Source organism: Diaphorina citri, unplaced genomic scaffold (assembly GCF_000475195.1).
Source record: "Diaphorina citri unplaced genomic scaffold, Diaci psyllid genome assembly version 1.1 scaffold596, whole genome shotgun sequence".
NCBI lineage: Eukaryota > Metazoa > Arthropoda > Insecta > Hemiptera > Psyllidae > Diaphorina > Diaphorina citri.
The window spans coordinates 90,832-148,775 of record NW_007378030.1 but is presented as its reverse complement, the minus strand read 5'-3'; the positions used below and the strand labels follow the sequence as shown (position 1 = coordinate 148,775).

Below are 57,944 nucleotides of genomic sequence, written 5' to 3'. Positions count from 1 at the left end.
GCGAACAAACCGCGGATACCGCGAACAAACCGCGGATACCGCGAACAAAACGCGAATATCGCGAACAAAACGCGAATACCGCGAACAAAACGCGAATACCGCGAACAACCACAGATACCGCGAGCCAACCGCTAATACCACGAGCAAACCGCGAATATCACAGAAGACAAAAGAATCGATGATGACTTTCCACTTATGAAAATGAAGGGGAAATGAGTAAATTAAGTCCAAACTTCAAAACTATGGTCAAAATATAGGAGAATCCTCCAAGGTAAAATGGGATTTAGGAAAGTATATATAGAAGGGGGGGGGGAGAGAGAAAGGGAGAGGGATAATTCGACTGGGGGAGCTAATTCATATCCTGTCTCTGTTTCAGGGGTTCCAGGGCCAAGTTTATGTTTGGTAGGGTCCGAACCCTTAGTGACACTACGTAATACATAAAGATATCCTTTCTCAGCAAAAATTAGACCTGTAAGCACGTGGCATAAAGATCTCATGCTTCAAAGATGACTATGTTGTCCTTCTGATTCCTTTTTTCCCGAATTTCGTTACAATGTAATTCCTTTGATTTTCTTCTCTTTGATGTATCCTTTTTTTGTGATTCCTTCTTCTCTTATTCTTTCCCTTTGAAAGATTGTGTTTAAATTGTCGAGTCTTTTTCTAAAAATAGGCTATCCGTGCTTCACTTTTGTCTTTGACAAGCCCAGATGTTTCCTCTTTCAATATCCTTTGCTTCTTTCTTCTTTAGATTGATATCTTTTAGTGTCCTATCTATGCTTGTCATGTCTCTATGTACATTCTTCTATTCGCCTGATTTGTTCATTTTATCCTTTCCCTTTTGTTTTGTTCTTCTACTGTTTTTTTACTTATTTCCATTTCATGTTCCTATAGGCAGTGGCATTCCATCCCTTTGCCTTGAAGTACCTTCTATCTTTCTCACATTACTTGTTACTTGTATATTTACTTCGTACTTTACTAACATTTTTCCAGCTTTCCAGGGATTTTTTTCCTCGTGTCTGATACCCACCTACGTTGCATAAACATCCAGAGTTGCATCTATTTCCTCGTCTTCTTCGTCTTCAGTTAGTTTTTTCTCATCCCTTGTCTTTTTATTGTTTTTTCTTTATTAAAACAACTTGATGTCTTTTTTTTTCTCTCTTCTCTTGGCTCTACTTACGAGTAGAACTGAAGTCCACTAGACGGTGTTTGAGTTTCTCCATCTCTTCTCCTTCCAGATTTCATCTTCCAAAATCCCTAAAGTAAGCTCTGGAGTTTACTTTTTTTCCCTTTTCTAAACCTGTATTTTTTTACGTCAACTTTCCCCCCGTCTCTGTGATGTACTTCAGTGTTGTGATGAGTTCTGTATAACTATTTTGAGTTTTCTCATATATTGCTGTTGTTAACACCATTAACAGAGATTGTTTTAAATATTTGATATGTATTATCCTCGGCTAGAATAGAATATACGAGTATTATCCTGAGATAGAATATAGCTTGTTTATCCTGCCCGAATAGGACTCAAAAGTTCCTTTACCCAAGCAGCGTGTGTGTGACGGGAAAATCTAGAGACCCAGGTCTGTCAGACGGTCTGGATATGAGTAGCGGGCATATAATCTAATCAGAAACGAACGCACAAACATACACGGCTGTACTAACTTTACGTTTTGATATACTCGTATGTATCAGTGCTCTTCAAAAGCTTCATGACCAAATCATTTTTAAAACCTACGACGAAACAATAGGGCAGATAGAGGTACCCAGAAATAATTCTATACAAAAAGGAGATATCAAATAATCGAGGCAGGAAGGCCTTTGAATCTTATATTATAAGAACAAGATCCATTCACTCATTCACATTTCACACACTGATCGCTCTACCTCGAGAACCACAACACCTAGAAAGCTGAAATTTGGTAGGAATATTCCTTTTATGGTCTAGGTGTGCAATAAGAAAGGATTTTGCCAAAATATAAACCGATCCTGAGATATGATCTTTTGTAGAGTGCAGAGGGAAAGCAAGGTCTGTTTTGCAGAGTGCACTTGACATTTCTTACTCGGAACAAGAAGTATCTGCAGCTCTCAATTTGAAAAGCGGTTTATTACATAGCGGATAGCGGTTTCTTATGTACATTTTATTTTTTCAAGCAAACAACCAAACATGGTTCATACACAGATATGTCTTTTGAACGAACATTGGACGACAGCCTGGATGGGAAGAAAAAGAACAAATAAATCTTGTTTATTGTACCTACTGCCTTTTCTAGCTTTCAAACCAAAGCCTTTATTTATTGAGAGCATGTTTAGAAATAGATAACAATCAAAATAGATTATCGAATAGAACCTATTTCACAAAGAAGACGCCTACATCCCATCCTCACTTGAGTCCTAACTCCTCTTTATTCTGGTTTCAAGCTAAGCTCATGAAACTCAAGTACGTAGGTAACATACCGAAGTCTTTTGAACTCTGTGAAAGCCCCTATATCTAATACATCTCAGGAGTAGTTACTTATTTATTTTATTTTTATTTATTTAATATACCTTATTTATACTGTCGGCTAAGACTAAAAGTCCCATTATGCCAACAGTTTAAACAGGCCTCATTTATTTACATCAAACATAAGTACATACATAGGTTTAACAATGAAAAGGATGGAGAAAAACATAAATATAAAAAGGATATTAATGGTGATAGCCACCAAAGAGGTTGCCACTAAAGATGTTTGAGGTGAAGTAAGCCTGGAAACTAGTTAGATGTCTAGCTGGAAAAGATGCAGTTGTGAATACAATAAAAATGGAAGGGAAAGATAGAAGACAGAGATACGACAGAAGAAATGGAAGACGTAAGAAAAGCAACATCTTTCCTTTTCTCTGAAGAGTAACTTAGGCCAAGCGGCTTTTGCTGTTCAGCGTATTAACTAAATTACTAGATATTCCAAAGGGAAGCTCATGCATTTCATTTACATATTGGTAACACTGTCTATCCTGTAACAGCTGTAACTAGATTTCACTAAGCTTCTTACATTCAATCAGTGATTAGTCCAAATTCACAATGCATTGCTAGGAACATTATGCATCTCCCAAAAGGTAAAATGGGATTTAGGAAAATAGATATAGAAGGGGTAGAGACCTATGAAAACTCGAGAGATTTATTTGAGCGTAAATAAGATGTTTGAGTAAATACTTATTTTAACTTAACAGACAGGGTGTTGCTGAAATTTCCCTTTCAAGTACAGCAGCAATATACTGCAACTCATCACCTTGGCATGACCCCAGGAGAAGAGAAGACATTTGAAATTCAGAACATCTTTTCCTAGTCAAGATTTACGAATATAGAGCTTTTTATCTTCTTTGGATTTTTATTATTTCTTCGTATAATTCACAAAATTTACAAGTTCGGCCATGCCTTTTCCACAAGTTTGGCCATGCCTCGGGATGAACTAGCGGGATTCCGGAGCGAAGCGACGGAATTCAGCTTTAGATATACGAGTACATATAAAAATAAATAAATAAAAAAAGATCCCTTCAGCTAGATATTCCCGGGAAAAACAAATTATGGAAAATGAAATAATAATCAACAGTTTCAGATAAAAATGGATAAATAGAACAAAGCCTTCTGGCTCTGGCTGACGACGACTTGATACGTAGCATATGAGGCGTTTTACTGGAACTTATTTGTATATTGTATAGCAAACTCAGACTTCCTAAAAACTACACAAATGATGTCACACATGGGAGGGTACCTTCTCGGTAATTAAGTGTGAAATAATAATCAACAGTTTCAGATAAAAATGGATAAATAGAACAAAGCCTTCTGGCTCTGGCTGACGACGACTTGATACGTAGCATTTACTGGAACTTATTTGTATAGCACACTCAGACTTCCTAAAAACTACACAAATGATGTCACACATGGGAGGGTACCTTCTCAGTAATTAAGTGACAACAACAAAGTTCGACTTTGAAAATTCTCTAAGTGGTTTTAGCTAAGCAATTGTCTACATGAATGATTATTCCAGGAACTTGAAAAAGCGTAGGTCAAATACATATTCAGTATGTGACTAAATTGGTAAGGAAAAGGTACCAATCATAAAATTCAATACAAAATCATGTTATTATGAAAATTGATGTCATGGACATGAATTGTACGCTTCTCGCCGAGAGCGTTCTCGGAACGGAAAGTAATATTTCATCAAATTCGAGAAAATGCAAATTTTGCAAACTGCAGTATTTCCGCATGAGTTCCATCTTCCATGAAGGAAGATGATTACAAAGAGAAAATGCTCCTTGCTTCTATTTTTATTGAAATTCTCATCTATTTTGTCTCAACCTTAGGTTCTACACGGAGAAAAACCTAGGTTGCTGGAACCCCAATCGAGGGTCTGGGTTTCATAACTCTATATCTTCGTGAAGTGGAATTCCCCATAAGTATCGAGTTTCATGATATAGAGTTCCGTATTTTGAGTTTCGGAACCCAGGTAATCGGTTGGGCTTCCGGCAATCTAGCTTGTTACTTTGACTTTAAGGTGTGTTCATATCTCCGGGCTGTCATATCTCCCAGATTTGCGCACACAAGAGTTTGAGGCAAGAGCTTTTTTTCATCGAAATTAACTGATTTAGAGTTTCGGAACCCAGGTAATCGGTTGGGCTTCCGGCAATCTAGCTTGTTACTTTGACTTTAAGGTGTGTTCATATCTCCGGGCTGTCCCAGATTGGCGCACACAAGAGTTTGAGGCAAGAGCTTTTTTTCATCGAAATTAACTGCAGGGTGTCTACCAAAATGGAAAAATAAATTTCCCTGACTTTTCCCGGTTTTCCAGTCCATTTTTTACAAATTTCCAGTCTACTTTTTCAAGATTTTCCACCCTATTCCCACTGCGTATAGAAACTAAAATTTTTAGGACCGGCCGCAGGCGAAAATTTTGGTTTCATCAATTATTTGCGGTAAAAAAAGAGCTGAAAAAAAAAAATCTGCGTCTGCTTGAGATCGAACCCATAACTGCGAATATCGCGAACAAACCGCGGATACCGCGAACAAAACGCGAATACCGCGAACAAACCGCGGATAACGCGAACAAACCGCGGATAACGCGAACAAACCGCGGATACCGTGAACAATCCGCGGATACCGCGAACAAACCGCGGATACCGCGAGCAAACCGCGAATAGGTGACTTATCACAGAAGAATCGATGAGGACCTTCCATTTATGAAAATTAAGGGGAAATGAGTAAATTAAGTCCAAACTTCAAACCTATGGTCAAGAATCCTCCTCTCAACCCCCTACATTTCCCCTGACCCCCTACATGGTTTTTGGTAGTAGGGGGTCAAGGGGAGGTTTCTTCAGACCTAGATTTTTGTCAGAGCTCATTCTCTCTTCTGCTTTCAGACTGGAAGGTTCTCTCTGCTCCCTCTCTCCTCTCTGTGATATCTCCAAATATTTCAACATGATTTTTTTTTTCAACAAGAGTTTCCATTAGAGTATTTAAGATGACCAAGGAGTCTTTCCTATGTAACTTTTCACGAGAAATCAATCGGTGTACATGTAAGGGTTCTAGGAATGATGGTTTACGAAATATGCGCTTGTAACATAACAAGCCAATATCAACAAATTTCGAAAGTTATATCCACTTTTTTTTTACACCAATAATTTACGACATACAGCCTGATTTCCTCGAATTTGCCGTCAAAAATTTTGTCAAAAGAGAACGAATGTGCCATCAAATTCATAAAACTGAAATGGGAATAGAAAGGGCCCTGGAACGAGGAAAGGATAATATAAAAGAATTATAGTATCCGGAGCTGAAGATAAGATAGATAGCTTTTGAATAATTTACGACATACAGCCTGATTTCCTCGAATTTGCCATCAAAAATTTTGTCAAAAGAGAACGAATGTGCCATCAAATTCATAACTGAAATGGGAATAGAAAGGGTCCTGGAACGAGGAAAGGATAATATAAAAGAATTATAGTATCCGGAGCTGAAGGTAAGATAGATAGCTTTAAATTGGAACACAAAAGGAGGAAAATGAATGGCGAACCAGACTAATTAAAATCCTCCCGTGAAAAATTAAATCCTGAAGGAGAAGAAAAGATAGTATCTGCGTTATTTTATTGCGGCAGTTAAGATGTACCTCACCTTTCGATTTCAAAATGTCGCTTTAAAAAACACAAAGAGTCAACAAAACTACCATTAATACTATCACAAAGAAAGAAAGGAGCCTCAGAAAAAACTCTAACAATAATCAAAGTCAGATCAAAATCAGAGTCCAACTAGAAGCTAAAGGACTCATTGAATACCAATGTGAAAGTGTTAAATAAGTATTAGCAACAATAGTCCGTCCCTTATACCTTTTTATTACTATTGTAATAATAAAGGAAGGACGGACTAACAAAACAGTCGTAAAGCCCAAAGTCAGATCAAAATCAGAGTCCAACTAGAAGCTAAAGGACTCATTGAATACCAATGTGAAAGTGTTAAATAAGTATTAGCAACAAAACAGTCGTAAAGCGAAAGCCAAAAATGAACCAATGAACAATTACAGTAAAAATGTAAGTATATATCTACTTATCTACTCTCTACGCATAGACAACGTGTTCATTATACCGGTCACTGACAGACCTATGTCAGACAGTCGAAAAGTGTATGTCGGAAAAAGCTTCCGACCTAGGTCTGTCAGACGGTCTGAGGTCTGAGCGTGACTACTTACTTGTTGAGCTTACGTATCGCGGCCTTCAGAGTGGTGAAATCTGGTCTCTCGGACGGATCCTCATTCCAGCATCGTTTCATAATGGCAGTCACTTCTTCCTCACAGGTCAGCTCGGACAGACTTGGACGCAAACATTTCTCTCCCTTCCGTACCGATTCGACGATTTCTGAAACAAAAATCGGTACAAGAACATTAGACAAAATCGATACGAGAATAACTTATTGTTAAGGTGTGTCCACACATAGTCGACCGGTGGTGAAATCTGGTCTCTCGGACGGATCCTCATTCCAGCATCGTTTCATAATGGCAGTCACTTCTTCCTCACAGGTCAGCTCGGACAGATTTGGACGCAAACATTTCTCTCCCTTCCGTACCGATTCGACGATTTCTGAAACAAAAATCGGTATAAGAACATTAGACAAAATCGATACAAGAATAACTTATTGTTAAGGTGTGTCCACACATAGTCGACCGGTCGTCGATCGAAGAGGTGGATCAATGGTGTCGAGGCAGTGTGGAGTCAGTCGACATAGATCAACGGCCGGTCGACTGTGTGTGTGGATACACCTTTATATCAACTATGGTACAAAATCGGTAAAAAGAAGAAGAACTTGATTGACAAAAAAATTGTTTACTGCATTTTCTGTTGGAATAGATAATTTATGTCACACACATGGTCAAGGCAGCATGTTTAGCGACACTGTGTTGTACTCGGTCGTCGATCGAAGAGGTGGATCAATGGTGTCGAGGCAGTGTGGAGTCAGTCGACATAGATCAACGGCCGGTCGACTGTGTGTGTGGATACACCTTTATATCAACTATGGTACAAAATCGGTAAAAAGAAGAAGAACATGATCGACAAAAAATCATTTGTTTACTGCATTTTCTGTTGAAATAGTGTTTAGGCGGCAGGCGAAAAGGGCAAAAAAAGGCAAATGGTAAAAAAAATTCACTTACATTTTTTTTGTTGAAAAGGGCCGATGTGTAAAACGGGGGGGGGCGTGAGGCGGAACTGCCAATTTTTCTTCTTATGCGCTTGCCATGTTGCCAGATCAGTGCTTTTTTTTGGTTGAGTTGCCGGTTGTTAGAGGGCAGCACATTATGGATATGGATCGAAATATAACGATGACCTAACATTACCCCCTACCAAAATTAGCTTGTCTAATTTTCAAGAAGAAGGTTCTAAGCAGCGGACTGTATGGTGGCAGAAGAGGTCACATAACAACGAGGACTAACTCTACTATTGATAAAACTGATATGATAATAATGGAATAACTAAAGATGAACCTTATATGGTTGATAATAATTGAGTAAATAAACTGAATAACTGAACTTTGCTTGGCAGAACTTATGATAATGTTGAGATATGATAGGTAATGACAATAAGATAACTTTGTACAATAATATGATATATGTAGTTGATTTTGCATGTAATGTCAATGCAAAATTGGAAGTGGGCAAAGCTTGCTCACAGGGCGAGTGAGAAGACCATGACGGCCTTGCACCTGTGCTACACGCACAACACCATCAGCGCCGTGGGTGACGCTGACAACTCGAGACAGAGGCCAATCCCTTGGCGGCACATTTTCACCGATGACAAATACTGGATCCCCAACTTTCAGATTGGTACCCGTTTTCTGCCACTTGAGACGTTGGATCTGTGTGTGCAAATACTCGTTGGACCACCGACGCCACAAATTCTGGTTAATTCGAGTGAGAAGTTTCCAACGGCGAAGCGGCGTGATGCTTTCATCGGCGACGTCATATTCGGGTCTGGCGAGAAGCGGCGCTCCCACAAGAAAGTGGCCAGGCGTTAGATAATCAAACCCATCATCGGGCAAAGTAGATATGAAGCCTAATGGACGGCTATTCAAGCAGGCTTCGACTTCACACAACAAGGTGCATAGTTCTTCTTGATAGAGCGGACGGCCATCTAACAGGCGAGTCAGGTGATGTTTGGCGCTTTTAACACCGGCTTCTGCGAGTCCAGAGAAATTTGGAGCACCGGGAGGATGAAAATTCCATTTGATTCCTCGGGATGCGAGGTGCTCATTGATGCAAGGACTGGCAATTTTGAGATATTGTTGAACTTCAGACAGGTGGCGGGCGGACGCCTTGAAGTTCGTTCCTTGATCGGAATAGATCCGATTTGGTTTGCCACGGCGGGCGATGAAACGATCAAGAGCGGCCAAACATGATTCGGTTGTGAGAGAATTGGCAAGCTCTAAATGTACAGCTTTGACGGACATGCACACGAAGACTACCAAGTAGGATTTTACAATCGGGGAGTTTCTTCTGGGTCCTGATTTCAGAAGATAAGGCCCGGCAAAGTCAATAGCCACGTTGATGAAACAGCGGCCTTGAGCGAATCGAGATAAAGGAATATCACCCATATATGGAGGCTGAACAGTGGCGGATAGTTTATAACATTTGAGGCACGAGAATATACATTTCTTGATCAAATTCCGAGCTCCCACAATCCAATATTGCCGTTGTAACAAACTTTGTATTAGACGGGCTCCACCATGAAGGGAGTAAAGGTGGAGGTGATTGATAATTAACTTGGCAAGATGGCATTTTGCGGACAACAGCATGGGGTGTCTACTGGCCGCAGGTATGGGCGCGTTTCTCAGTTTCTTGGAATTCTTATAGCAGACCGGTAAAAATGGCTTGAAAAGAGCTCAAGATACTGTCACAGCTTGAGACTCAATTGCTGAAATGTCTACCACAAAAGTGGTAAAGATATGATAAGTTTTGTTTACTTTCTGTATTTCCCATAGCACCTTTTCTAGACAACCAACCCAGAGGAATATCTATTTTACAACTTCACTCATTGGATCTGATAACCCCTAGCCATACGTTCCTATAAATTCATCGGCTTACTCATTAACTTCTCGTATTATGGTACTCGTATTATGGACAGCTTTAAGCAGAAAGGAACCATAAATAAGGGGAATGGCCTTATTGGATGGTTCTTTTCTGCTTAAAATGGTGTCCTTACCTATATCACTCCCATACACTCGTACATTGACGCATTGTATTTCTCAATTTCCACGTTCAGCGTATTAACTAAATTACTAGATATTCCAAAGGGAAGCTCATGCATTTCATTTACATATTGGTAGCACTGTCTATCCTGTAACTAGATTTCACTAAGCTTCTTACATTCAATCAGTGATTAATCCAAATTCACAATGCATTGCTAGGAACATTGTGCATCTCCCAAAAGGTAAAATTATTGTACCTACTGCCTTTTCTAGCTTTCAAACCAAAGCCTTTATTTATTGAGAGCATGTTTAGAAATAGATAACAATCAAAATAGATATCGAATAGAACCTATTTCACAAAGAAGACGCCTACATCCCATCCAAGCTCATGAAACTCAAGTACGTAGGTAACATACCGAAGTCTTTTGAACTCTGTGAAAGCCCCTATATCTAATACATCTCAGGAGGAGTTACTTAAGCTGAAAGCTCCTGGTTCTAGGCCTTTACAACTTCAGCAATCGCAATCCTCGTGTTATTCTCCCAATACCGTCCCTCAGAATTCTCAGATCTGACAACTCTACTCTCATATCAACCTTTTCAAACCGGTGACCTTGACACTCGTTTTCCAAGAGGCAAATAAAGCAGTAAACCTTGTTCACTCTACAAAGCTCCCTATATCTGACAACTCTACTCTCATATCAACCTTTTCAAACCGGTGACCTTGACACTCGTTTTCCAAGAGGCAAATAAAGCAGTAAACCTTGTTTACTCTACAAAGGTCCCTATATATTTTTTTTTATTGGAAAATATAAAATTCTCATAAAAATCTCCTACTGTTAGCATCATTATCAACTGGGTGATAAATACATTTTATCCGAGCATAAAAACTTCAAGGTGACACACGTCTTCCTCGAAAAGTTTCATATTTTTAGGGGTAAGGGGACTTACCAGTCCTCTTCCTATTCGGGCAACAAGGAATATTCTTTGAATTTTGGAGTATGTTTCTTGGAATTCTTATAGCAGACCGGTAAAAATGGCTTGAAAAGAGCTCAAGATACTGTCACAGCTTGAGTGGGTGATAAATACATTTTATCCGAGCATAAAAACTTCAAGGTGACACACGTCTTCCTCGAAAAGTTTCATATTTTTAGGGGTAAGGGAACTGACTCATCAGTCCTATTCGGGCAACAAGGAATATTCTTTGAATTTTGGAGTATGTTTCTTGTGGAATTCTTGTTGCAGATGTTTTGGTAAAAAATACTTCAGAAAAGCTAAATATACTGAAGTTTCATATTTTAGGGATGAGGGGACTTTTCAGTCCTATTCGGACAGGAGAAACGACGAATATTCTTTGAATTTTGGAGTACGTTTCTTGGAATTCTTATAGCAGACCGGTACAAATGGCTTGAAAAGAGCTCAAGATACTGTCACAGCTTGAAACTCAATTGCTGAAATGTCTACCACAAAAGTGGTAAAGTTATGATAAGTTTTGTTTACTTTCTGTATTTCCCATAGCACCTTTTCTTGACAACCCAAAGGAATATCTATTTTACAACTTCACTCATTGGATCTGATAACCCCTAGCCATACGTTCCTATAAATTCATCGGCTTTCTCATTAACTTCTCGTATTATGGTACTCGTATTATGGACAGCTTAAAGTAGAAAGGACCCATAAATAAGGGGAATGGCCTTATTGGATGGTTCTTTTCTGCTTAAAATGGTGTCCTTACCTATTTCACTCCCATACACATTGACGCATTGTATTTCTCAATTTCCACGTTCAGCGTATTAACTAAATTACTAGATATTCCAAAGGGAAGCTCATGCATTTCATTTACATATTGGTAACACTGTCTATCCTGTAACTAGATTTCACTAAGCTTCTTACATTCAATCAGTGATTAGTCCAAATTCACAATGCATTGCTAGGAACATTGTGCATCTCCCAAAAGGTAAAATGGGATTTAGGAAAATAGATATAGAAGGGGAGAGAGAGAGAGAGAGAGAGAGAGAAAGGGAGAGGGATAATTCGACTGGAGGAGCTAATTCATTTCCTGTCTCTGTTTCAGGGATTCCAGGGCCAAGTTTATGTTTGGTAGGGTCCGAACCCTTTGTGACGCTATGTAATACACAAAGATATCCTTTCTCAGCAAAAATTAGACCTGTAAGCACGTGCCATAAAGATCTCATGCTTCAAAGATGACCATGTTGTCCTTCTGATTCCTTTTTTCCCGAATTTCGTTACAATGTAATTCCTTTGATTTTCTTCTTTTTGATGTATCCTTTTTTTGTGATTCCTTCTTTTCTTATTCTTTCACTTTGAAAGATTGTGTTTAAATTGTCGAGTCTTTTTCTAAAAATAGGCTATTCGTGCTTCACTTTTGTCTTTGACAAGCCCAGATATTTCCTCTTTCAATATCCTTTGCTTCTTTCTTCTCTAGATTGATATCTTTTAGTGTCCTATCTATGCTTGTCATGCCTCTATGTACAATTGTACATTCTTCTATTCGCCTGATTTGTTTATTTTATCCTTTCCCTTTTGTTTTGTTCTTCTACTGTTTTACTTATTTCCATTTCATGTTCCTATAGGCAGCATTCCATCGCTTTGCCTTGAAGTACCTTCTATCTTTCTCACATTATCATTCTATTATCTCTTCCATCCAATTTGTTTCATTTGCTTCTCTCGACCAATTTCTTCTTCTTTCCTTTTCTCCTAAATGCTCTGATGTTTTGCTACCGAAGCAATTAAAACTTAGCGTGCCAAGACATATTTGAAAAGATTAATCTGAGGAAGAGAAGAAAAAAGAAAGAACGGTAGAAGGAAGGGAGGGAGACAAACTGTTGCTGAATTTGAGTTTTTTCTTCTTCTAATTCTTTCCTTGCTTCTTCCTTTCTCATCTTTCATTTTCTCTCTATGAAAACTAATTAAAATTTCAAATTCTTTTTGCAAGCTCTTGTTGAGTCGACAACATTTCCTATTAATGAACTTGAAGTATGAGAAATCTGACATGGATTCTTTGAAATCAAAAGCTTAAAATGTATAAAACTTAAATAAAAAGGTGATACAAAAACGATTTGGAACAAGAATGAACAAATCAGCAAAAGGTATTTCTTTAAAGGGATTAATAGGAAGATGGCTCCACTTTGAGAATGGCTGGCGTCAGTAAAATTTAATCAGAAGAGAAGAATAGCTAATAAAGAAGAGAAAAAGGGGCGAACTTTTCTATTGGGAAATTTCAGAACTACCATTAAGGAAAGAACATAAATAGAAGAATAGCTAATAAAGAAGAGAAAAAGGGGCGAACTTTTCTATTGGGAAATTTCAGAACTACCATTAAGGAAAGAACATAAATAGAAATAAGTATATGGTCTTAAGGTGAAAAAAAGATTAACTTTATCAGGAGAAAATATGGGAAAGAAGTGGCAAAGTCTCAAGAAAGAAAGTAAATAAGATAAAGGATAAAACGAATGCAGGAAAAAAAGGTAGAGTGATAACCTGATAACGATACAAAGGGAATAGGAATAACTTGGATACAGAAGAGAGATGAGGAGAATTTTGTGAATTATACGAAGAAATAATAAAAATCCAAAGAAGATAAAAAGCTCTATATTCGTAAATCTTGACTAGGAAAAGATGTTCTGAATTTCAAATGTCTTCTCTTCTCCTGGGGTCATGCCAAGGTTAGCTCTCGGACTTTAAAAGGAAATATCCGTATTCGTACAGTCCAGAAAGCAAGATGGAATTTTCTCGGATGGCAGACATACTATTTTAATATTTTCCATAAAGTTTTATGGTTTGATTTGCGGGCACACTGGTTCAGCTCGTTCACCATGGGTTATTACAGGGAAGAATGCTGGAGTATGTAGGTTGCTCAGCCTTTTATACAGAACTCATCGCAACACTGAAGTACATCACAGAGACGGGGGGAAATTTGACGTAAAAAAATACAGGTTTAGAAAAGGGGAAAAAAGTAAACTCCAGAGCTTACTTTAGGGATTTTGGAAGATGAAATCTGGAAGGAGAAGAGATGGAGAAACTCAGATACCGTCTAGTGGACTTCAGTTCTACTCGTAAGTAGAGCCAAGAGAAGAGAGAGAAAAAAAAAGACATCAAGTTGTTTTAATAAAGAAAAAACAATAAAAGACAAGAAATGAGAAAAAACTAACTGAAACGAAGAAGACGAGGAAACAGATGCAGCTCTGGATGTTCATGCAACGTAGGTGGGTATTGGACACGAGGAAAAAAATCCCTGGAAAGCTGGAAAAATGTTAGTAAAGTACGAAGTAAATATACAAGTAACAAGCCTGGAAACTAGTTAGATGTCTAGCTGGAAAAGATGCAGTTGTGAATACAATAAAAATGGAAGGGAAAGATAGAAGACAGAGATACGACAGAAGAAATGGAAGACGTAAGAAAAGCAACATCTTTCCTTTTCTCTGAAGAGTAACTTAGGCCAAGCGGCTTTTGCTCTATCTATTGTAAAAATCTTTTTCCTTTGTATTTTATCATTTACTTTACAAATCTGTTCCTCGACATTGTATAATCTACATAGCTTGTAGAGAAACAGAGAAAGAATAGAAAGACTAGAAGAAGAGAAAGAGGAAAGGAAAGGAAGAAATGACAAACGGAGAGGATTGAAAATGGCAGAAAGAGAAATGGAAGAAAAATGAACACAAAAGTTAAACAACTCATGTTTCTAATTTCAAGAAGGGAAAAAACTGACATTTTTCTCCTTCCCTTTTACTCCCTCCTCCTCCATTCTTGTACCTCCAAGTTTTGTGGTTAAAAGAATGAGATGAGGATTTATTGTTTGAATGTGAGTTATGTTTTACTCTACTTGTTCCCTGTTTTGTATTTGCTCCTAGGTGGAGTTGTCAGATGTTATCCATGTTATATTCAGAATCTAGAATCTTGTTAAGAGTATCGGAGTACATAGAATGTTAAGAGTACATACAGAGAGTTAAGAGTACATAGAATAGAGTACATAGAATGTTAAGAGTACATAGAATGTAATAATAGCAAATCACCGGGATCAGTACACACTTGGTAGCTACACATATCAGGTTCTCCAAAACCCTATTATGTGATCTTTGTAATCTATCATCTCCGTACCCCTAAATGACCCACTGTCCCTATTTGACCCTAAACACCCTTTCCCGCCTTCAACCTCCCCCTAAACACCCTCTTGGTCCATGAGTCAAGCTTCATGTACAAGTATGTGAAATATAATAAATTAAAATCGTGAGATGAATTATGTGTGTGTCTCTCCCTTTTGTGTGTACTATATCCCCCCCTCTACCTCCTTGTGTGTATTTGTCCCTCCCTTCTCCTCTGTATGTATTTCTCCCTCCCCCCCGTGTGCATATGTGTTAGGAACACAAGTCCGTAATGGTGAATAAGAGAGGAAGATAGTGGGGAAAAGGGAAGGAATAAGGGAGGAATTGAGTTGATTAGCAAAGGAGGGGGTTAGGATGTGAACAAACTAAGGTCATATGTCAGGGAACATTATTTTCATTTTGACCTGTTTCCCCAGACCCCCAAAACCCTACCCCTCCAGCTCTGAAAAAGTATCTCGCTTTTCCAAAACTTTTTTCGCCCTTGGAATCCATCAGAATCGGAACACAAGTTCTGTTTAGTGGAAAGGTCATAGGTCATACATATTTTCAATCATATTTAGATTGGAATAAAAGCAAAGTTTGTGGAGTAAGGAGAAGCATGAAGAAATTATTCTGGAAGCGTTTGGAAAGTCAAAAGTCGTGTGCTTCATGTTTAGGATGTATAAAATCGTCTCTGGTACCTTGGATTTACAATTCGTTGATATGAGAAAAAGTATCTCGCTTTTCCAAAACTTTTTTCGCCCTTGGAATCCATCAGAATCGGAACACAAGTTCTGTTTAGTGGAAAGGTCATAAGTCATACATATTTTCAATCATATTTAGATTGGAATAAGAGCAAAGTTTGTGGAGTAAGGAGAAGCATGAAGAAATTATTCTGGAAGCGTTTGGAAAGTCAAAAGTCGTGTGCTTCATGTTTAGGATTTATAAAATGGTCTCTGGTACCTTTTGGATTTACAATTCGTTGACATGTTATTATTAATTTTATCACTGACAAAAACTGCTGAGGTGGAAGAGCTCACTAAGTGAGAATCCTGCCATTAAAGCCTTTGAAAGAAAGAATGTGTAAATAGACAAAAACTGCTGAGGTGGAAGAGCTCACTAAGTGAGAATCCTGCCATTAAAGCCTTTGAAAGAAAGAATGTGTAAATACCCTAGGCCCCTAGGCACGAATGCTTGGCACTTGATGGCATAAATAAAGTTCCTCGATCAACACACTAGGTGTAGGTATGTATGTAACTATCTACTAAATTTCATGAGCTGGTCTGGTCTCAAACTCACTACAATGAGGTTGACAGAGTTTTACTCCTAGAATATTCCTAAGCACCATATGGAGATGATGTGTCAGCATTTCCCATCCATTTGGTGTGGACAGAACCCCTCTATTATTTTGGTACAGGAAGGGGGCATTAGAGTCGCTTTGTCGACAAAAATAATGAAGTGTTAAAATGTGACACCGGGCTTTCGTACAACAGGTTTTTGTTGTCTTTTTACACCCGGAGTTTAACTATTATTAAATACTGAAATCCCCTACCACGGGTTTTATTTTAGGGACTCACCATTTTTATTTTATTTTTAATTACAACATTTCGCAATGGCCGAGAATAAGCCGAGATGCAAAGGCTGAAGGAATACCACTGGTACCCTTCCCTTTTTTTACGTTTGCTTCCACTCTGATGTCTATGGTGCCATCTTCTAACAGCCAGGTCAGAATATTACCACCACCAGGGCAGGGGTCTGTTTCATTAGGTAAGAGGCCTTTCTACAGTTGTTCCTTTTGTTATTCGGTGAACATTTCACCCCCGATTCCAACACTCTCATTAGGGACGTACATGTGTATGTAATTCTATGCCTGCTTTAATTTCCTCAATCTTCTATTCCTGTCGGCACTTTCCTTCTCCTTTTCTCTCTATTCGTTTCTCTATCCTTGTCGGTTTCTATCTATTCCTTCTCCTTACCTCTTTATCTTCATTCCTTCTTCTTCCCTCTGATAACCCCTAGCCATACGTTCCTATAAATTCATCGGCTTTCTCATTAACTTCTCGTATTATGGTACTCGTATTATGGACAGCTTTAAGCAGAAAGGAACCATAAATGACTAAGCACCATATGGAGATGATGTGTCAGCATTTCCCATCCATTTGGTGTGGACAGAACCCCTCTATTATTTTGGTACAGGAAGGGGGCGCTTTGTCGATAAAAATAATGAAGTGTTAAAATGTGACACCGGGCTTTCATACAACAGCTTTTTGTTGTCTTTTTACACCCGGAGTATAATTATTATTAAATACTGAAACCCCCACCCTGTACCTCCCACGGGTTTTATTTTAGGGACTCACCATTTTCATTTTATTTTTAATTACAACATTTCGTAATGGCCGAGAATAAGCCGAGATGCAAAGGCTGAAGGAATACCACTGGTACCCTTCCCTTTCTTTACGTTTGCTTCCACTCTGTCTATGGTGCCATCTTCTAACAGTCAGGTCAGAATATTATCACCACCAGGGCAGGGGTCTGTTTCATTAGGTAAGGGGCCTTTCTACAGTTGTTCCTTTTGTTATTCGGTGAACATTTCACCCCTGTTTCCAACACTCTCATTAGGGACGTACATGTGTATGTAATTCTATGCCTCCTTTAATTTCCTCAATCTTCTATTCCTGTCGGCACTTTCCTTCTCCTTTTCTCTCTATTCCTTTTCTTCTCTCTGTCTCTTTCTATCTATTCCTTCTCCTTACCTCTTTATCTTCATTCCTTCTTCTTCCATCTTTCTATCTATTCCTCCTCGCCTCTTTCTCTTAGTCCGTTCCTATTTTCTCTTTTGGAAACATGAAGTAAGTAACAAAATGTACTGTGTGAAGGCAAAACAATTGAATTGGGTTAAGTGAATACTTCGCTACGTGATGAGTTTAAGTGCATTTCTCTCTCTGCCTTCCTCTCCCTCTTCTCTATCTCTCCCTCTCTCCCTCCCTCTTTCCCTCTATTTTAGGTTCATTTCGTTGAAGAAAAACGCAACAAAAGCTCGCATACCCACCAAACCTCCCCACACTCTACACGTGGTGTAAGTTTTCTCAAATGTATAACAACTATTTTGAGTTTTCCCTATTAGCTTGTTCAGAGCGAGTCTAATGATAGTGCTGGTACTGCCTACATAAGATGTGATTGTCAAAATGAGTCCAAAATTTTTCAAGGAAGGATACACTGAACAAGCAACTTTCGTTTAGCTCTTCGTCATAAGTCATTTCGTAAGACCAACAATCACAACTGTCATAATATGTAAATATGTATAATTTCAAAATTTATCCCTATTCTTGTTTAGACTGCGGGAGTAAATGGACTTTTCAGTCTCATTCGGGCAGGATAAACAAGGTATGTATATTCTATTCTCTTCTATAGTTTTAGAGGACATTTTGATTTAGGAATACATTCCCGAGTGCAAGATAGAAGAAAAATCGATCTAAAGTGGATTCTTCTTCCATCTTTCTATCTATTCCTCCTCGCCTCTTTCTCTTAGTCCGTTCCTATTTTCTCTTTTGGAAACATGAAGTAAGTAACAAAATGTACTGTGTGAAGGCAAAACAATTGAATTGGGTTAAGTGAATACTTCGCTACGTGATGAGTTTAAGTGCATTTCTCTCTCTGCCTTCCTCTCCCTCTTCTCTATCTCTCCCTCTCTCCCTCCCTCTTTCCCTCTATTTTAGGTTCATTTCGTTGAAGAAAAACGCAACAAAAGCTCGCATACCCACCAAACCTCCCCACACTCTACACGTGGTGTAAGTTTTCTCAAATGTATAACAACTATTTTGAGTTTTCCCTATTAGCTTGTTCAGAGCGAGTCTAATGATAGTGCTGGTACTGCCTACATAAGATGTGATTGTCAAAATGAGTCCAAAATTTTTCAAGGAGGGATCCACTGAACAAGCAACTTTCGTTTAGCTCTTCGTCATAAGTCATTTCATAAGACCAACAATCACAACTGTCATAATATGTATAATTTCAAAATTTATCCCTATTCTTGTTTAGACTGCGGGAGTAAAGGGACTTTTCAGTCTCATTCGGGCAGGATAAACAAGGTATGTATATTCTATTCTATTCTCTTCTATAGTTTTAGAGGACATTTTGATTTTGGAATACATTCCCGAGTGCAAGATAGAAGAAAAATCGATCTAAAGTGGAAGAAAATGGCAAAAGTGAAGCAAAGTTTCGCTATGCACCGCGCGCGCTGTGTTTCAGTTTTCTTAAACAAATGATCGCCTCCAGCTACGTCGCAATATTCCTGTATGTTCTTCTCTTCAATCTTCCCATGTTTCTCTTCTTTACCTTCTTTTCATCCGAGTCTTCTACTCTTCTCTTAAACAAATGATCGCCTCCAGCTACGTCGCAATATTCCTGTATGTTCTTCTCTTCAATCTTCCCATGTTTCTCTTCTTTACCTTCTCTTCATCCGATCCTCCTACTCTTCATCCCATCCCTTTGCTCTTCAATCTTCCCCATGTTTCTCTTCTTTACCTTCTCCTCTTCCCATCCCTTTACCCTTCATCTTCTTCTTCTCATCTCTTTCTTCTTCATCTTGTTTAGTTTATGTCTCCTCTCTACATGTTCTCTTTCTACTTCGTTAATCTCCTTAATGTTATTTTCGTACATTTTCCTTCGTTCCAGCACATTACAAGTTATAGATTGCCCCCTTCCCCCCCTTCTATCTCATGTATACTGTGAAACACATCGCTAAACATTTCCTGAAACGAAAAGCTCGTCCATAATATTCGTTGAAAATTTTCTCACTCATCATGTCTCGCACAACTTGTTGTTCAATGACTGAAAATTGAGAAATTTAGTTTAGTGGAATTCGGTGTTTTCAAAAATCTATATCTTATTTTATCTCCCCATCTGTTTCTGTCTCCTATCCTCAACACTGTCTTGTGGCTCTAGTTATTGTAGTGATGTCAATAATGCGGTTGGTGAATCAATTCAAAGAGTGGAGCTAGTTCCATTTGAAATTTATTAAAGGCTCTGGTAATCTGGTTAGAATATTCGATGAGCATCAGAAGATTAATTAAAATCATGCAGATGTTTTCTCAATCTAAACAGTAGAATAATTTTCTTCGCATTTCCTATAGGGACTGATTTTCTCATTATTCCATATTCCATTCGTCAGTTTTCTATCTTCTCTCATAACTCCATATTTCATTGACATATTTCATTACATAGATATTTCATTCAATCCTAGGCTTTTACTTCATTGACATTGAATACCTATAAGGTTGAAGTAAAAATCCATTTCCTATGTATGTATACCTACATATTTAGATTTACGAATATGACGAGTATTTCGAAGGGCACAAAGTTTTTCATTGAAAGCGTATACCTATTATTGTATAGGAAATGAGAGAAAAAATATACAAGGTGGCCCAAATGCAGACGGACACAACAACTTGGGTCGAAAAAAAGGGTCTTAGTCGAAAGTGGTGTAACTCAGGAAAAATGGTCCTGTGCATCAGAAGTAGTTATGTTGTAATGTACAATATCCAAGTACTAAATATAAAATTTATTTAATAACAGACGATATAATTATGTATAGTATGTACATAGAAACAGCTTAACTCAGATTGAACTTTTCAAGCAGGAAAAGAATAAAGTAAATAAACTGCAGACCGTAAATAAAAACAAAATGGCTGCACGGTCTGATAATATATTTCACATACTTGTACATGAAGCTTGACTCATGGACCAAGAGGGTGTTTAGGGGGAGGTTGAAGGCGGGAAAGGGTGTTTAGGGGGAGGTTGAAGGCGGAGAAGGGTGTTTCACGATTTTAATTTATTATATTTCACATACTTGTACATGAAGCTTGACTCATGGACCAAGAGGGTGTTTAGGGGGAGGTTGAAGGCGGAAAAGGGTGTTAAGGGTCAAATAGGGACAGTGGGTCATTTAGGGGTACGGACAGGATAGGATGACAAAGATCACATAATGGGGTTTTGGAGAACCTGATATGTGTAGCTACCAAGTGTGTACTGATCCCGGTGATTTGCTATTATTACATGCTATGTATATCTCCGAATTCTCCGATACTCTTAATAAGATTCTAGATTCTGAATGGAACATGGATAACATCTGACAACTCCACCTAAGAGCAAATACAAAACAGGGAACAAGTAGAGTAAAAAATAACTCACATTCAAACAATAAATCCTCATCTCATTCTTTAAACCACAAAACTTGGAGGTACAAAAAGGGAGGAGGAGGGAGTAAAAGGGAAGGAGAAAAATGTCAGTTTTTCCCTTCTTGAAATTAGAAACATGAGTTGTTTAACTTTTGTGTTCATTTTTCTTCCATTTCTCTTTCTGCCATTCTCAATCCTCTCCCTTTGTCATTTCTTTCTCTCCTTTCCTCTGTCTCTCCTTCAAGTCTTTCTATTCTTTCTCTGTTTCTCTACAAGCTATGTAGAATATACAATGTCGAGGAACAGATTTGTAAAGTAAATGATAAAATACAAAGGAAAAAGATTTTTACAATAGATAGGGCAAAAGCCGCTTGGCCTAAGTTACTCTTCAGAGAAAAGGAAAGATGTTTCTTTTCTTACGTCTTCCATTTCTTCTGTCTTATCTCTGTCTTCTATCTTTCCCTTCCATTTTTATTGTATTCACAACTGCATCTTTTCCAGCTAGACATCTAACTAGTTTCCAGGCTTGTTACTTGTATATTTACTTCGTACTTTACTAACATTTTTCCAGCTTTCCAGGGATTTTTTTCCTCGTGTCTGATACCCACCTACGATGCATAAACATCCAGAGTTGCATCTGTAACTAGTTTCCAGGCTTGTTACTTGTATATTTACTTCGTACTTTACTAACATTTTTCCAGCTTTCCAGGGATTTTTTTCCTCGTGTCCAATACCCACCTACGTTGCATGAACATCCAGAGCTGCATCTGTTTCCTCGTCTTCTTCGTTTCAGTTAGTTTTTTCTCATTTCTTGTCTTTTATTGTTTTTTCTTTATTAAAACAACTTGATGTCTTTTTTTTTCTCTCTCTTCTCTTGGCTCTACTTACGAGTAGAACTGAAGTCCACTAGACGGTATCTGAGTTTCTCCATCTCTTCTCCTTCCAGATTTCATCTTCCAAAATCCCTAAAGTAAGCTCTGGAGTTTACTTTTTTCCCTTTTCTAAATCTGTATTTTTTTACGTCAACTTTCCCCCCGTCTCTGTGATGTACTTCAGTGTTGCGATGAGTTCTGTATAAAAGGCTGAGCAACCTACATACTCCAGCATTCTTCCCTGTAATAACCCATGGTGAACGAGCTGAACCAGTGTGCCCGCAAATCAAACCATAAAACTTTATGGAAAATATTAAAATAGTATGTCTGCCATCCGAGAAAATTCCATCTTGCTTTCTGGACTGTACGACATATTGAAGAAGGGGTGAAAATAATACCTTAGCTGAGGTGAAACATTATTTAGGTAGTACGTTGAACCAGCTTTGGAGAAAACAAGAATTTTCTTAGCTTTATTCATGATTATATTATAAGCAAATGAATTTCAAATCATAAAACACTTTTACTTAGTTGAAATCTTAAAATTAGTTAAAAGTTTGAATGGTAGCGAATGAAGAGACTATGAAAATTTCCCTGATAACAAGATAATCTATGTTGTGGTTGTCTAAATGCTCCTGAAAACGGAGGCACGTCTATTTGTAGCATAAGAATTAGTCCTCATGATGTAGGTGGGTACATAATAAATATTTGAAAATGAATATTCATTTTTTTCGCATTCCTTTTCAAATATGTAGGTATTATGTGCCTTTGCAAAATCATTTGCATTTTAAAGAGATTCTCTATTTTTTCTATAGGAGCATTACCTAAGTTCTTTTCTTTCAACTTTTTACTTTCTCTTTTATGAAAGGAGATGGTTAAGAAATATTAGAGAATATAAGTTGATATCATGTTATTGTAAATATGTAAATTCCAGAGATTCGTTAATTAAGGAACAAATGAAATGCGAAACTCATTTGTTCGAAATTTCAAAATTTAATCTACGCTTTCGAGCAGTCAGATTTATGTGCATTTTAAAATACCACAGAAATGCGAATACCTACACTCGCTATATAAATAAGGAATTCTACGCTTTCGAGCAGTCAGATTTATGTGCATTTTAAAATACCACAGAAATGCGAATACCTACACTCGCTATATAAATAAGGAATTTACGTATGCGATGAGTATTATTCAGATTTTATGCAAAATTGTGTGTAGAATTCCGAGGGTGTATCTTGAGAGTAATTTGTTTAGTGAACAATCATAAAGGTGGAAGGGGTTGTTAGACTAGGGAGTGTGAGTGAGTGTAAAGTCTTTCTACAAAGTTTGATGAGATGATTTTAACAAGAACATTATTGTAGTTTTGGGAGGTGGAATGAGAAATAATGTGAATATTTCATTATACAGACTTTACAGACCCTCAGGTCCTAACAGTAGATTAACTGATAATATGGGTAGGTATACGCTATACGGTCATATTGAAGAAGGGGTGAAAATAATACCTTAGCTGAGGTGAAACATTATTTAGGTAGTACGTTGAACCAGCTTTGGAGAAAACAAGACTTTTCTTAGCTTTATTCATGATTATGTATATTATAAACAAATGAATTTCAAATCATAAAACACTTTTACTTAGTTGAAATCTTAAAATTAGTTAAAAGTTTGAATGGTAGAGAATGAAGAGATAACTTACAAAATGAACACTAATACCTGCCTCGGTGGTGTAGTGGTCAAGGCGCTCGCCTGGTAAACAGGAGGGCGTGGGTTCAACCCCAGCCGAGGTATGGAATTTTATCCTCAATAAATTGAGAATTTGACCACAATAATAGTAGTAGCCTACTGCTGGAGTAAAGGGACTTTTCAGTCCTATGCTAGCAGTATAAATAAGCACTACCATTATTATTATTATTAATACAACTCGTTTATCATCATGGATTTGCGAGAATTCATGTTTAGCCATAATCCACGTTTCCTCGGATATATTAAATGCACGGAAGCAATGGTGGTACTCTGTCATCTTTATGTGAGAGGATTTCACATACAGGGCACCTCAAGTAGATAAACACCGGGTATACCGAGGAAAAATCACTGTTAGATGTCTTTGAACACCGGGTATGCCGGGGGAAAATCACTTGTAAATGTCTACCGCCTAAACAGCTCTGCAGAAAATTTTCAATGATCGCCTCCAGCTACGTCGCAATATTCCTGTATGTTCTTCTCTTCAATCTTCCCATGTTTCTCTTCTTTACCTTCTCTTCATCCCATCCCTTTGCTCTTCAATCTTCCCCATGTTTCCCTTCTTTACCTTCTCCTCTCCTCTTCCCATCCCTTTACCCTTCATCTTCTTCTTCTTCTCATCTCTTTCTTCTTCATCTTGTTTAGTTTATGTCTCCTCTCTACATGTTCTCTTTCTACTTCGTTAATCTCCTTAATGTTATTTTCGTACATTTTCCTTCGTTCCAGCACATTACAAGTTATAGATTGCCCCCCCCCTCTATCTCATGTATACTGTGAAACACATCGCTAAACATTTCCTGAAACGAAAAGCTCGGCACTCTGCAATTTTCAAAAACAATTCTATTGCAGACTTTCAGAGTGGTGCTGAGGTTGGAGGATTGATTTTGAATAGTGCAAAGTACTCATCATGTCTCGCACAACTTGTTGTTCAATGACTGAAAATTGAGAAATTTAGTTTAGTGGAATTCGGTGTTTTCAAAAATCTATATCTTATTTTATCTTCCTATCTCCCCATCTGTTTCTGTCTCCTATCCTCAACAGTGTCTTGTGGCTCTAGTTATTGTAGTGATGTCAATAATGCGGTTGGTGAATCAATTCAAAGAGTGGAGCTAGTTCCCCCGGAGAGTTGTCAAGTCCCTCCATTGGTGATGTCAATAATGCGGTTGGTGAATCAATTCAAAGAGTGGAGCTAGTTCCCCCGGAGAGTTGTCAAGTCCCTCCATTGGAAATTTACTATAGGCTCTGGTAATCTGGTTAGAATATTCGATGAGCATCAGAAGATTAATTAAAATCATGCAGATGTTTTCTCAATCCATCTGGTTAGAATATTCGATGAGCATCAGAAGATTAATTAAAATCATGCAGATGTTTTCTCAATCTAAACAGTAGAATAATTTTCTTCACATTTCCTATAGGGACTGATTTTCTCATTATTCCATATTCCATTCGTCAGTTTTCTATTTTCTCTCATAACTCCATACTTCATTGACATATTTTATAACAGAAATATTTCATTCAATCCGAGGCTTTACTTCATTGAATACCTATTAAGGTTGAAGTAAAAATCCATTTCCTATGTATGTATACCTACATATTTAGATTTACGAATATGACGAGTATTTCGAAGGGCACAAAGTTTTTCATTGAAAGCGTATACCTATTATTGTATAGGAAATGAGAGAAAAAAAATATACAAGGTGGCCCAAATGCAGACGGACACAACAACTTGGGTCGAAAAAAGAGGTTCTTAGTCGAAAGTGGTGTAGTGTAACTCAGGAAAAATGGTCCTTAACTCGTTTATCATCATGGATTTGCAAGAATTCATGTTTAGCCATAATCCACGTTTCCTCGGATGTAAATGCACGGAAGCAATGGTGCTATGGTACTCTGTCATCTTCATGTGAGAGGATTTCACATACAGGGCACCTCAAGTAGATAAACACCGGGTATACCGAGGAAAAATCACTCTTAGATGTCTTTGAACACCGGGTATGCCGGGGGAAAATCACTAATGTAGATGTCTACCGCCTAAACAGCTCTGCAGGAAATTTTACAAGAAACTGGGCCCTGTTACTCTTCATTCTTCATAGGTATCAGAACTTCTGCACTCTGCAATTTTCAAAAACAATTCTATTGCAGACTTTCAGAGTGGTGCTGAGGTTGGAGGATTGATTTTGAATAGTGCAAAGTCATTCTTCATAGGTATCAGAACTTCTGCACTCTGCAATTTTCAAAAACAATTCTATTGCAGACTTTCAGAGTGGTGCTGAGGTTGGATAATTGATTTTGAATAGTGCAAAGTACTTACTTACTATGGTGACCTGGGGGAGGGAAACTGAAGATGTCTAGGATTTTCTTTTCTTCCCAAGTTCCCCACGAGTAGGTAATGTTAGTTCTTTTAAAAATTGCAAAAGCAAACATCAATCTCTAACAAGCGTCACATTTAATGCATACCTAACATACACTGTCAGACGATCATAGCTTCGAGTAGGTAATGCTAGTTCTTTTAAAAATTGCAAAAGCAAACATCAATCTCTAACAAGCGTCACATTTAATGCATACCTAACATACAATCTTTTAAAAATTGCAAAAGCAAACATCAATCTCTAACAAGCGTCACATTTAATGCATACCTAACATACACTGTCAGACGATCATAGCTCCACATGTATGCTACATTAGGTACACACGTCCTTTGTTTCCTTGTCAGAGCATAAATAATATGAATATTTGATATGCTGTCACACAAGGAACAAATTCCCGTCCCAAATTCAAAAAGAAGCGTTTTTTCCTTCTTTTTCTTCTGCATGCTGAAAATTTCCCTGCTACATTAGGTACACACGTCCTTTGTTTCCTTGTCAGAGCATAAATAATATGAATATTTGATATGCTGTCACACAAGGAACAAATTCTCGTCCCAAATTCAAAAAGAAGCGTTTTTTCCTTCTTTTTCTTCTGCATGCTGAAAATTTCCCTTTTTTCCGTGTCGTATATTTTATACCGTCATTTTCTCGCACATAAATGCATTATTAATCAAATTTCATGTAAGGTAAATATTACACGAGAGAGGTACGTACAATTTTTTCCCTTCACAAAACATGCTTTGTAGGTGAAAGCGCGATATCTAATATAGTCTTGTTTCGCACATTCATAGTATAATATAAAACACACCCAGATTTTATACTTTGGTTCTAAGGTAAGGTGACATTCTGATAATATGTTCCTGGTCCATAAAGTTTTTAAAAAATAGCAAGGCTGGACCAAATATGTATAAGCCGATAAAAATGAAACTGAAACTTTCAGCAAAAAAATCTCCCGTTAAATATGTAGGTTATAGGTACTACTAAGAGAATCTAAGTTTTTTTTTCTTGCCATATTAATAATATTTCCAAAGTTCATCGCCCTTTGGAATAGTGTTGCCAAAATATTGTAAAAATTTCCAATTTCTTTTCCATTCTTGTCTTTACGTCCCTCGCATTTATTTTGACACAAAGATTTTCAAAATGTTTTCCTCCTTTTCTTTCCTCTTCCTAAAATGATAATAATAAAAATAAATAATATATCTAGGTACATTTTCATTTTAACATGTTCTCTTGTAAGTCTATACTCTGTTACCAATATTTAACAGTTTTTCATATTTTCAAAATGTTTTCCTCCTTTTCTTTCCTCTTCCTAAAATGATAATAATAAAAATAAATAATATATCTAGGTACATTTTCATTTTCTTATTCTTAACATGTTCTCTTCTAAGTCTACTCTGTTACCAATATTTAACAGTTTTTCAGTAATTGGTATATACTAATAAATTACTAATAAATTTGTTCTGAAATGTCTCCTAAAATTTGTTCAAAAGCTCACGACTTGAATAAGTTCCATGACGAAACTTAGAGTAAAGATTTGCACTCGTACAGTTTTCCAAGATGACAGATTGTTGGGTTGTTAGGTACATATTTGATCTGTCTTCATTTCAGGAAGTTATCAAACTTCTGCCGTTGAGAATTTAGTTTTAATTAAAAAGAACTTTCGGGAAGTAAAGATTTGCACTCGTACAGTTTTCCAAGATGACAGATTGTTGGGTTGTTAGGTACATATTTGATCTGTCTTCATTTCAGGAAGTTTTGATAACTCTGTCGTTGAGAATTTAGTTTTAATTAAAAAGAACTTTCGGGAAGAACTTTTAGGTTCTCGAGTGGTGAGGAGAAAGTAAATAGTGCTCAAATAAAAAAGATAAACAATAGTAATAATAATAAAAGTCATGTACGTACTAATAATACTATCTCATAATTTAATTACGTACCAATAGACTCATTTAACGAACAATGATGATAAATACGATGAAAATAATTAGGTGTACAAATACCAAATCTCAGTAATTTGTAATAAATTAGGCAGGATTGGGTATATTACCCACTTATTATTATTTCCACATTTGTCCATATACGAGTACTCGTACACCTATTAATTTTTGTTAACAATTGATACGTATATATTTATTTTACGAAGTATAATAGGGGCTATAGCCTAGAATCCTAGATCAAAGGTGATATACAGATATTTCATGCTCTAATAATGTCAAGCTCTAAAAACAATTCAGTGAAGGAGTATTATCGTCAGAAAATACATACACAAAGTTACTCACTGTTTTTGACAGCGTTTAATATCGAACTCGAAAGATTTATGGAAGTTATAATAACCTTTGTTCAGAATAATTGAGTAACTTTAAATTAACTTCCGTTATATGAACTTGTTTGCCAGTCAGAACGATTTATGATGTCATTTTAAATGAAGAAGGAATTTTCTTTCGTCACATTCATACTGTAGTAAATAATGAGATTAAAACTTGAGATTTTGACGATCCTAATCTCTAGCAACTTGGGAAAGCAAAGACTTTATCTGGAGATGTAAGATAGTTAATTATGTAAACCGAGAGCTTAACCTATGCTTGAGAGCTTTCCACATAGCGAATGAGGGCGAGAAATCTAGGTCAAAGTTAGAGTAAAGTATCATTTTACTATATTGTTTCTGTGTGACATAACCTAATACTCGTATACCTATTATATGTTTGTGATATAAGTTAGAGTAAAGTATCATTTTACTATATTGTTTCTGTGTGACATAACCTAATACTCGTACACCTATTATATGTTTGTGATATATAATTAATTTATTAATACATATAAGTACAATAAACTAAAAATACGATGTACCTATTTATGAAGATTTGTACCTAGTAGGTACTACACTACTACATACTCAATATAGGTACAAATATTATTATTTATCCCTCTACCAAAAGAAACTCAAGAAAATATCAAGTCTAAAAATAAGCCTAGGTACTACTGGTTAAATGTTAGAATAATCAGGCAAAATTTGCATTGTGATGCTTGAAATTAAAATACACTATATTTTATTGTAAAAATCCGATGTATCAGAAGTAGTTATGTTGTAATGTACAATATCCAAGTACTAAATATAAAATTTATTTAATAACAGACGATATAATTATGTATAGTATGTACATAGAAACAGCTTAACTCAGATTGAACTTTTCAAGCAGGAAAAGAATAAAGTAAATAAACTGCAGACCGTAAATAAAAACAAAATGGCTGCACGGTCTGATAATAATAAATCTTCTCTAATTTAAGTTTATAGGGCACATTTATCTTGGCAACAAATACACAAGAGTGCACCTATGTATATCTACCTATTGTGCAGAATTATAACTGCACTGGTGTATATACTGTGCTGTGCACATTGCATACACAGAAAGAAGTCAGGCGGCCATAAAAAAGTATCTTCACATTCTCAGCATTACTTACTTTGGTAATATGCAAAACACAGCTATGGAAATGGTGTGACATGTGTGTGACTTGGTATTTAGGTCCTTGGTCTTTAATTTTGTCTTATTCCGGTCTTTAATTGGTACTATTGGTAGGTAGGTCTTTAAATAATATATTTACCTACTTCATTTTTTCCAAGCAAACCAGAATTTTCTTGGATTTAAAAGTATCTAAAGAAGCAATAGCGCATGGATCCATGGAAGGATTAATTGACCTAAATATCACCGGTTTTCGACGTAGAAGATTAGGAAGGCAACATTTCAAGTCGAGAAATTCAGCAAAGTGATCGCAAAACGAAGGACCATCAACAGTGGTCCCTAAGGATTGAGGGTGATTGAATTTTTATTAGAAAATCTCATACCATTGCCCTCTTGTGTACCTTGGGGATTGAGAAAATTTTCGTTCTCTTACTTCAGGCAAGAAGCAAAGTAGGGCTGGAGATGGAGACATGGAACCTTGAAATTTATTAATCCATGGAGAAGGGATATGAGAGAGATTAATATAAGTCGCCAAAATGTATGTATAGTGTTAAGCGGTAGGTCACGGGTTAGATTCCCACCCGGCTCGAATTTTATCCTAAATCCTAAACAGAAAAGGTTCGTTTTCAGGACGACTGACTTTCTCCTATCCTGTCCTCTTTTCGGTTTCTACGACTCGGCACTGTCGTTCGTCCCATGAGGTTTTTAGGATTAATTGACCTAAATATCACCGGTTTTCGACGTAGAAGATTAGGAAGGCAACATTTCAAGTCGAGAAATTCAGCAAAGTGATCGAAAAACGAAGAACCATCAACAGTGGTCCCTAAGGAGTGAGGGTGATTGAATTTTTATTAGAAAATCTCATACCATTGCCATCTTGTGTACCTTAGGGATTGAGGAAATTTTCGTTCTCTTATTTCAAGCCAAGAACAAAAGTAGGGCTGAAGACATGGAATATTTAACCCTTATTTTGGCATTTATGAAGAAAGGATATGAGAGAGATTAAGATAAGACAATTTGTATTTAGTGTTAAACGCTGGGTCACGGGTTCGATTCCCACCTGGCGCGAACTTTATCCTAAATCCTAAACAGATAAGGTTCGTTTTCAGGACAGCTGACTTTCTCCTATCCTGTCCTCTTTTCGGTTCCTACGACTCGGCACTGTCGTTAGCCCCATGAGGTTTCATATAATTCAGACCCCCCCCCCCCCCAGAGCATAAAGTCTGGATTGAAAAGTGGAGCGTTTTTCCAATCCTCTCGACGCTAGGTGAAATATAAGGGAAATTTGGAAATGTATAAACCGAACATTTTCATAAACGCACATCATACACTCACGGGCACATATTCAACATAGATTGACGATAGGTAGATTTTTTTTTTCTTCAATGTCAACAAACGAGTTATTGTCATTAAAAATAGAGCCAACCGAACAATCTGAGAACCTGGTTCGCCCTGCAAAGCAGGAACCAACAATGTCCTGATTACCCACATTCGCTGACGGGCACTAGAAGAAAACCAAAGACAGAATATTGAATACAACAATGCTTTTAGTTGGTAATACAAAACACATTTGGAAATACATATTTTTAAAGCACCCAGAAAAGGCTACCAGGAAAAATGAATGAAAATGTAAATTGTCCCGATTGTTCATGTAAATAGAAGATTAAATGCCTGTGGATAATTGGATATATGTATGTGACTTTTTATCCGTAACATGCAGTCTCTATCTGGTACAAAACACATTTGGAAATACATATTTTTAAAGCACCCAGAAAAGGCTACCAGGAAAAATGAATGAAAATGTAAATTGTCCCGAATGTTCATGTAAATAGAAGATTAAATGCCTGTGGATAATTGGATATGTATGTATGTGACTTTTTATCCGTAACATGCAGTCTCTATTTTCTTCTAAAACAAATATTTCTCTTCTTGGCGCCAAAAGTTCTGTAAGACAAGTCACAGACAAAATGGTATCATCCAGAAACTAACAATAATGAGATGGGAGATTATCATCAGCGTTATAACCATTGGAGTTTATATCCATGAAACTTTCACGAAAAACTTTAGTGCATAAATTGGGCCCTGGAGGCCACAGCTGTTCTTATTATTACTTTCTATTTTTTCTGTAAGACAAGTCACAGACAAAATGGTATCATCCAGAAACTAACAATAATGAGATGGGAGATTATCATCAGCGTTATAACCATTGGTGTTTATATCCATGAAACTTTCACGAGAAAACTTTAGTGCATAAATTGGGCCCTGGAGGCCACAGCTGTTCTTATTATTACTTTCTATTTTTATCATCATTATAATTATTACATCTTCTTTCTTTTCTCTTTTTACTTTATCAGAATTATAAACTATTTCCTTTTTTACTTTCACGTTATCAAAGTCAATTTCCTTTCTCTCATTGAAGAATTCTGAATCTGACATGTGGATAGGACACGTATGGTGAAATTTTCATGCTTTCACTAGCATCTTCTTTCTTTTCTCTTTTTACTTTATCAGAATTATAAACTATTTCCTTTTTTACTTTCACGTTATCAAAGTCAATTTCCTTTCTCCCATTGAAAAATTCTGAATCTGACATGTGGATAGGACACGTATGGTGAAATTTTCATGCTTTCACTAGTTTCCATTTTCTCAAGCCCTTTTCTTAAATTCAAAATTGGAGTAGACAAAATTTGCCTACGAAAAGTTCGAAATGAATTTCATGATACTCAGATACTCAAGTGGGTACTTAATACCTACATATATTACGTACTTTTACTTCTTCGGACATTCAAACTTTCAAGTTTCGTAGTAATAATTAGGTCAATATGTAACCCTATATGGTTTTTCTCACCCCTCTCATTATCTCGCCATATATTTTTCAGACGGGAAAGTTTGTAGTAACAGCTGACTGTTTCTCACTGTTCCAGACGATAAGTATAAACAAGGAGTAGTATAAGTATAAAGGATAAGTTAGTATTAAGTATCAAAATTGGAGTAGACAAAATTTGCCTACGAAAAGTTCGAAATGAATTTCATGATACTCAGATACTCAAGTGGGTACTTAATACCTATATTACGTACTTTTACTTCTTCGGACATTCAAACTTTCAAGTTTTGTAGTAATAATTAGGTCAATATGTAACCCTATAGGGTTTTTCTCACCCCTCTCATTATCTCGCCATATATTTTTCAGACGGGAAAGTTTGTAGTAACAGCTGACTGTTTCTTACTGTTCCAGACGATAAGTATAAGTATAAACAAGGAGTACGTATAAGTATAAAGGATAAGTTAGTATTATGTTAAAACTTTCAGGAAAAACTGCGAGGATAAAAGCGAGGACATGTGTTCTTTCTCAAGTCAAGTTCAGTATAAAAGACATTTTCAACTTTTTTATTTTAACTAGAGATTATTTAATTACGCCCTTTTTATTGCCCTGACACATGACATCCCATTACATCCCCATTGTACATTTACACCCATTAACTTGCTCTCTTTCTCTTCTATCTTTCTCTCTCTCTCTCTCTTTTTATTGCCCTGACACATGACATCCCATTACATCCCCATTGTACATTTACACCCATTAACTTGCTCTCTTTCTCTTCTATCTTTCTATCTTTCTTTCTCTCTTTCTCTCTCTTGTTTGTTTTAGGAGGAGAGGAAAGTCTATTTAAAATTGTAAAAAACAAGTATAATAATTCAATTCAATTATTGTTCTCTCTCTCTCTTACTAACGTTAACATTCAACTATTCAAAGACCCCGGAGGAGAAATTAAAATCAAAGATAACTTGGGACTTGAGGGTCATGGAAAGATGACATGAGGTCAAGTAGGGCAAAATAGGAAAGAATGGGGAAGAAAGGGAGGGAGGGAAGGAGAGAGAGGGAAAGAAAGAGAGGGAACTACAACGAAAAGAAACAAACAATATTTCTTCTTCTAATTGAATCCGTGTGGTGGTCAACTATTCAAAGACCCCGGAGGAGAAATTAAAATCAAAGATAACTTGGGACTTGAGGGTCATGGAAAGATGACATGAGGTCAAGTATTAGGGCAAAATAGGAAAGAATGGGGAAGAAAGGGAGTGAGGGAAGGAGAGAGAGAGAGAGAGAGAGAGAGAGAGAGAGAGAGAAAGAAAGAGAGGGAACTTAAAACGAAAAGAAACAAACAATATTTCTTCTTCTAATTGAATCCGTTTGGTGAAGCTTTGTATTGTCCTAGGACAGGGGTTTCCAAACCATTCCAGACCATTTTTGTGGCCCGCGAAGCTTTTTGGGATTTGTACAAACTTACCTAAAAATGTAAAAAAAAGTTTGGTACTTGGGCAAAAATGGGCATTGAGCCCGGCTCTGCCGCGTGCAAGACCAGTGTAGTTATCACTGACCCTCTTTAGTGTTCAGCTACAATGAGGAGAATACTTTTTCCTAGGACAGGGGTTTCCAAACCATTCCATTTTTGTGGCCCGCGAAGCTTTTTGGGATTTGTACAAAGTTACCTAAATGTAAAAAAAAAAAAGTTTGGTACTTGGGCAAAAATGGGCATTGAGCCCGGCTCTGCCGCGTGCAAAACCAGTGTATAGTTATCGCTGATCCTCTTTAGTGTTCAGCTACAATGAGAATACTTTTTGAAAATTTTGAAAAGTTGGAAGGGGGGGGGGGTGCTCCCCTATGTGCATATGTGGCCCGCGAAATACCTCCGAATGTAGCATGTGACCCGCATACACATGGAAGTTGGAAACCCCTGTCCTAGGAGAAGGAGGAGAGGAAAAAGTAGAAGGGAGGAGCAGAGAGGGGAAGAGAGATAAGAGGGAGGTAAAAAGAGGGATAGGGGGGAAAAAAACAGGCAAGTACAGGTCGAGTGCGTTTCGTAAGTGTTTTACGTGGCCCGCGAAATACCTCCGAATGTAGCATGTGGCCCGCATACACATGGAAGTTGGAAACCCCTGTCCTAGGAGAAGGAGGAGAGGAGAAAGTAGAAGGGAGGAGCAGAGAGGGGAAGAGAGATAGGAGGGAGGTAAAAAGAGGGATAGGAAAAAAAAACAGGCAAGTACAGGTCTAGTGCGTTTCGTAAGTGTTTTATACTGTTTTTTGCTCTCCAGATGTGAAATGTTTATGACAGGTTGAACAATGAAACAGGGAAAAGAAGAATAGAGCGTTTCTCTTTGTGGAAAAACAGGAGAAAAAACTCGAGCCTTTCTCAGAATTTAATTCACATTTTAAGCAGCTTCGTTTTGTCCTAAAACTCGGGTGTAAAATTTCATAAAAAATATTCCCTTTACATATGTAGGTATTGTGTGTACATACTGTACATAAAAACTCGAGCCTTTCTCAGAATTTAATTCACATTTTAAGCAGCTTCGTTTTGTCCTAAAACTCGGGTGTAAAATTTCATAAAAAATGCTTTCGGGAAGAACTTTTAGGTTCTCGAGTGGTGAGGAGAAAGTAAATAGTGCTCAAATAAAAAAGATAAACAATAGTAATAATAATAAAAGTCATGTACGTACTAATAATACTATCTCATAATTTAATTACGTACCAATAGACTCATTTAACGAACAATGATGATAAATACGATGAAAATAATTAGGTGTACAAATACCAAATCTCAGTAATTTGTAATAAATTAGGCAGGATTGGGTATATTACCCACTTCTTATTATTTCCACATTTGTCCATATACGAGTACTCGTACACCTATTAATTTTTGTTAACAATTGATACGTATATTATTTTACGAAGTATAATGGGGGCTATAGCCTAGAATCCTAGATCAAAGGTGATATACAGATAATTCATGCTCTAATAATGCCAAGCTCTAAAAACAATTCAGTGAAGGAGTATTATCGTCAGAAAATACATACACAAAGTTACTCACTGTTTTTGACAGCGTTTAATATCGAACTCGAAAGATTTATGGAAGTTATAATAACCTTTGTTCAGAATAATTGAGTAACTTTAAATTAACTTCCGTTGTATGAACTTGTTTGCCAGTCAGAACGATTTATGATGTCATTTTAAATGAAGAAGGAATTTTCTTTCGTCTCATTCATACTGTAGTAAATAATGAGATTAAAACTTGAGATTTTGACGATCCTAATCTCTAGCAACTTGGGAAAGCAAACACTTTATCTGGAGTCTGGAGATGTAAGATAGTTAATTATGTAAACCGAGAGCTTAACCTATGCTTGAGAGCTTTCCACATAGCGAATGAGGGCGAGAAATCTAGGTCAAAGACGTCAAAGTTAGAGTAAAGTATCATTTTACTATATTGTTTCTGTGTGACATAACCTAATACTCGTACACCTATTATATGTTTGTGATAAATAATTAATTTATTAATACATATAAGTACAATAAACTAAAAATACGATGTACCTATTTATGAAGATTTGTACCTAGTAGGTACTACACTACTACATACTCAATATAGGTACAAATATTATTATTTATCCCTCTACCAAAAGAAACTCAAGAAAATATCAAGTCTAAAAATAAGCCTAGGTACTACTGGTTAAATGTTAGAATAATCAGAAAAAATTTGCATTGTGATGCTTGAAATTAAAATACACAATAATTATTTTATTGTAAAAATCCGATGCTATTTATCCCTCTACCAAAAGAAACTCAAGAAAATATCAAGTCTAAAAATAAGCCTAGGTACTACTGGTTAAATGTTAGAATAATCAGGCAAAATTTGCATTGTGATGCTTGAAATTAAAATACACTATATTTTATTGTAAAAATCCGATGTATCAGAAGTAGTTATGTTGTAATGTACAATATCCAAGTACTAAATATAAAATTTATTTAATAACAGACGATATAATTATGTATAGATTGTATAGTATGTACATAGAAACAAACATTCGCTACAATAGAACCTATGTATGTATACTGGAAGGTATTATGAGCTGTAAGAAGAAAATTTATTAAATTTGAAGAAAAGAAGTCGGAAAATAGGAATTATCATAATACCTACGTATGGGACTATAATACCTACCTAGGTACCCACATGATACCTACGTATGGGACTATAATACCTACCTAGGTACCCACATGATGATACCTACGTATGGGGCTATAATACCTACCAAGGTACCCATATGATGATACCTACGTATGGGGCTATAATACCTACCAAGGTACCCACATAATAAGGTACCTACTATACCTACTCAAATAGGGACTGAATGAATGGGATTCACTGGCTCATGAAGAGATGGATGAATGAAGGGTGCAGCATTAGATGATGATGAAAAGGTACTAGGTTATTTTCACTAAATGATATAAATATTCATCAAGTCACTGTAAGTAATATACGATTCTACGAAGTAATATGTAAGGTCAAGTGTCTGTGATAAGTGTCAAGATATTTGTTCTTTTTTTAAATAATTTTTATTAAATCTAATTTTCTAGTGATTAAACTGTGATTTATATGCTCTTAAAGTATAAGTTTATGATGAAAAGGTACTAGGTTATTTTCACTAAATGATATAAATATTCATCAAGTCACTGTAAGTAATATACGATTCTACGAAGTAATATGTAAGGTCAAGTGTCTGTGATAAGTGTCAAGATATTTGTCAGAATTTAATTCACATTTTAAGCAGCTTCGTTTTGTCCTAAAACTCGGGTGTAAAATTTCATAAAAAATATTCCCTTTACATATGTATTGTGTGTACATACTGTACATTGTACAATGTACATATTAGGACATTAGGTACCTTATCATTTTCATATTATCTCTTTTCTAAGCAGCGTTTACAAGGTCGATCGTCACCTTGAGACAAACTTAGAGTTCGCTTTGGTCGTTCAATAAATAAAATACTCCATTGTAGTCTGTTAATTGATCTCGGGATCTAGAAGTCGTAGAAGAAAAAGAAAAATTCCGTTGGTCCTCATTTTTCCTGTTCTATGACTTTGAAACATCACCCAAGTAAGCGCAACTGATCTATTACCTAGGAAAGAAGAAGAAAAATTCCGTTGGTCCTCATTTTTCCTGTTCTATGACTTTGAAACATCACCCAAGTAAGCGCAACTGATCTATTACCTAGGAAAGAAGAGAGAAAAAAGTACGAAAGAGATATCTAGTAAAAGGGTGAGAGATGAAAAGAGAGGGAGGGAGAGAGGTTCCAAATGAGAAGGAAGGAAGATATCTTTTCATGACATACACAATAATGATATTTCAATAAATAAAACTGAACGCTCTCTCTCTCTTTCTTTTCATTTTCAACGGGAACTTCCCGTGGAAAACGTAGCTTCATGTTCATTTGGAAGAGAGAGAGAGAGAGGAGGGAAAGAGAGAGAGAGAGAGAAACTGGAACAATTATTTGTATGCAATAAAATTATTGTAAAATTTGGATTTGACCCAAAAATTGAATTTAAAATATCGGCCCTGCTGGCCTCTGGGGTAAATTATTTGTATGCAATAAAATTATTGTAAAATTTGGATTTGACCCAAAAATTGAATTTAAAATATCGGCCCTGCTGGCCTCTGGGGTAGAACTGGATGTTTCTAAAATTAATTTTTGGATCTGAATGTCAATAAGAGTGTCAAATTGGGTCTGAAAGAATGTAGTTTAAACGATGAACTCAGATTTTTTTTCCTTTCATTTTTGAACTTTTTACTGTGTATTGTAGCTGGTGACTAAATAGTAAATATGATGTCAGTAATGAACTCGAAAATCATCTTTGATTAAAATTAATAGGGAATAAAACTTTTTTTTTTTTTTTTTTTTTTTTTTTTTTTTTTAGCGATCATCGCTTGTATTCGGATGTTGGGTCCATCATTTGGGTTTATGGCAGCCTCCTATTGTCTTCTATTCTATGTGAATCCAATGTTAACTCCCACCATTACCAACCGAAACAGTCAATGGATAGGAGCATGGTGGATGGGTGAGTCACTTGTATATTAGCCTTGTACACACTACCTGAGTTCATCTTCATATTTTCATAATTAAGTATGATTTAAACCAACCATCCATTAGTTGGTTCAATTAGAGTAAAGAGCAGAATAATCATGTCTGAATTCTCAACCCCTCTGGGAGTTGAAACAGTATTATTGACCCTTATTAGGTCAAGTCTTAATTTCTAACTCCTGTACGTTTCAGGTTGGATTCCTATGGGAGTAATCAATTTATTTTTTGCATCCTTTATGGCCCTGTTCCCTAGATCACTGCCTCGAGCTGAAATCAGGCGAAGACTGGAAAATGCTGGATCTAGTGCTAAGGTCAAAGTCGAGATCTCATTCAAAGGTAGGTGCTCGGTGTTTTATGTAAAATCTACGTTGTATAACTCGGGTATCTAATAACAAAGTGTAATGTATAAAATTTGAATTACACTGTTTCCCTCGTATTCTTATCATAAGTGTGACTCTGATGAATGCTCTGTCTGCTTTGGTTCTCATGAGGACCTGTGCTTTTCTTTTGAAGCCTGATAAACGGATAAACCCTTTGTAGCCAGACTGGTTATGGTTTGACTGGTCTGCTCCCTGTTTAAGGTCCCCCAGCCAGACTTGGGTTTGACATAAATTTCATTTCCGGTGACACGTAAAGAGATTAATGTCGCTTCGTAGGTACTCTGATAGTAATACTACGTGTTCTTATAAGTTTTTACATTATTGTTTACAGACTTTAAGGCAACTATGAAACGGTTGTGGCTTAATAAAATCTACCGTTACAACACACTCAGTAGTGTCAGTTATATGTTTGGTACAATTGGTTACTGGACTTACATGCCCAAGTATTTGGAATCCCAGTTCCAAATTTCCGCATCTGAAGCGGGTGTTGTCACAGGTAAAGTTATCTTATCATGTTTCATACATACAGTAGGGAGATGAATTGAACGGTCTCATTTCATGTTAATCCCCACAAAAAATACCACTTCGTGGCATAAAAATAAATCAAGCTATTAAGCGTGGCACTTATATTCTGCGCTGGCATTGTCGGTAAGTGAAGGATAAGTTGTATGTACATTAGCAAAACCACCGGACAGTTATGTAGTTTCTACTGGACTTACATGCCCAAGTATTTGGAATCCCAGTTCCAAATTTCCGCATCTGAAGCGGGTGTTGTCACAGGTAAAGTTATCTTATCATGTTTCATACATACAGTAGGGAGATGAATTGAACGGTCTCATTTCATGTTAATCCCCACAAAAAATACCACTTCGTGGCATAAAAATAAATCAAGCTATTAAGCGTGGCACAAAATAAATCAAGTGCCCACAAAAAAATAAACAAAACAACTCCATCCCACCCCAAATCGATTTAATTTTAATACATTTAATCCCCACAAAAAATACCACTTCGTGGCATAAAAATAAATCAAGCTATTAAGCGTGGCACAAAATAAATCAAGTGCCCACAAAAAATAAACAAAACAACTCCATCCCACCCCAAATCGATTTAATTTTAATGTATTGCACGCCGCCAATGCAGTGAAGCAGAAGTGAGATTAGAGGAAAGAGGAGTGCAATGAGGGGAAAGAAAGGTAGGTGGCACGCCGCCAATGCAGTGAAGCAGAAGTAATATTAGAGGAAAGTGGAGTGCAATGAGGGGAAAGAAAGGTAGGTACTACGTGAAGGAGGAGCACACAAATTATGAAGTGAATAAAAGGCGGGGTACAAAATTGATTTCTAATCTTTTTTGGGATGGGATGCCAGATTTTTTTATTTTATTTTTTATTTATTGATTTATTATTTTTTTTTTGGCACTTGTTTTTTTTGGGAGGAACGACTTGGCGTAATATTAGAGGAAAGAGGAGTGCAATGAGGGGAAAGAAAGGTAGGTGGCACGCCGCCAATGCAGTGAAGCAGAAGTAATATTAGAGGGAAAAGGAGAGCAATCAGGGGAAAGAAAGGTAGGTTCTACGTGAAGGAGGAGCACACAAATTGTGAAGTGAATAAAAGGCGGGGTACAAAATTGATTTCTAATCTTTTTTGGGATGGGATGGAGTTGTTTTTTTTTTTTGTGGGCACATGATTTATTTTGGGAGGAACGACTTGGCGGGGTCTTTTTTATGTCACGAAGTGGTATTTTTTGGGGGGATCTCATGACTTTTTGCAGAAACTTAGCATAATATGACGTATGAGCGTAGCGCAAGAAAGTACAAAGGCAATAGGCATAGTAACATCATTTGATAACACAGAGGCCCCAACTAAAAAATAAAAAAAAATCGAAAATTTTCACATAGGCCGTTCTTCTTGGGAACGATCTTTGTGTAAAAGTTTGATGTCTCGGGTCATTCCCGAGTTAAAAATACCATAGTAACATTATTGAGTAAGATTTGGTAAGTTCCGATAGCATAGTAACATCATTTGATAAGGTTTGGTGAGTTTGGGTTATTTCTGAGTGAAAAACACCATAGTAATATCTTTGGGTAAGTTTTAGTTGTTTTCTTACACATAGGCCCTTTTACATGAAACCTTTCACTTCTTACTGTACTTAGAGGGATATTATAAAGAATTCTCGGGTCATTCCCGAGTTAAAAATACCATAGTAACATTATTGAGTAAGATTTGGTAAGTTCCGATAATTTCCGAGTGAAAAATGCCGTAATATCATCATTGAGTAAGGTTTGGTAAGTTCCGATCATTTCCGAGTGAAAAATTAAATAATAACATCATTGGGTAAGTTTTGGTAAGTTCTGATCTTTTCCGAGTGAAATACATCCTGTCCTCAATTGTCTATTGAAATCAGAAATGATATCTGTTCAGTTTCAATGTTTCGTTATGGTAATACATAAATTTGAAATTTCCCAGACTTGAAAGAGTTGATAATGTTGATATATTTCATTTCCTTGTATACCGTTTCATAAACTGGTAATATTGTGGGTTGGGTAGGGTGTTCTACCCATTATGGAGTACCTATATTATACTTTCAGTATAGAGTTGATAATGTTGATATATTTCATTTCCTTGTATACCGTTTCATAAACTGGTAATATTGTCTACCCATTATGGAGTACCAGAGTTGATAATGTTGATATATTTCATTTCCTTGTATACCGTTTCATAAACTGGTAATATTGTCTACCCATTATGGAGTACCTATATTTATATTATACTTTCAGTAATCAGTGTTAGAACTGCGGGATTACGCGGGTAATACTTGTAAATCCCGCAAAATCCCACGCGGGATGTCCCACGCGGAATTGGTCACATCCTGCGTGAAATCCCGCCGGATTCAAAAACCTGCGGGATCCCTACACACGTAGCACTGGACCTGAGGCCTAACCAACTTTTAAAACTATCACATTATCAGTTAAAAACCAACATTATGAACAACTGAATATTCCCAATATCTGGAAAGTAGCTAAAATTATTCCATTGCTAAAACCAGGGAAAGATCCTGATGATTCAAAATCTTACCGAATTTTTCCGAAGAAAATCAGTCTTTTATCAAATTTAAGGGCGAAGGGGCCCTTTGGGGGCCTTGAAAATATAAAAAGGCACATCTGAAATCTTACTACCCCATTTAATTGTTGTCTCCTGTAGTGAAAATATTGGAGGCAGTGATTTTACCTTACATTACAGACAATATATCTCGCAAACCATCAACATGGCTTCCTTAAGAAACATCGTACAACTACTGCACTCCATATTATTCAAGATCAGGTCAGTAGAGGCTTGAATCGAGAAAGACCTTGTTCCAGGACAGTAATGGTAGCCCTAGACCTTAGCAAAGCATTTGACAAAATCTCCATTGAACAACTTCTAGAAGATATTTTTGAAACCAGTATTCCATGGGTTATCAAAAGATGGTTATATAACTACTTGACTGATCAACAAACATGTTGACTTTAAAAGGTAAAAGCACCATCTCAAGCCACCGCAAGTTGAAACAAGGTGTTCCGCAGGGAGGGGTGCTTTCTCCAGCTCTCTTTAATCTTTATATGAGCAAAATACCATCCCCACCTCAAGATGTTACATTGGTGTCATATGCCGATGATTGCGCAATTCTAGCAACCGGTCAAAATATTGATGAGCTATGTACCAAAATTAACAACTATCTACATACAATTTCCACCTGGCTTACAACAAGAAAACTACAGCTTTCCCTTAGTAAATCCTCAGCCACCCTGTTCACCACTTAGACTAAGGAAGTTAGCATTGAACTGAACATTGTGATAAATGGACATCAAATTCCAACAATCAAAAACCTCAAAATATTAGGCATCACACTTGACCCAATGTTCACATTCCATAAGCAGCTACACAAATCAAAACTTAGATGTAGAAACAATATGCTAAAAGTACTCGCTGGCAACTCATGGGGAAAGTTCCATAAGCAGCTACACAAATCAAAACTTAGATGTAGAAACAATATGCTAAAAGTACTCGCTGGCAACTCATGGGGAAAGAATAAAGCGGGCACTTGGTTTGAAAGTTTGTTGATTTCATTCCAGAGTCTCCTCTCCTGCCATGGCTTTGTTAGTCATCCTCGCAATTTCAACTGTCTTTGGTATTTCATTCAGAACTACAGGGCACTTGGTTTGAAAGTTTGTTGATTTCATTCCAGAGTCTCCTCTCCTGCCATGGCTTTGTTAGTCATCCTCGCAATTTCAACTGTTTTTGGTATTTCATTCAGAACTACGCGAGCCTTCCAATCACCAGATCAGTTACTACAACACGAGGACTTTGGTCAGACCGGCGGCGTAACAGTTCCCATGGCGGGGAATATTTGGACCAATGAACGAAAACCAAAAGTGAAGCCACGGAAGAAAGACTTGTTTGAGCCGAAACTCATGCTACTACTAGGCAGTGATTTTGACTCGAGATGGATGAAGAAGACGCGAGAACTAGAGGATATCAAAATGGTAAGAAATGACAACTCTGAACACAGAGACATATTACATATTACTCTACTAACGTACATCACGCTTTTGTTGAAGTACAAATTTGAATTGCATAATGGTAACCCGCTTACCATACAGATATCCCTAGGTTTAATAACTGAAGAAAAGTATGGTTACCTGCCTACGATTAAGATGATCGCCTGGATATTACTCTACTAACGTACATCACGCTTTTGTTGAAGTACAAATTTGAATTGCATAATGGTAACCCGCTTACCATACAGATATCCCTTACCATACAGATAGGTTTAATAACTGAAGAAAAGTATGGTTACCTGCCTACGATTAAGATGATCGCCTGAAGAGCGGGAGGGCTCAAGTTTGAATCCCAACTGACGTATGAAGACTTATCCTTAATTTAGAATTTTAGAAGGTTGGAAATAAAGGACATTATATTTGTTTCTTCTCCCACAGGGAGATGATGAATTCATAGAGAGGAAAAGTATCCGTACATTGCGCGCCCTGGTGAATTCTTCCTCAGACTCTGGCATCTCTCTGGAGGAACAACTGTCTCTACCTCAAACACTACCACCTGAATACAGGTAACTAACTCGTAATATGTATTATGTGTATGTGCTTACAATCTCGTGTTTTCAGCTTCACTCATACATTACCTTAATGATAACGATTTGAAGTAAAGACATCGTGTAATTTGGTGAACCTGCTGCTACTACAACAACTGTTATTCCAGCAGTCAAATTCTTAAACAATAAAAAAAAAGTGTTTATTAAATTCCATACCTCAGCTAGGATTGAACTCACACCTGCCTGATTATCAGTCATCTGAATGTGTTTGCAGATTCGTCTTGTCTAGTTTGGGGTCAGATGTGTGACGGTGAAACAGGCAACTGTTGGCTATATACAGGATCTCACATGAGAAGTGTTCTCAACATAACATCTTCCGGTAAGTTACATATACCTAGAGTAGGGTTATCGCCAAACCAGCTCTTCATTCCTCCCATATCCTATATCCAAAATCTTTCTGAGTTTGTACAGGTAACTAACTCGTAATATGTATTATGTGTATGTGCTTACAATCTCGTGTTTTCAGCTTCACTCATACATTACCTTAATGATAACGATTTATCTGAGTTTGAAAGCTATTCTACAATATTTAAGTTTAGACCAAATCTATATCAATGTTTTACTATTTTATGGACACTCGGTACTATCTCTGAGTTTGAAAGCTATTCTACAATATTTAAGTTTAGACCAAATCTATATCAATGTTTTACTATTTTATGGACACTCGGTACTATCTACTGATATAACGATTTAAAAAAAGTGTGTAAATAGGTGAACATTGAATATTACCTCAGTTCAATCAAGATCCTGAAAATCTAACGGTCTAATTTTTTGTGAGGTAAATATCTTACTTATAGCTAAACTCGCCATCCTTGGAACAAGCTCCGGCTTTTACAGATGGGTATACCATTTGTTAACTATTTATTTGATGAGAGAATTGTTATAAAAACCAATAAATGGAAACTTATATATAAAAAAAAATAGCAGACCTCTAGGATTATGTATTTGTGTTTAGTTCCTGTAGAGAAATATTCTATTGTTGAACTTTTGTTTGCAGAGAAATTGTCAAGAACTGGCTTATCGGACGCGGTAGCTGTCCTGTTAAGTTCAAGTGGTATGATCTGGGTGATCTGTGGTATCCTCGGTGGATTAGTAAGGGCGAGTGTATGGGGAGTAGCTGTAGCTGGCCTCCTGGTATGATATGCGCGCCTAGTGGAACCAAAGTGCTTTATATTCTGCGCTGGCATTGTCGGTAAGTGAAGGATAAGTTGTATGTACATTAGCAAAACCACCGGACAGTTATGTAGTTTCTTTTATAGGTACATAATTATGTATTTGCATAGTAACTCAGAAGGTAAAATTTAGTAGAATTTTGATTCATCTGGCTTAATAAAACAAGAGCACCCACCCGGAAATTCTTGTTTCACATATACTCTACACTACAGTAATGTCCTCGGAAATTCTTGTTTCACATATACTCTACACTACAGTAATGTCCTAGACTAGAACAAACATTATGAGAAGAAAATCAGTCTTTTATCAAATTTAAGGGCGAAGGGGCCCTTTGGGGGCCTTGAAAATATAAAAAGGCACATCTGTCACTCACGAGAAAAAAAAAATGAGCCATCAACCATCAAAATCGGTCCAGTGGTTTAGGCTGTTGAGCGGTCAACGTCAAAGAAGAAGCAGAAGCAGCAGCAGAAAATGATGAAAAATTTGACGTTTTTCAAAGTCAAATATCTCCGACTAAACTTAACCGATTTTGATGATTTTTTTTCAACTTGGTCTACTTTCATGCCCCAACACACACACGCAATCCGTTTTCTTCCATCATTTGTAGTTGTCTGTCTACAACTACCTGAAAACGGCTACTTTCCCTGTCGCGTATAATATCTCTCTAGTAGCGCGGTCAAACTTTCTTGACTTGGCGGGGCGGAGCTCTACTGCGCTCCTTAATAATTGAAAGATTCCTGTAAAAAGTAAACCTACCTATACATAAAATAATATGTACTCGTATGTAGCATTTGTGCAATAGATCAGTTGCACATACTTGGGTGATGTTTCAAAGTCATAGAGCAGGAAAAATGAGGACCAAGGGAATTTTTCTTTTTCTTCTACGACTTCTAGATACCGAGATAAACGATTTAAAAAATACCGACAAATCGTAAACTTTGATGCTCCCGTACGCGATGACGTCAAAATTCATGACTCCCGCTTCGTTTGTTTGTGCGCAAGCGTTTCTGCGCATTTTGACGTGAAATCTGACGTCACAACTCTTCGTACTTTTTCATTAGAACGGCAATTAAAAATTAAATTTTCGACCTTTTAAAGCGCATTTTGACGTGAAATCTGACGTCACAACTCTTCGTACTTTTTCATTAGAACGGCAATTAAAAATTAAATTTTCGACCTTTTAAAGATAAACGATTTAAAAAATACCGATAAATCGTAAACTTTGATGTCACGGCATACGCTCCCGTAGGCGATGACGTCATAATTCATGACTCACGCTTCGTTTGTTTGTGCGCAAGCGTTTCTGCGCATTTTGACGTGAAATCTGACGTCACATCTCTTTGAACTTTTTCATTAGAACGGAGAAGAAGAAGAAGAAGAAGAAGAAGATGGAAAAAGATGAAGATTTAAAATGAGGAAGAGAAATGAAGAGAAGGAAGGAGTAAGAGAAGAAGGAAGGAGACAGAGGAGGAGGAGGAAAAACAAAGAGAACTGAAGGAATGAAAGAAGAAAAAAGAGATAGAGAGAAGAACAGAAGAAGCAGAAGAAGGAAGAGAAGGAGGAGGAAATGGAAATAAACAATTGGAATAACAGAGTATTCGAAATTTCAGGAAAAAAAAACAGCTCCCTGTAAAAAGAATGTAAGTACCTCTACATTGTAATGTGGGCTCCGTCACAGGAGGTTCCAAGTTCGATTGTTCAGGATTTCACATTGAAATCTTTTCCTGGGAACCTGGGTTCCTATGTAAATGAAAGGTTAAAATTTAGAAGAACCCTTGGACATTAAAGTTTTATTTTCCGTTCTAATGAAAGAGTTCAAATATGTGTGACGTCAGACTTTACGCAGTTGTTTTTTTTTTCGTCCGTCTTACACAAGTGCGTGAATATCGACATTATATATTTACTGTTATTTCTCATTTTCGTTCATTTTTTTTAGGCGGGCCTTCGCGGGCCGCGGGTTGGACAAGCCTGTTTTAAAGTTACTTTTTCCGAGTTTTGACCTCAGATTTAGATTTTTCACAACTTTTTACGTAGGAGTCGACCTTTAATAATTAATAATATTTTCCCAATTGCAACTCCTCCATTCTTGCTAGTCAAACTTGGCCTGCGCCATTTGTATAGTAAGTACCTACCTGTAGTGTGTAGTGTAGTCTTGGGCCAGCCACTCACTATCAGGTAGACCTGACGACAGGTACACCTGATCAGGTGATAGTATGTGTCAGATCTACCTGATAGTGAGTGGCTGGCCTTATATTTTGTAGTTAGTATGCTGAATGCTCATAATAAGGAGAACAGTGTCCCTTGTTATTCTATCATTTGATTTCTCCAGGTCTTATTAGTAACAGTGTCCCTTGTTATTATATCATCTGATTTATCCAGGTCTAGTGGGGTTGACTTGCTCCGCGATGGGTGTCCTGGTATCGGGAGGTATTGTGTCCAAATTTCAACCTCGACCACGATATCTAGCTGCCTGGAATGTGTTTGTAGAAGTGCTTGATGCTCTGGGACATTTTTCATTCACATTCATGGGATGCCCGGATTTGAACCTTCATGGGCAGACGAACGCTGACAGCTCGTAAGTTAGTCCAGGGTCAAATTTAAACATACTCAAGTACGGATATAAAGAGATTTTCCTTTGAACTTGGGCATTAAAATTGAAAATGCAAAGTATATCTACTACTTATTTCATGTGAGATTTAAAAGGGAGTGAAAAAAGACCCCATTCTTATAAACCTACGTTTGCTAATATTATTTTTTGTCCATAGATGGAGCACTATTACAAGTTGTAATGGTATGTGTAATTGTTCTCCTCTAATCGAGTATTCTCCAGTTTGCTCTGTGGAGAGTAACCTCACATTCTTCTCATCTTGCCATGCAGGCTGTACCAACATGTCTATTATAGAAGGAATAAAAGTAAGAAGTACCAAGAACAATCATAACGATACTCCAAATTGCTACCTAACAGTCAAAAGCCATATTCGTTACCAAAAGTCACCGTTTGGAAACTAGAGTTCAAACAAAATAGTCGGGATGTTAAATGGGTGGGGTTGGTTGAAAAAGAAAAATAGCTTTCAAAGCTTTATGTGCGAGTACTACTCGCCGAGTAGTGTAGATGCATTAAACGTTATGTTCATAATATGCATTTTTGAGATGATGCATCATATTATAATAACCTAAAATACCCATAAAAATAAAACTAAAATAATTATCGAGGGATAATTATTTAATGGAGCAGTTGCAAATGGGTAAAAATTATTAATAAATGGTCAATTCCTATGTAAAAAGTTGGGAAAAATCCGCGGAATTCTCACTTAGTGAGCTCTCCCACCCAACTGAAAAGTTAAGCGTGGTTAGAGACCATCAATCACGTGATGATGGCTTTTCCCCCAGCCCTACTTTGACTGGGTGGGTTCATGTGGGAAGACGGGTAACTCGTCGTCAAAATAAGGGTAAAACCCCCGTTACTAAAAACCTTATCGGTTAGGTAAACGAGTGTATAGTGGCGCTACCTAACGGACGAAAAAAACAACTGCGTAAAGTCTGACGTCACACATATTTGAACTCTTTCATTAGAACGGGAAAAAATTGAATTTTCGACCTTTTACAGTTATTTTACCTCGTACAGTGACGACATCGACACTTGAAAAACAAATACCATTCGACCAAGAGTCTAAAACTAGACGACGTTGTTTCGGGCCTCTTTTGCGCGATACTTTTAATACGACAAGAGTCGAAAACAAGACAAGGTCGTCGCGCATAGGCAATACTTACAGGGTGGATTAGAACAATCGTCAGGTACTCAGTTTTGAAACACCCGGTATACACACCTAAGGACATTAGTACAAAACACACTCAACTCATCATATCCCTGGCAAAAGAAGATCCTGTTAACTGTTTCTTTCGGCAGACTAATTACCTCTTGTGGTTTCTGGTACGTTTTTCTTCGGAGTTGGGGAAACAGTGAAAACCACAACATCTTTTCCTTATCCTCCTTCTTCTTCTCCTTCTCCATCTTCTCCTCCTCCTCCTTCTTCTTGTTCCTCTCCTCCTGCGAGATTGTATAATACGGAGCAACCAATTGAACAGTTGCAAATGGGTAAAAATTATAAATAAATGGTCGATTCCTATGCAAAAAGTTGGGAAAAATCCAAATCTGAGGTCAAAACTCTGAAAAAATAACTGTAAAAGGTCGAAAATTCAATTTTTTTCCCGTTCTAATGAAAGAGTTCAAATATGTGTGACGTCAGACTTTGCGCAGTTGTTTTTCGTCCGTCAGGTAGCGCCACTATGCAAGCGCGCTAGCGGAGGAGCAGAAAGAACTGCGCAGAAACGTATGCGCATCACAAACACATTAATGCGTTGCTTGCGAGGGAGCTTTGCTCGGGACATTTAATGTGACGTCATCGCCTACCGGAGCGTATGCCGTGACGTCAAAGTTCACGATTTACCCGCATTTTTTTAATCGATTTATCTCGGGATCTAGAAGTCGTAGAAGAAAAAGAAAAATTCCGTTGATCTTCATTTTTCCTGCTCTATGACTTTAAAACATCACCCAAGTAAGCGCAACTGATCTATTCTTCATTTTTTCCTTCCTTTCTTCCTCCTCCTCCCCTAAGAATGTAGGTTAGTAAGTTTAAACCCCCCATTTGGTGGGAGGGAGAGAAAGAGAGAGTGAAGAGAGGGAGATAGATAGGAGGGTCAAGGGAGAAGAACGATATCGAGAACGGTAAGAGCTAGAGACTTGAAATTTGATATGCAACTGTCAAATGTGACAAGGATGCGACACGAAACTTTTGGTTAAGATCGATATAACGCTTGTTTCTTTTCTTTGTTTTGTCTTCCTCTCTCCAAGTTTGTATAATACGGAGTAACCAATTCTTCATTTTTTCCTTCCTTTATTCCTCCTCCTCCTCCCCTGAGAATGTAGGTTAGTAAGTTTAAACCCGCCATTTGGTGGGAGGGAGAGAAAGAGAGAGATTGAAGAGAGGGAGATAGATAGGAGGGTCAAGGGAGAAGATCATTGTATTCAAATACATCAGATGTGTAGGTAGGTAGTGGGAAGGAAGGGTTGATGTTATTAAAATTACATTATCATTAGTCTGATTAGACTAATACGAAACAATGTACATTGAGGTCAGGTTACCTTACATTGTCATAATTATAACAAAAGGGATGGTCATAATGAACGTAGCTCAAACAGTGTAGTGGTCACTCGCCTTGCACGCGGGAGACCCGGGTTCGATCCCTCGCGAGGCCGAAAAATTTGTAATATGCAAATGATCGATTCAGACTGGCTGTTGCGGACTCCAGTTACTCACTTTTTTTCCCACAACCATATGAAATCTTTTCCTTATACTGTTCTATGAGTGTGAAAGTTGAATAAGTTGAATTATAGGTAGAGAAGAGAAAGAGCAATATAATAAGACCATAGGTATAATAACTAGATATCTCCCCAGGTATAATAAAATTCCTTCCTCCTCAAGAGAATAAAATTAAGAAAATCCGCTTTCCTTTCTCAAATGACAAAAATTAAAATTATGCGACTTGAAAATTTGCATGCGTTGCCTGCGAGGGAGCTTTGCTCGGGACATTTGATGTGACGTCATCGCCTACGGGAGCGTATGCCGTGACGTCAAAGTTCACTGATCTATTAAGAATATTCATTAATTAAAGTTAAAAATTTCAAAGACAATTGAGATTCGACATTCAACTGGTGAAAATATTTGGTGAGCTTTCGAGAATACTCAGATTCTCATCATCAGACCAAAAAGAAAAAATCGCGAGAGAGATGTTTACTCTACGAGCGCTGGATTTGAAGTGGAGAAAAAATAAAACTAAAATAACTCCAGCGCTCGTAGAGTAAAAGTAAACATCTCTCGCGATTTTTTGGTCTGATGATGAGAATCTGAGTATTCTCGAAAGCTCACCAAATATTTTCACCAGTTGAATGTCGAATATCAATTGTCTTTTAATTTTTTAAAATACCCATGTTCATTGTCTACATAATTGATACTCTTATTTGTTTTTTTTTTCTTTTTGTAGACGTATACGAACTGTTCTTGTATACCAAACGGAATGGCAACCCAGGGTGCATGTCCTGCAGATTGTGGCTCTCACTTCATGTGGTTCATTTTCATTCTGTGTCTCCTTAATTTCTTCAGTGCGACAGGAAGAGCTGGTAACACCATCATTCAATTTAGGTAAGTAGCTACCTAATGATTTACTGTATTCAATTTGATCAAAACCGTATAATCCACTTGAGATTTAATCATTTTGATTTAACTTGTTTGTTAACAGGTGTGTTTCTCCAGAAGATAAATCTCTCTCTATTGGAATAACTGAAGCTCTAGGATGTGGACTGGCCTTCATTCCAGGTCCAATTATTTACGGAGCACTCCTAGGTAAGTCATTCAGACATTCATAAAGAAGTGGAATCCTTTATCGTATTCTATGAACTCAACACCATCTAGTCTTATTCTAGTCATACTTATAACTTAAATAATTATTGGCATAACTCTGCTCGAGTAGGATTAAAGAGCTGTCACTAGGTCACTACTATGTACCACTGTTATTCCAGTTTGGTGATTTGGTGAGTTACCAAACTGGAATTGAAGTTGAATCAGTAATCATAAAAGCAAAACCATCAAAAGCCATTGGTCCAGATGGCATCTCAACCATTATGTTAAAACATCTTGGTCAATCTGGAATAAAGTTCATGACAAAAATGTTCAATTTGTCCATTTCACAACTGAATATTTCCAATATCTGGAAAGTAGCTAAAATTATTCCATTGCTAAAACCAGGGAAAGATCCTGATGATTCAAAATCTTACTTCTACAAGAGAAAGATCCAATCTCACTAAGGAGGAATAGTGTGGAGAGGATATGATAATGTAGCAATGCTGTGGTCTCTGTCACTATCGATTGATATGATTCTACAAAAGATCCAATCTCACTAAGGAGGAATAGTGTGGAGAGGATATGATAATGTAGCAATGCTGTGGTCTCTGTCACTATCAATTGATATGATTCTACAAAAGATCCAATCTCACTAAGGAGGAATAGTGTGGAGAGGATATGATAATGTAGCAATGCTGTGGTCTCTGTCACTATCAATTGATATGATTCTACAAGAGGAAGATCGAATGTCATTCGATAATGACAGAGGACAGTGAGACAGAGAGATATTCAGAAAGCAATAGTAATGCTTGTGGCATTCTTTACAACCACACTTCAAATTTTCATTTGCAAGAAATGCTGCTTTTTTGTTGTCAGTACTCAGGGACACTCAGGGTTTAAAAAGAATATTTGATAAGTTTGTAGTATAATTTTATTATTTGTTCGTAGATAAGTAGAAAAAACATGCCCCTTTTTTTTCTCTTGAAGAAAGCTAGAAGGTCACACAGGACACAAATTCTCGTGAATTTACATTTAAAAAAAATCCCCGGCCCCTCCAAACACGTTGGTAGGATTTTTATTTATTGTGGTAATAAATTAAATATAAAAAAAGGTTCCCGAATATTATGGACATCGGACATAATGTACAAAAAATATAACCTTTTACTTGAGAAGGCTCAGGTCTTTTATTTTGATTTATTCATATGAATGCGAATGCCGTCATACAGGATCTCATAAAGGAGCATATACGTCACGTTGCGTTGTATGCTCGGGAGTGAGACATTACATATGATATAATATATGAGTAATCACTACGGCTGAAACCTCTAGTTAAAATCTCAACACATTTCACTAAAAGTGTCGACTCTGTTGGCACTATTCATGCTGTTATACCTAGCGAAATTTTGTAACAATGATTATTTTTGCTGATGACCTTCCGTAAGTGTGTCAATAACCTTTCATTATTACTAGTTATAGTACCTATTTGGTTCACCTTGAAACCAAAATATAGAACTAACAGCTACTTGGGTACCTATATTGTACTTTACTACATACGTGTCCTGCTTTCGTTGGATCACCCTATATGTAATTTACTGCACTAAGGTGTGGGTGTGACACAACCGCATACAGTGTGTTACTTGAGTCTCAACCGGTCTTTAATGTCGGAAAATACGATGGAGATAATAATGTGTAAAAACCATGTACTTCTCAAGACATTCTACTAATTCATCAATAACCAAAGATATAATAAAAACAGGTAATTTCATTGTCAAGTTGCTCCCTCTCTCTTCAGAGGAGTATGCAATCACGGCGACTTTTTTTTAGATGTATTTTGACAATACTATCTATGGTCATCATGTCATCAATGTTTAAATCTCGGGATATATTTAGGTACATTATTTACCCAGACCAGAATCCAGATTTAGACAATAGAATGATAACAATGTCTCTTTCCTCATATTTCTTGTTTATTTGCTTCTACTGTTTCTCATTAATCATTTTAGTAGGTAAAACTGCAAAATAGCTTTTGTCGTACCCTGTTAAAATAAAAACTGGTATTATCGCGTTATTATTTTTTTATTTATCCCATAAAAAATATACATGGTAGAGGGATATACCCACACTATGTTTGGCGTCGGGCAGTCTGCTATTTTACACGAAATTTCAATACTATCGTGTCTCGATTCTTGAACTAATGCGAAGATTCAAGTTTTGTTGAATCGAGATTTCTTCTGAAAAACAACTCCTAGATTCCAGACCAATTATAAAATCACGAGGCCTTCTTATCAAAAGTGTGATTTTACAGAAAAAAATGTGGATTTTAAAAATATGTTTTTCAGTGTCGGTGTGTTAATACTTGGATTGGTTATTTCGTAGTGTTGAATAGAGACGGTTTTTATGTTATAGGTAGGTACATCTATCTTTTTCTTGGTTAAGTGAAGTTTGTTGTTAATACAGTTACAAATAGGTACGAGTACATATTAATGTATGTACTTGATCCTAAAATTTCTTTTTCACTAGAGATAATACTGTGCAAGTTGGCCTGAACAAAATTATATAGAGACTTTTCTGCCGTAGATGGAACATTTTACCATATCCTTTTCATCATTCGCCCGTGGGCACTTGGGAAGAGAAGATCAGGAAACGGGACATTTTTTTTTTTTTTTTTCTTTTCACATCATGGAAGATTCATTAGGTGCTAGGTAGGTGCATCCCAGGTTGAATTTTGAATTCAAAGGTTAGGTGGGTAGTGGGTACCTATAATGTCCAGTCAATGAATAAGTATACGTAGAAGTCTATCTAATAGGTATCTAGAATATTTCCCCCACTCATTATAACAAACATACCAACCAATTCAGTTGGTTATGACGTTGGACTTTTTTTTTTTTTTTTTTTTTCACATCATGGAAGATTCATTAGGTGCTAGGTAGGTGCATCCCAGGTTGAATTTTCAATTCAAAGGTTAGGTGGGTATAATTTCCAGTCAATGAATAAGTATACGTAGAAGTCTATCTAATAGGTATCTAGAATATTTCCCCCACTCATTCATTATAACAAACATATGTACCAACCAATTCAGTTGGTTATTCACTTGACCTACATACCAAACTCGAAAATGTGAAAAAAAAGGAAAGAGCAAAAAAAAAAAAAAAAAAGAGAAGGGGGGGGGGGGGGGGAAAAAAGAAAAAAAAAAAAAAAAAAAGAGAAGGGAGGGGGAGGGGGGAACTCATACCAATTTATGATATAAAAACTCAAAAGCAGGGTGGCGTAAAAAGTGTTTCTCAAACTTTGATAAAATTCTGAAGGGTATAAAATGAACTTTGGGTTAGAATTAGGTAGTTCTGTTCTGAAACAATATTATTTGGTAGCCTTTTTTAGACCCTGTCAGCTTGTTTCAATTAAGCTTAAATTGGGCTATACTTTAGAGTAGATCCACACTCATATCGTTTTCGCTCTGTTTAGGCTGTGGTATTTGAATAAAGAAGCCTCATCTGTTAAATTAAAATAGGTGAATAACAGGTTAAGTAATTCTGGCGTATAATATAGAGTTCTTGTTTTGGTTGGAAGCATCATAAAAATTTATTAATTAAAACTCGTTATTAAAACTGGAAAGTATAAACCTTTGAGAGGTTTTCAATGGAAGGGGTACTGTGGTAAAGGAAAAAGGCTGGAGGCTGTGAAAAGCACGTTGTATTTATATTGGTTAAGATTCATTAAAACTAAAGTCTCATTAGAGACGATAACGAAGAGATAGGGCTGTGCAGCGGACCGTCAAAAATAATGCTTGGGAGGCCTCATTTTGATATTTTCCCTGGGAGGCCTCAAATTAAAGTTTTTAATAAAACGGAAAGAAAATTTCCTGGAGTCATCGAGAGTTTGAAGCGATTACGGGACACTAAATTGTAACTGGGAATCAAACAGGGTCTCAAACTTGTCCAAGTGTGAGGTTTAATATGCTGCCAGACAGCCAGACCAGCTAAGACAAATCATTTAACAATTCATATAGTGAGTTCGACAAAACACAAAATTCTTTTACCTTACAAGCCACAATGTACAGTGAGGTAGCAAGGCTTGGGAGGCCTCATTTTGATATTTTCCCTGGGAGGCCTCAAATTAAAGTTTTTAATAAAACGGAAAGAAAATTTCCTGGAGTCATCGGGAGTTTGAAGCAATTACGGGACACTAAATTGTAACTGGGAATCAACCAGGGTCTCAAACTTGTCCAAGTGTGAGATTTAATATGCTGCCAGACAGCCAAACCAGCTAAGACAAATCATTTAACCTTACAAGCCACAATGTACAGTGAGGTAACAAGGTTTTTTTACTCCCCAAGTCCACAGTTAGGTTTACAATGGCTTTTCATTGGTTCCACAGAGAAAGTTACAGAAAACCTCATCATTAGGAATTTTATTCCTCACCTGTGGAAACTTTCCTAGTTTATGTTCTATCATTTTCTTCTCTCTTAGTTCGTTACATATTTCATTCAGTAACGTAATATCCTCGTAACGTAATAATATGAGGTTTTCAAATCCCCAGAAATTTCTGTCCTTACAAAAATTGGTGCCTAGCTCTTCGATCAATACTCTTCTCAGCAGCACTTACGTAAAACAAACGTTTTGAAAATAGTCTTATTTACTTTCTATTTCTTTTCAAATACCTACGTATTCTGCAAATGTAATAGAAAGTCGTGTGATGTTCACACCAGATTTTTTTCCAGGCTTTAATGGCGGAATTCTCACTTAGTGAGCTCTCCCACCCAACTGAAAAGTTAAGCGTGGTTAGAGACCATCAATCACGTGATGATGGCTTTTCCCCAGCCCTACTTTGACTGGGTGGGTTCATGTGAGAAGACGGGCAACTCGTCGTCAAAATAAGGGTAAAACCCCCGTCACTAAAAACCTTATCGGATAGGTATACAGTTACGACATCGACACTTGAAAAACAAATGCCATTCGACCAAGAGTTTACAACTAGACGAAGTTGTTTCGGGCCTCTTTTGCGCGATACTTTTAATACGACAAGAGTCGAAAACAAGACAAGGTCGTCGCGCCTATTTTGTGCAATACTTACAGGGTGGATTAGAACAATCGTCAGGTACTCAGTTTTGAAACACCCGGTATACACACCTATAAGGACATTAGTACAAAACACACTCAACTCATCATATCCCTGGCAAAAGAAGATCCTGTTAACTGTTTCTTTCGGCAGACTAATTACCTCTTGTGGTTTCCTGTACGTTTTTCTTCGGAGTGGGGAAACAGTGAAAACCACAACATCTTTTTCTTATCCTCCTTCTTCTTCTCCTTCTCCATCTTCTTCTCCTCCTCCTTCTTCTTGTTCCCTTTCTCCTCCTTCGTCTTCTTCTTCTTCTACTCGTTTTCCTCCTCCTCTTCCTAGTTCTTCGTCTTCTTCTCCTTCTCCTCCGTTTTTTTCTTCTTTTTTTTTTCTTCTTCGTCTTCTTCTTCTTCTACTTCTTCTCCTCCTCCTTCTTATTCGTCTTCTTCCTCCTCCTGTTCCTTCTTCTTCTTCTCCTTCTTCTTAGTGCTATTTTTGTGCTAATTTCTTCGTTTTCTTTTTTCCCCTATTTGGTGTTTTTTATACTAATTTGTAATCTCCTAGCATTTTATCTTGGCCATCTTTAACTCACTCTTGTTGAAACGCAGTTAAGAAATGGCGAGGGAGTTTTTTCTCATCATTTTTACTTTCCTTATCCTATAGGAAGGAAAGTAATGTAATCGGGTCAAATTTTCGATGGTCAGTTTTTAGTGCCAAAACACGTTTTGAGGTCCCTAGACCCTAAATACCCTAAGTTTCAGCCATTGGACCGTGTGTGTGTCTGGTGTGTCTGTAAACAAGATATATCGAGAACGGTAAGAGCTAGAGACTTGAAATTTGATATGCAACTGTCAAATGTGACAAGGATGCGACACGAAACTTTTGGTTAAGATCGATATAACGCTTGTTTCTTTTCTTTGTTTTGTCTTCCTCTCTCCAAGTTTGTATAATACGGAGTAACCAATTCTTCATTTTTTCCTTCCTTTATTCCTCCTCCTCCTCCCCTGAGAATGTAGGTTAGTAAGTTTAAACCCGCCATTTGGTGGGAGGGAGAGAAAGAGAGAGATTGAAGAGAGGGAGATAGATAGGAGGGTCAAGGGAGAAGATCATTGTATTCAAATACATCAGATGTGTAGGTAGGTAGTGGGAAGGAAGGGTTGATGTTATTAAAATTACATTATCATTAGTCTGATTAGACTAATACGAAACAATGTACATTGAGGTCAGGTTACCTTACATTGTCATAATTATAACAAAAGGGATGGTCATAATGAACGTAGCTCAAACAGTGTAGTGGTCACTCGCCTTGCACGCGGGAGACCCGGGTTCGATCCCTCGCGAGGCCGAAAAATTTGTAATATGCAAATGATCGATTCAGACTGGCTGTTGCGGACTCCAGTTACTCACTTTTTTTCCCACAACCATATGAAATCTTTTCCTAATACTGTTCTATGAGTGTGAAAGTTGAATAAGTTGAATTCTAAGTAGAGAAGAGA

General features: G+C 37.0%; 2 protein-coding genes across 2 annotated transcripts; one reads left to right on the top strand and one right to left on the bottom strand.

Annotated features, from left to right (window-relative positions):
- Nucleotides 1-5,722: 5,722 nt before the first annotated feature.
- LOC103510409 lies at nt 5,723-9,301 on the bottom strand. The gene is made up of 4 exons (XM_008475063.2): nt 8,185-9,301; nt 6,958-7,095; nt 6,708-6,873; nt 5,723-5,753 (listed from the first exon to the last, which is right to left on the bottom strand). The coding sequence occupies exons 1-4, from the start codon at nt 9,299-9,301 to the stop codon at nt 5,723-5,725; spliced, it is 1,452 nt and encodes a 483-aa protein (XP_008473285.2).
- Nucleotides 9,302-38,130: 28,829 nt separating this feature from the next.
- On the top strand, nt 38,131-51,459 carry LOC103510408 (solute carrier organic anion transporter family member 1C1-like). The gene is made up of 7 exons (XM_017444557.2): nt 38,131-38,277; nt 38,493-38,636; nt 39,012-39,176; nt 47,375-47,570; nt 47,761-47,908; nt 51,038-51,195; nt 51,293-51,459. Exons 1-7 carry the CDS (start codon nt 38,157-38,159, stop codon nt 51,417-51,419), a joined length of 1,059 nt encoding a protein of 352 aa, XP_017300046.1. The 5' UTR covers nt 38,131-38,156; the 3' UTR covers nt 51,420-51,459.
- The last annotated feature ends 6,485 nt before the right edge of the window (nt 51,460-57,944 follow it).

Coding starts and splice junctions, on each gene's coding strand:
- LOC103510408 (XM_017444557.2), top strand. CDS start 38,157: ATGTTGGGTCCATCATTTGGGTTTATGGCAGCCTCCTATTGTCTTCTA. Junction 38,278..38,492: donor GATAGGAGCATGGTGGATGG/GTGAGTCACTTG, acceptor TGTACGTTTCAG/GTTGGATTCCTATGGGAGTA. Junction 38,637..39,011: donor AGTCGAGATCTCATTCAAAG/GTAGGTGCTCGG, acceptor TATTGTTTACAG/ACTTTAAGGCAACTATGAAA.
- LOC103510409 (XM_008475063.2), bottom strand. CDS start 9,301: ATGCTGTTGTCCGCAAAATGCCATCTTGCCAAGTTAATTATCAATCAC. Junction 6,874..6,957: donor GAGACCAGATTTCACCACCG/GTCGACTATGTG, acceptor TTTTTGTTTCAG/AAATCGTCGAATCGGTACGG. Junction 5,754..6,707: donor GCGATACGTAAGCTCAACAA/GTAAGTAGTCAC, acceptor TCCTCGTTCCAG/GGCCCTTTCTATTCCCATTT.